Here is a 60948-nt window from a genome sequence, read left to right as displayed (position 1 = left end):
AGCAGAGGGCTCCATGGGCTGGAGGAGGTGTGACGCTCTGGAAAGAACTCGGGTGCGGGTGGGAAAGAAAATCGAGCTGAGCAGCGGGAAGTCGAAGTCGCGTGAGTGAGGACCAGACACTCCCGATTTAGGCAAAGGCGGGGTGCACTTCCCAACAACACATCCTCCTCACTGGCGAGACCAGGCCTGCCCTTCAAGTTCCTCTCCTGATTTAATCCCCTTGGCGAGGGTTTGGCATGAAATCAATGGCCAGCAAGCTTGGTAAACGAAGCCGCCTACACCGCCCTCCCCCTCCCTGCACGGCCGCGCCCCGCCTCCGCTCCTGTCTCAATCTGGGATTGTCCTCCTGTAGCCCCACCATCCACCGTGGGGAACGGTGGAGAGACTACAACTCCCAGTATGCACCGCGATGCGCGCCTCACCCTGCATCTCCCAGCCTGCAGCCAGCTGGCATCCTAGACCCTCTGCCCTGCGACCAACAGCCGGGAGCGGACCAGACACCAGAACTCCCGGAACGGTTGAAGACGGTTCCGCTCCCTGTCCCGCCTTTCGCAGCCCAGCAGTTTCGCCCTGCGGAGAGGAGCCTTGCTGTTTCCAAATCTCTCCTGCTGAGGAGACATTGGAGCTAGGGCGACTAGTTTCACCTGGTAATTGTGACACCCTGTCTCCTCGAGCTGCAGGCTTTTATGCTTGTCATGTTCGAAGTTTGATACCTTGCAGATCAACAAAGGGCCGGTGGCCTCTCACTGCCTCTGCGGCAGGGTTGTCAAGGTAACGCTCCTCAGACAAGCATTGGGCGCGACCCGCCCCTTTTCTCACCCCGCCTCCTCCTCAGCCCCACCCTCCTTCGCTCCTCCTCTTGTCGCTCCCTTTCAGACATGCGCAGTGCGGCCCGTCCCTAGGGCTGGGTTAAGGGCCGCGATGTGGCAGTTCTCAGGCCTCTTGGGATTGCCTCAAGAAGCCCCCCTCACGAGTGTCTCGATTTCCTGTCAGCCAACAAAGGGCCATTCGCCTTTCATGGCCTCCACAGCAGCGTTGCCGTGGTAACGATCCTCCGCCGGACGTTGGCCGCACCGCCCCCCTATTCTTGCCCACCTCCCGCTCCGCCCCGTCCCTTCTCGCTCCTCCCTCTTGTCACACCCGTTCAGACATGGGTAGTGTAGCCCGTGCCTAGCGGCGGGATAAAAGTCCTGCCCTTTCACACATGCGCAGTGCACCCATTCCTAGGGGTGGGGCTAAGGGGCCTGCCCTTTCGGACATGCGCAGTGCAGCCCGTCCCTAGGTGTAGGGTAATGGCGGCCGACCTGGCAGGTCTCAGGCTCCTTGGGATCCCCTCGAGAAGCCCGCTCATGAGTGTCTGAAACTGTCACTTGACTGCCAGAAGTGAAAACATCGTGTCCCTAGTCACCTGCCATTTGCCTTTTCAAAACCATTTCCTCTGTTCTCTAGGCTGTCACAAATCCTCTGCACCCCAGGAGCGCCGCTTGGACCCCCGGGCTCGCTGCGTGGTCCATATCTAGGTCGGGCCTCTCACGGAGACTTTCCCGCCAGTGTAATAAAGAGGAGAAAACGTCACAGCGGAAGGGCCTGACCCTGCTGCATCCACTAAGGAAACAGCTACGGGGATGGGACCCTGGAAGCTGCTGTGGGAGCCTCATCCACCACTTCTCTGACCCCACCCAGGCTGCTTCCCAGGCCTCAGGGTCTTAGTGTGGACCTCCCGGCCGTGATTAATGCAGGTCAGCAGGACCAGAGCGCCCCTTGGTCCCTCCCAACACATGAGGGTAGTTTGTGTGGTGAGGTCAGGGATAGTGTCTGCGCTTCTGCCCTGAATAGGGCTCCCTTGGAAAATACTTTAATATCTCTTTTTAAATACCCCCTTGGACCACTTTTAATAGTTTTCTGATAGAACTAAACAGTGATCATTCTCTTAATTCATGTTTCCATTAAGTTTTTCAGGTTAAGTACTGCACGACTACTCGCTTCTGAAACTGATAGACACTGCCTCAGCTCCGTGCAGGGCAGACGCACAAGAGCAGAATCTCCGTGGGACATCTATCTGGAGCATCAATATTACTGCAGTATTTGGAAGAAACAAATTTAAATAAGTTCTAAGGTAAAGAATGGAACATTTAAGACAAGTCTGGAAAGTCATCTGCCTTTAATAACTGTCGTTTGTCCCTCATGTCAGACTTTCTCCAAGACAAAAACTCTAAGAACTTATTTCCATTCTTACAAATAGTAAAAATGATAAATCATATCAAGTTCATTGAAAGTCCTGCCTGCTACTTTCCTAAATCGCAATATGGCCTTGGTATGGTTTTATTTGTACTTTTGTGGGGGGTTCGTGGATCTTTAGATTAAAAAAAAAAAAAAAGGTCTTTGAACAATTTTTGCAAGTTTGCAGCTGTTAGTTATTGATTTATTTTTGCAACCCATCTAATTCTTCTGTCTCTCTCCTCTCCTCAGACTCAATAATTCCATGGGTCTCTAAGGCTGTGTTTATTTTCTTTAAATTTTGTTGATTTACTTTTATACTCCATTTGATTTTTTCTATCTCTCACCTTTTCTCAGACTCAGTCATCCCACAGGTCTGTAAGGCTCTGTTCATTTTCTTTAAACTTCTTTTTTTTTCTGTCCTCAGATTGAATAAATTATATTGCTATGTCTCTGTTTCTGAACTATAGAAAAGCTCAAAATTATTATTTTTATTTCCCATTTTTTATATGGCTATTTTTTCTCTGCTGATGTTTCACATCTATTCATTTATGAGACTATTTTCCTTTGCCCTCATGAGCGTGTTTATAATAGCTGCCTTCAAATTCTTGTCTGCCGTTTACATCTTGGACATCTTGGAGATGGCTACTGCCTGCTTTTTATCTTGTGTATTTATTACATTTTCACGTGTCTTCACGCATCTCTTGAATTGGAAATTGTGCCCTGGAGACTGTATACAAGACTGGATTAAAAAGACTGGATTCTGTTTTGTCCCTGTGAAGAGTGTTGTTTTTAAAAGAGGGTGTTAAATGGGCTGGATTCTATCTTCAATACTTATCTCTCCTATGAAAGGCATAGCCAAAATATGCATTCAGTTTTTATATACACATATTTCATGTATGTATTGTATATAGAAGTGTTTCTATAATGACATATAATAATTTACCCAGGATTCATCATTTTTCTGTGTGACAGTGTTAGTTCAGTTAGCTACTTCATCATCAGTGGAAGCCAGAATCTCAGTTTTGATTTTTGAGTGTAATATAAAAAATTACACAGTATGGATACTTTTACATCAATTTTTTAATGTGATGTTATATTTGTGATATTTATGCTGTTACAGATATCTACAGTTTGTTCATTTAAAAAAGTCCTTTTTTACATTGTGGTAAAATATACATAAAATTAACCATTTTAACAATTTTTAAAAGTGCAGGACAGAGGAATTAATCATACACTGTTCTACAACCATCATCCACATTCATAGGGAAATTTGTTCATTTTGCAAAACTCAAACTCTGTTCCCGTTACCTTCCTTTTGGCCTCTAGGAACTACTCTTCTACTTTGAGTTTCTATGAATGGAACTACTGTAAGTACCTCATATGAGTGGAATCATACAATGTAATAAAGAAATCACGAGGAAGAATAATACACACTGTATAACATGCTTGTTAATTTAAATAAACACAGAGATCAGTAGTACATGGTGATTATAGAGAAAGACAGATAAAAAAGAAAAAGCAGTTAGAAGGGTGTGTAAAATTTATCACTATGGTGTCTCAAGTTTTAGAGCACTGAGGTCCTGGCCCCAGACACATTACTGGTCATGGTGAAGCTGGGAGCCCAGTGCAGCTGTCTGACTCCCAAAGCCAACACTCAGGCCAAATGTCACTGAGCCCTGAGGCACTCTGCCCCTGCCAGCCCAGGCACTCAATGGCCCTGAGATTCACCATGGCCTGTTCTTGGTCTTGAGGGTGTTGCTGGCCTGCTGGAATAGGGGCCTATCTGACAAAACAAGTAGGAGCTTCAGAAAATAGTGGCAGCTGTGAGGCTACCAGGAGCCACACCTCAGGCTTCCCACTGCCTGCCCAGGGGTCCCCATGCAGCAAGGCCTAATGTTGACCAGGGAGCTATGGCCCCAGGTTCTCTGAAGCTGGCCACAGGATAGAGTCTTCTCCTAGTCTTTGCTAATCTGCTAGGCCCTCATCTTTTATTCTGACTGTGCAGCTTCATGCACTGGAACCAAACCCCAAATTCCTCCTCAGTCAGAAGATGACAATTACCTCTTGTCACTGAAGCAGCTGCATTTCCTGGAGGACTTTGATCTGGAGACAGAAGGAAGGGCAGGATTCTGACAGGTCCTGGGTGGAAGATGACAAAGGGAACTTGTGGGGGTGTGAGGGGGTAGGGACAATTTCTAGGGCCTTTCTTTTAAGGGGTCCTACCCTCCCCTCCAATCCCATGTAGCCCCAACCTGTTCTCAGAGTTGGATATAAACAGTCCCTCCTCTAGGAGTTTATCATTGATTCTATTCCCCTAATCAAACGCTCCATTGGGATGGGTCTCCTGCTTCTCTGTGTATCAAACCTTCCCAATAAATCTAAGATGCAGAGGATGGAGCCAAGGAGTGTCTTCCTCAGGGTGGTGTCTGACTTTCACATCCCCACCCTCCCTCAAAGCGACAGCGCCAGCTGCTCACCTTCTTCCTTTATTAGTGTTGATTATATGTTCTTAGGAGGTAGACAGTCAAGATTCATGAGAAAGGCTTCCTGCCACAGGACTAGACCTCATCCCTTATACTTCCTATGCTGCACCACCACCAGGGCCACCAGGGTCATAGCATGTGCATAAAACAGGACTTGGACCTGCATCAGGTTCTGGGCTCCACAGAAGGGACACTGAGGCTCAGTGACCTTTCTCCCTGATTCTCTGTGATGATAGACAGGGAGACAAAGGCCTTGGAAACAAAGAAGTTACTCAACAATTTAGGACCTGCCTGTCTTAGGAGGGGCCCAATTTCTCTCTTCCGCAATGGGTACCAGCTAAGGCAGAGACTGAGACTTAGCTCTGCAGCTTTACTACTCAGGGAACAGGAACTGGTGTCTTTGCTGGAGGCTCCGTCACTCATAGATAAGACGGAACTGACACTGCCATTTACAGGGGCATCTGGTAGGCTCTCAGGAAAGGGGTTTGCTGAGTGCTGCAGTCTCAGGATTCAGTCCAGGACTCTGCCCTCGCAAGCTTCAGGATCCTGGTCCCCACCCTGCCTGCCTGCCCCAGTCTCACTCACATCTATATAATCCTCTGTGGCAATTTCCAGCATCTGCAGGTTGTTGAGAAGTGTGCCCGGGGCGGGGGGTGGGGGGGAGGGGAGTGGGGGCACAGCAGCCTGTGTTATCAAGGTGGTAGCAGTGATGAGCACCAATTCTCAGCTAACTGCACAAGACCTCTCCTTTGAACTCTCACCAACCTATTTCTCCTTGACCCCTGTACCCAAGTCTCTCACTCAGAGCATCCAAGGACCTTTCACCTCCTTGCCCAAAATCTTTCCCTCCTCTTTCCACAGCTGACCTCCAAAGATGCTAAGCACTTCTTAGTTACCTCTATGGTGTGATTTTAATAAGTCACAAAGTCAGATCGTCCCCACCCTCACTCTTCGTCTAATCTACTCTGAGCCTAGCTCTCCCAGGCCTTCTCTAGTCTCTCTAATGAAGGCATTCCAAGCACTGTGGCCACAGGAGGGCAGGGCTGGAGGAGGAAGACACCCTGGTCTCTTGATGTGGAGAACTCCAGCTGGGAGGGAGGAGCCCTGTCCTTGACTCTCTGGAGCCCCTCCCTACCATAGGCCAATTCACCTGCTGCTGCAGCCCCATCTGGACTCTTTAAAAAGGTTCCTACCTAGTAGAGTCAGAAACAGGGTCAGTGAGACTGTGCCTGTCTCACAGTTACACTCCAGCCCCAGCGACCTCAGATCTTGGATAACTGCCTGAGTCAGCTGGTGTAATGCTCCCACCAGCTCCAGTGAGTCCTGATTCTAGATTTACTCCCAGCTTTAACACTCACTGTGTGTGTAACCTTGGGCATGCAGCCAGGCCTTCCTGAAACTGTTTTTTCATCTAGGAAGTGTGATGAGAACAACACCTTCCTCACAGTACATCCTGAGGACTCAGTTGCATGTGGCTATCACCATTGTTCTCACCATCATCCCTCTCAGGAAGAGGTGGGCACAAGAATTCTGAAGTTTCCTTCATCCTTTGCCCCTTATCATGACCCTGTGAGGCCTGCACAACAGGCTTTCTGCATTTTCCAGTTGAGGAGACAGGCCCAAAGAGGGTGTTGACTTGCCCAGGAGCCCACAGGAGAGGCTGGCTTCTCCTCCCACCTGAAGAGTCTGCCCTACCTGGCTTCACACCACACACCAGCACCATCACTGACCAGGGTCCCATCCTCTGGACTCTGGGATAGATGTTCACATCCCAATCCAGGCCCAGCTGTGGTGGAAAGAAACCTGGTATCTTGGGAGGCCTGGTTGAGCAGTGCCAGCTTGTCCCAGCTTCACTGGAATTGCTATCCCACAAATTGGGTTTGAGGCTATGAAGAAGACTTCACCTCTCCGATGATCCACCGAGAGAGATTCCCACACAGAGCTCTCTCTTTATCCACTCCCTGCAGTTGGCCTGCCAGTGAAATCACACCTGTGCAGTAGTCAGGCCTCCTGGCCCACCCACCAGCTGCCAGCCTCCAGTGTCTCTGATACCCATGGGTAATCACGCCTTCCTTGGCAAGGCTGCTGAGATTCAGAAGGACCTAAACAGATATTTGGCTCAGATGGGTTGCTTCAGCCTCGTGTCCTTGGCCATCTTCCCTTGCCTTCCAAAGGTCCCTGCCAGCCTCACTGTACCAAGCCCTGACCCTAGTGGTCTCTCCGTGGGAAACACATCTCACCCACCCTCCATTGCCAGGGCTCCTGCTCAGCTCTTCTCACTTTCCCAGGACAAGCCTGGCTTCACAGACACATCTAGATCCAGTGCTTTTCTCTTTGTGGTGTTCAAAGAAAGAGTATTATTTTTTCTCTAACTTGACCTATAACCTACTTATTTTGAAGATATCCAGGCTGCAGGAGATCTCTACCCATCTACCCAGAAGGCATCAGCCCTTGCTTCAGTACCTTCTCATTCCACTCTGTCACTAAATGTTTATGACCTCAAGAAAATTTGAAGAAGCATAAGCAAGTGCAATTCCACTGGTACCAGGGCTGTAAGGGCAGGGCCAGATGGGTGAACCTCGCTGGGGATAAATAGAAATTGTGTACAAGATGGACATTTCAAGGTTGGTTTCAAGAAACGCAGGGAAAACTAACTTTCATAGGTGACAGTATGCACAAGTTAAGCTTCCTAACAGCCACAAGTTCACAGGTTCTTCTGTCTAAATGTGGCAGTGTGTGACAATGTCTGAATGGCCATAATATACATACATAGAGTAATTTATAGCATTCATTTTTGTATTAGAAATTGTGCATTTCAGCCACAAGTTTTTTGTACATGATGGATAGTCCCACATTGCTTGAAGATTGGAAGAGAGAGCACTTCATGAAATGTCCTTTTGGACACATTTTCATTGACGTTTCTATGTCCCAAGAGGCAATGAGACAAGTCATGATAAACTGGCCTTGTCTTCTGGGGTTACACCTGAACTTCTTGGTGTCAGGACCGAGGAAATCAAGGACACAGATATGCCAAAGGTGAGGTTAGAGCAAAAGTTTAATGGGTGAGAAAAAGAGAACAGCTCTCTGCTGCAGAGAGGGATCCAGAAAAAAAGAGTTGCCATTCTGCAGTGAAATACAAGTGTTTTTATAGATGAGCTAGTGGGAGGGGGTATGTTATCCACATAGGGCATGAAAAACTGGTTAGGACCAGGTGTGTCATCTGCTTAGAGCATGAATCTCTGGCAGCTCACACCCCAACCTTTTATTATGCAGGCAGATTCTCAGCCTGAGCTACTCCAAGTTGCTTATCTCTTTTCTACTGTGCATATGCTACAAAGAGGGGTGGGGCCCCCCATGTTGGATATGTCTGGCCCAAGGTGGTCATTTCTACCCATGCAGCTGCAGGCATCCCTGCCCACACAAGCTTCCAGCTTCCTTTTGTATGATTGCAGCCCAATTTTCCAGGCTGCTCTTTGTTAAAGAGAAGTGAATTCCTGGGTTGCTTTCTGTTAGAAGGGACGTTCTGTTGAGAACTCTTTGCTCTATCTGCCTAGCTAGTTTCTTTCTACATCTGCTCTCAATGATAATTATTCAGTTTTAATGGGGTCCTGGGGGTGGGAACAGATAAATTTGAGACCACAAAGTACCTTAGAATAAGAATTCACCCTTTAGTCAGCTTTAGTGTGAGTTGCACATCTATTATAATATTGGCTTCATGCACTACTGAATATAACAAGAAGGGAAAATGTGTATCTTTTAAAAATCTAGATGACAAATGGACTTTCCACAGATTCTTTGTGTGTTCCTGATTTAGAACTTGTTCATTCCACTGTCGTTTGTTTTCATTGAAATCACCAACTGATGAGGAAGCCTAGGCTGGCAAGCAGGACACGGTGGATTATTTGCAGGAAAGGTGTTTTTGTGGGGACCCTAAAGGGGCAGGCACTGCAGCCCACAGGAAAGCCTCAGCCATGATTCTCTGTGGCGCTGCCCTGGTGGGGTAAGGCAGCCATGCAAAGCTCTGATTCCCTGTCCTGAAGGGTGACATTGGCCGGGCAAGCCCCAGCCTTCAGGAAAAAAGGACAGACAAGGGAATGCTTCACATTCCGGCCTTGTCATGAGCTCCACCGGCAGCCTGCAGTGGGGCACAGCTTCTAGGTGCCTGGTCAGCTCTGGTCCTTCAGGAGGTGAAAATGACTTTTCTCCTGGATTCTCTGCCCTGTTGGCTGGGCCTGGGAAGGACTCAAGGTCCGCATGGCAGTTTCTGAGTCTCCAGCACCCAGCTGTCTCATTGTGATGATGACAGGGAGAATTGCCAGAAGTACCGGGGTGGGGAAAATGAAGAGCCAGCAGGAGAAGGCGAGCTTCCAGAAAGCCCCACCACAAATGCTTAGTGCCTGGGTAGGCACGGGGATTGCTGGGTTTTGCCTGGAAGCAAGTCCATAGGCCCTGCTGGAGATTGCCAAGATAACCACCCCCTGCCAGAGGTCACCAGGGATTGCCTGAAAACCTTCGGAAATGATGCATGCCCCTATTGCTCAAAAACTGGAAGAAGCTGCAGCCTCAGCAGGTTATCCAGGCCACTGAGTGGGGCAGTGGGCCTACACTGAGTGGACTCCTGCATTGGCAGTAGGCAGCTCTCCTGACCCATCCACCAGCTGTCTGCCTTCAGTGAGCAAGATCTTCAAGGCTGATCAGACCTCCAGTTGGCAGGGCTGATGAGATTCAGTGCGAGCTGGTCAGATCTTTGGCCCAGATGAGCCACTTGAGTTTCAGTTTCCTGGGCCAACTTTCCTGGCCTTCAGAGGGCCCCTGCCAGCCTGAGTGAGCCAGGCTTGGCTGCATCTTCCTGGGAGCCCCATCTCACTTGCCCTCCATCCCCAGGGCTCCTGCTCAGCACTTCTTACTTTCCCAGGACAAGCCTGGCTCCAACAGACATCTCTAGATGCTGTGTTTCTCTTTGTGGTGAGCAAAGAAACAGAATGAGTTCCATTTTTAAATTTTTTTCTAATTTTACCTATAACTTATTTATTGTAAAAAGGTTTGGGCTGCAGGAGACCTGACCCACCCACGCAGGAGGCCTCAGTAGCCTCCCAATCCACCCTGTTACTAAATATTTCCGCTCCTAACAATATAGGGGGAAGCAGGAGCAAGTGCAGTTTCACTGCACCAGTGCTGTGAGGATGGGGCCAGAAGGGTCCTGCCCAGTAGGATTCAATAGGAATTATATGGAAATAAACATCTCAATGTTTGTTTGGACAGATTGACATGGAGAAATTTAATTTTGATAGGTTCTAGTACACAGAAGTTAAGCTTCCTAACAGCCATGAGTTTACAGCTTCCTCTTTCTGAATTTGGCAGTGTTTTTTGATGTCCAAATTGCCACGATGTCCACACATATTTACAATAGTTTATATTATTCATTTTGTATTACTAATTGTGCACTTTGGCCAACAGTGTTTCATACATCATGGTTGGTTTCCAACCTTGCTTGAAAATTGGAAGTGACAGCCCTTTATGGAATGTTGCTTTTGACACTCTTCCATTTAAGGCTGTGTGTCCCCACAGTGCTACGAAGACAAATAGTCATCACTTTTCCATTTTGAGGGGGCCAGGGTAAGCAGATGCAATTTGAGAATACAAAGTACCTTGGAAACAGAATCATCTTTCAATCAGTTTTAGTGTGAATTTCATTTACATTAGAATAGCCTGTTCATGCACTCATAAGATTTCAGGGAGGGACAATTGTCACCTTTGAAGAATCAAAGTGACCAATGGGCTTCCCTCAGTATTTTGTTTATTTGTTTCTGGAACTTAGTCATGCCATTGTAGATCGTTTCTTTTGGAATCACTCGGTGATAAGAAACCCCAGGCTGGAGAGCTGGACACCGTGGAGTCCCTGTGGGAGAAGTGTTATTAGGGTGGCCTAACTTGGAAGGCACTACAGCCTGTGGGAAAGCAGCATCCAAGATTCTCTCTGGTGTGGCCGGGTGCTGGGTGAGGCAGCCATCCCAACAGCTTATTCTGTGTCTGGAATGGTGACTCCCAGCCTGGGCATGGCTTCAGTTTCCAGGAAACAGGCACGGGCCAGGGAGCGCCTTACCTGTTTACTGCTGCGATGTGTGGGGCCTGTATCTGCCACTGGGCACTCCACCTCTTCAAGTGGGGTCCTGTGCATTCCTTTTGGAGGCTTCAAAAGACTTTCCTCTCTGACTCCCGGCGTCTTCACCTGGACACTGTAGGACCCCAGATCTGTGTGTTTCCCAAGTGTCTATAGCGCCAGGTGCCCCATTGTGACAGGGAAGATGACCAAATTAAGTGATTAGGGCCGTTTGAAAAAAAAGCAGGAGAGATGCTGTATGGAGGAGGCCTGACATGACTGCCTCTAGCCTGCGGCTGCTGGTGCCATGCGCAGGCAGGACTGGTCTCTGCCAGGGTGATGTGATCCGCTGTGCTGAAGATTCTCACCATTTCCTTCCTTTCCCCATCGGGGACATCTGGGTAACCAGCTGAAGCAGTAGTTCCCCATCCGGAACAAAGACTGCAGACCCTCGCATGGGCTCCAGCCTGCAGGACACAAGCGTGAGCCTTGGAGGACCCCACATACCTAGGTGGTTGTGGGCTAGACCTGTGGCCTTCGCTGGGTTCTTGACTCATTCCTGGATTGCGAGGGTTTTGTTCTTTTTTAACTGGAAGTGGCAGATGACTGTCCTTCTGGACTTCCTATATGCTCACCTGACCCCTGCGGGACCTGAGATCATTGGGGTTCCCAGGTCTTTATGGTATCACGCCCCCATTGTGACAACAAGGAGGATGACCAAAAGTATGCCGGTGGTTGAGGAAGAGAAAAAAGAGGAGTGGAGTTGCAGGGAGGAGGCTCGACAGGATCGCCTCCAGCCTGGGGCAGCTGGATTGGCGAGTCAGGGGCTGGCTCCTGCCTGGGCAAGACAATAAGCCATGATGAACAATGCCATTATCCTCCTTTTCAGTTGGGGGTACCTGGGCATATCTGAAAACCTTGAAAAAGTGTTTGCATTTTCAGAGCTTAAGAAAAGGAAGAAGCAGCAGCTACAGTGTGTTTTTCATGCCTTCCAGTGGCATTGAAGAACCTGCACTGAATGCCACCTGGAAAGCAGCCTGGACCTGCACCTTTGGGCCGGGGCACCCATGGGAGCTCAGCCCTTGCTGCCTCAACCCTTTTTGGATTCTTTTCTCCCCAGACTGTCTCAGAGTTCAGGTCTTCTCGTCTCTTGTCTGCCCAGTGAAGGTACAAGGGTGGAAAGGTGATGGTGTGGAGTCAGGAGCTTTGTTCCAGTGCTGGGCATAGTGAGAAGTCAAAAGAGAGGTTATGATCTCGTTGTGCTTGAAGGGGAGAGGCCAAAGCCTAAGACATTCTGCCTTTTTAGGGGAATTACCTTTCAAGGCTTATTTGGTCTTCACTAGCCTTTACATCTGAGGATGAAGGAGTTGAGGCTCTGTTACATGGATGTCTAAAGAGATCATAACTCTCACATTGAACAACACAGAGACTGATAGCTCTAGCACAGTACCTAGGTAATGTGACTCTCTTTTGCTACATGTGCCCTTCCTACATAAGGAAATGTGACATACCACTGGGCCAAGCACCCAGGAAATGTGACTCTCCCGCCTGTCGCCTGCCTGTATTGGGCAATGTTGTGACACATCTCAGAGCTGAGCACCTAGGTGATATAACTCCTTTTTTGGGAGCTGTCAATGGAAGGGATTGTGACATATGTTTGGCCAATCACCCAGATGATGTGACTCTCTTGCCTATAACTCAAATTGGGGAGAAATTATATCTTGACAATATTGAGATTTTATGTTCATGCACATTAAATGTCTTTCTATTTATTAAGATCTTTTGTGATCTTTCATGGCTCTTTCATTAGAAATTTGTAGTTTTCATTGTACATAGATCTGTGTGTCACAAAGGTCTATATGACAAAACTGAGACAAAGACAAACTGATGGATTCTTCCAGTTTTTGTGGATGGCTCTGGGCTGGGGCGTTCCTTTAACATATATGCATACTGTTGAAAACTTTGCTTCAGTCTTCACTTTCTGCTGAGCTGAGCCTGAAGGTCAGCCAGTGCTGAAAATGAGGGTCTTCTTGGGTCTTTAAGAAAATGTGTTTTTCGTGGTTATGCACAGAGTGTTTTGTCAATTTGCCAGTATACATGGGTGCTTTTTAATAGCCTAATTTGTAAAACAAAACAAAATCTCACGTTAGCTTTTTATTCTTGGCTTTATGTGACCTATTGTATGTGTCGTCTGTAATCTGCTCTCCAGGGGGCTGCTGGCTTTCAGTTTCCTTAAAATACTCCCAAGTAACTCGTGCCAATTTTTTAAACTGATTTTTTTCTGACTTAGAGAAAAAAAAGAGCCTTGTTTCAGACCTTTGGATAGCCCTAATACAGATTTTAATGTAACAACACAATACTTTGCAAGTAAGACCTCCTCTTTTCCCTCTGGAACCACTGAGCAGAGGCCCATACTGGCAACTCAGGATGTTGTTTTTAAGACTGCCATCAAGTAAGGGAAGGATTTGGGCAAGGACGTGTAAAAAGTCCACGAGGCTTTTCTCCTGTTCTTCATTGTTTTTCTTGATTTTGTATTTACATGGTTGCTATACAACTCGATGGTTTTCAACAGGTTTTACAACATCGTTTCTGACAGTTCTGCTTGTTTTTCCCTGTTTCTGTGGAGGAGCAGGTGTTTGGAGCTGTACATTCTTGCCATTTTGCTGATTTTACTCTCTCTGGGCTCTCAGTTGTATTTCATTGATCTAAATGACTTTCCTTGTGTCGTTACTACACCATCTTGATTAAGGTTGCTTTGAGGCAAATTTTGAAGTTGTAATTTGTGAGTCCTCTTATTTGGCATCTTTTTAAAGATTTTTAAAGATATTCTTAGTCCCTTTTAATTTTATATGAATTTCAGCATCAATGCTTCAGTTTTTACATGGTAGTCACCTTGAATTCTAATTGTACTGAATCTAATTGTACTGGATGTAGACTGTTTGGGGAGTTATTGTCATCATAATGTATTAAACCTACTGATTCATAAACATGGAATGGTTTCTCATTTATTTAGATCTTCAACCTCTTTCGATAAGGTTTGTAGTTTTCAGATTACAAGTTTCTTTCACATTTTTAAAAATTTATTTCTATGTATTTATTATTTAATTGCTATTGTAAATGGATTTGTTTTTGCCTCAACTGCATTATTAGATATTTCATTGCAAGTGTATAGAAGTAGAATTGATTTTTGTATAATAATTTTGTACCTCTGACCTTGGTGAATACATGATCTTGGTTGCTTCCAAGTTTTGTGAAAACTACAATTAATATTGCTGTAAACTTTTTTGTGCAGGTTTTTGTGTGGACTTACATTTTCAATTCATTTGAGTCAGCTAACCTTTAGGAATTTGTTTGGAGTTCAGGAGACACCACCCTGCCACATAGGATCGAGTTAAGAAAAACTCATTTTGTGCAAATCAAGTTTATGTGGGCCTATGATGAGGTTCATGGAAAAGCACTGTGTATAGTTGTGTGAATTTGAGCCCAGTGATTTATTATGTATTAATCTTGCCCTGTGTAGCAGATGTTCTAGGAGGTGCTGCAATGACTAAAACAAAACAAATAATTCTGCCCACTTGAAGCTGATATTCTAGGAAAGAATAAATATATAATACAAGTAAAATAAACAATGTGTAAGATAGTGGTTACTGCTAATGTGGGAGGAGAGTGTGGTAAAGAGAGCAGAGGTCTAAACTGGGTGTCTCTCTGAGCATTTATTTGTGTGTTTCAGCTGCTAACTCTGACAGTTAGCAAGCTTGTGTGTCTTTGTCTGCGTGTATCCACCTTTATGTGCAGTGAAAAGTCTGCTTTTGTATTTATGCCTGGGTGCTATGTGTGTATTTGCTTTAAAATCACTAATACTTTTATGTTCTTGCCTAATTTCCTAGCTAACAGCTTTTTTTTACCATGTTGAATAGATGTCGCGAGAACAGACATCTTTGTCTTATTTCTGATCTTAGGTAGAAAGCATTTTGTCTTTTAACATCAAGTATGATGTTAGCTGTGGGGTTTTTATAGATGTCTTACAATATCTTTTCTATTTCCAGTTTATTTAATGTTTTTATCATGAAGAGTGCTGAAGATTTTCAAACCTTTTTACTTTGTATTTTCCCTATATTAATACCTTGCCAGATGTATTATTAGAGTATTGTTATGGAGTATGTTCTATTATTCAGAGTTGTCCTGTTACTCTATTGATAGTGTCCTCTGAGAGACAAATTCACTATTGATGAAGTCATGTATCTATTTTGTTGTTGACTGAGCTTGCGTCATATGCAAGAAATTATTCCCATATCTAATGGTATGAATATTTTGCCCTATCTTTTTTTTAATAGTTGTTCAGGTTTAAGTTTTTCTTTTAGGTTTTCGATGCATTTCAATTTCATTTTGTATACAGTGTAAGGTAGAAGTCCAATTTTATACTTCATTATGTGAATATCTAGTTTTCCAAGCAAATTTTTTTTTTTCTGAAGACTTTCTTTTCCCACTGAATAACCCTGGCAACTTGTTAAACTATTTTATCATATATGTGAGGATACCTTTCTGGGCTCTATTTTATTTCATTTGTTTGTAGTCTATATCCCAGTACCACACTGTTTTGAGTAACATGACTGTGAGTAACTTTTGACGTTAGGAAATTTCTCATTATGAAATTAGAGCTTTGAACATTTTTATCTCTTTTTTTTGCGATCGTTTTGACTATTCTTGGTTCCTTGAGATTTCACTTGAATTTTAGAATGTTAGTTTCTGTTTCCATTTAAAAAAGTTATTGGGCTTTTGATTGGGATTGCACTGCATTTAGAGATAATTTTAGGAGAAATTGCCACATTAGTACTTTTAAGAGAGTTTCCAAGATGGCTTACTGGATGCAGCCAGGAAGTGTTGCTCCCAAAGAGAAAGACCACAATTTTGACTACATCAACATAGTTTGAATAGATATTTGGAGAGAAAATGCATAGTGTGGATGGAGAAAAGGTGCGTTTTCTAAGACTGAAGAGCAAGGAAGCTGGGGTGCCCTTATGGGGTGCCTGAACGCTATGACTGCTTTTTGGCCCTGAGTGGCATCTGGGGAAGAAGTGAGTAAAGGGACTAGGAGGCTGCTCACTCTCGCTGCAGACCACTGGGATCCTGGCTGCAGGAAGCTCCACACCCCCATGGACATGTGAGTTGGCAAGGAGATCTCCCTGGAGAGTAGATGGAGATGGAGCTGTAGCAGGCACAGAGCCAGGACTTTTTAGCATGGGTCAGGTCTGGTGGAGCTCAACCATAAAGTCCCACCTCCGGGGCTGCCTATCTCTCTCAGAGGCTTTGGCCCCAGCTAAACTGCAGGGAGAAAGCAAGGCCTGCTTACCCGCAGGACTGGGACATGTCTATCCTGTAGGCATGCCTGTCCACCAGCCTCTTACATGGCCCCTGCCTGGCTTCCTGGGAGAAGCATGTATACATTGTAGTTTCTGCTACCTAACCTGGATGCTTTGCTCCACCTGAATGCATTCTGGCAGCCCAGAAATCCCTCAGATCCCTCACCACACTTGGAACCTGGCCCTAAGCATCAGGAAGAGGGAGTCATAAGCAAGTCGTGGCACTCCAGTGCTGTGGCCTGTGGTTCAGGAGTGCCAAACTGGGATCTGTGCTGGGCAGTTGAATGGGGGAGGAACCCACACTCTTCAGAAACTGAGAGGCCAGATTCACACAGGTTCACAGGCTGGCATGGGCCCTAGGCACACCTCCTTCCACAGGGCTGTTATGGTAAAGATGCGGGGTATTTTTCTAGAAGACATCCAGAAAGCCCCACATTTTTCTAGAAGCCCCACAGCTTGAAACACCTAACAACAATGACAATAATGATAATGATAGTAATAATAATGGGCATAGTGCCAGTGATTGGAAGTGAGTCTCTCAAGACTCATGAACAGACCTGTACCACAGAACATAGTTGCAAATAAAGAAGATACACAAAGGAACTGCATGGTAAAGAACCTATCTACATCCCACTGCTCTCAAGTGCTATGTACTGGATCGCAGTAGAGATTACACTACCAAAAATCACTTTACTAATTCTTCCCCTGTGAAACCAAGAGCAAGAATTCAACAACAAAGACACTGTACAGAGTCGTAGTCCTCTGAAAACCTTCAAAAAAGAAAGCCAATAGACTATACTCAATTTATACCCCAATTAGAGGTATACCAGTACTCTCAGATGAGAAAGAATTGGCTCAAAATCTCTGGCAATGCAAAAAGCCAGAGTGTCTCCTTCAAGAGAGCCCACTAGTGCCCCAGTGATGGTTTTTAACAGTCTGAATTGTCTAAAATGACAGACATGGAAAAAAGAGCAGGGAAACTCATTTAGATTGAGAAGAAAGTTGAAACTTAACCCAAGGAAGCCAAGCAATCTGGTTAAATGATTCAAAACCTGAAAGATAAAATACCAATCTTAAGAAATATCTAAACTAAAAAATTCTTGAGCTGAAAGATTTACTGTGAGGATTTTATAATAAAATCAGAAGTATTTCCAGCAGAATAGACTAAACTGAGAAAAGAATCTCAGAGCTCAAACACTGTTTTATTGAATCAACATAGTCAGACAAAAATAAAGATAAAAGAATTAAGAAAAATCAACATCCCCATTGAGAAATATGAGATTACTTAGAGAACAAATCTACAATTTATCAACATTTCTGAGAGAGAAGAAAAGAGAATAGGCAAGTTGGAAAATATGTATGAAGATATAGTTCAGGAAAGTACCTCTAATCTCACTAGCGAGGTTGCCATTCAAATCCAAGAGAACCCCAGTCAGCCCCTAGTCAGATACAATAATATATGACAGTCTGTATTACTCAGTTCTCACATTGCTATAAAGAAATACTTGACACTGGGTAATTTATAATGAAGAGAAGTTTGGTTGGCTCACAATTCTGCAGGCTGCAGAGGAAGCATGGCAGCATCAGCTTGGCTTATGGGGAGCCCTCAGGAAACTAACAACCATGGCAGAAGGAAGAGGGGGAGCAAGGCATCTTACATGGAAGAACAGGAGCAACACAGAGAGCGGGGAGGTGCTACCCATTCTTAAACAGCCAGATCTCATGAGAACGTTATCGCGAGACAGCACAAGGGGCTGGTGTTAAACCATTCACAAGGATCTATCCCCATTATCCAATCACCTCTCAGCAGGCCCCACCTCCAACATTGAAGATTACAGTTCCACATGTGATTGGGGCAGAATCACAGATCCAAACCATATTGCTATTTCCATGTCACATAGTCATCAGCTTCACCAAAGTCAGTGCAAAAAAAATTTAAGATTAGTTAGAGAGAAAGGGCAGGTTACTCACAGAGTAAATTCCATCAGACTAGCAGCAGACCTCTCAGCAGACACCTTGCAACCAGAAGAGGTTAGGGGCCTATCTGCAGAGCTTTTAAAGGGAAAAAAAATTAACCAATAATTTTATATCCCTCTAAACTAAGCTTCATAGATGAAAGAGGAAAAAAAAATTTCCTTTGACAAGCAAATGCTGATGTGATACATTTAAACTAGACCAGCCTTACAAGAGGTCTTTAAGGTAGTGCTGAACATGGATTCAAGTGAATGATATCTGCTACCAAAAAAGCTCACTTAAGCACATAGCCCACAGGCACTATAAAGCAATAATGCAATTAACTCTACATAACAACCAGCTAACAACATGATGGTGAATTCAAAATCACACATATCAATACTCACCTAACATGTAAGTAAGCTAAACACCACAGTTAAAAGACACAAAGTGGCATCCTGGATAAAAAGACAGTACCCATCCATCTGCTGCTTTCAAGACACACCCTTTGCCTCAGAGTAAAAGGGTGGAGCATATTCTACCATGCAAACGAAACAAAAAACAAGCAGCAGTCACTATTCTTATATTAGATAAAACAAATTTAAACCAAAAAAAAAAAAAACACTAAGAGGGACAAGAAGAGCATTTTGATAAAGGGTGCAATCTAAGAAGAAGCCTTAACTATCTTAAATATATATGTGATTACCACTGGAGCATCCAAATTCATAAAATGACTTCTTCTTTGCCTACCAATGAAAAGAAGAATGACAAGGGCATATTGATAAAGGATAAAATCCTGTGAGAAGCCTTAAATATCTTAAATATATATACACTTAATATTGGAGCACCCAGATTTACAAAATGACTTTTTCTTTGCCCACAAAAAGGCTTAGACAACATCACAATAGTAGTAAGAGACTTCAACACCCTACTTACAGCATTAGACATATCACTGAGGCCAAAAAAAAAAAAAAAAACTAACAGGAAAACTCTGGAGTTAAACTCAACACTTGACCAATTGGACCTAATAGACATCTATTGAAAACTCCATCGAACAACCACAGAATGTACATTTTTCTCATCTGTACAAAAAAAAATTCTAAGATCAACCACGTGCTCAGTGATAAATAAAGCCTGAATAGATTAAGAAAAAATGAAATCTCACCAAGCCCACTGTTGGAGCACAGTACAATAAAAAATACAAATGAATACCAAGATCTCTCAAAACTACAGAAATACATGAAAATTAAACAACTTACTCCTGAATAAATCCTTTGTAAACATCAAAGTAAGGCAGAAATATAAAAATTACTTGAAATTGATAGAAATAGGAACACAACTTACCAAAATTTCTAAGATGCAGCCAAAGCAGTGTTAAGAGGAAACTTTATAGCCCTGAATGCCTTTATCAAGAAGTTAGAAATGTCTCAAATTAACGATGTAACTTTACACCTATATACCTAATGCTAGATGACGAGTTAGTGGGTGCAGCGCACCAGCATGGCACATGTATACATATGTAACTAACCTGCACAATGTGCACATGTACCCTAAAACTTAAAGTATAATAAAAAATAAAAAATAAAAAAATAAAAAAAAAAGAACAAACCAACCCCAAAGCTAGCATGAGAGAAGACATAACAGCAATTAGAGAAGAATTTAATGAAGTTGAGATGCAAAAATGTATACAACAGTCCAAGAAAACAAAAAATTGGTTCTTCAAAAAAAAATTGATAAGCTCCTAGCCAAATTAACAAATATAAAAAAGAAAGAGAAGATCCAAATAAGCACAATAAAAATGACAGGTTATATTAGAATGGATCAGATAGAGATACAAAAGATCCTCAGGGAGTACTATGAACAGCTCTGCACGCAAATTAGAAAATCTGGAGAAAATGAATAAATTCCAGGAAGCACACAGTCTCCCGAGATAGAATCAGAAAGAGATCAAAACTCTAAGTAGACTAATATCAACTTCTGACATTGAGTCAGTACTAAAGAACCTACCAACAACAACAACAACAATAACAAAAGGCCTGAAACAGGTAGGTTGGCTGCTGAGTTTTACCAGACATACTAAGAAGAAATGATATCAATCCTACTAAAATTATTTCAAAATATCGAGGTGGTGGGGCTCCTTCCTAACTCATTCTTTGAAACCAGCAGTAGCATGATATGAAAATCTGGCAGAGACACTGTGAAAAAACAAAACTTCAGACCAAGATCCCTCATGAATAGAAAATGTAAAAATCCTCAACAAAATACTAGCAAACCAAATTCAGCACCATATCAGAAAGGTAATACACCATGGTCAAGTAGGCTTTATTCCTGGGATGCAAGCTGGTTCAACATATGCAAACCAATAAATGTGATTCACCAGCTAAATAGAATCAAAAGTAAAAACCATATGATTTTCTAAACAGATACACAAAGATCTTCTTAATAAAATCCAACACTACTTCATGGTAAAAATCCTCAATAGACTAGGCATCCAAGGAACATACCTTAAAATAATAAGTCATCTATGGGAAACCCACAGTCAACATCATACTCAATAGGTTAAAAACTTAAAACTATTTCTATGAGAACTGAAACAAGACAAGGATGCTCACTCACAGCACTCCTATTCAGCTTAGTACTGGAAGTCCTATGCAGAGCAATCAGGCAAGAGAAAGAAAAAGTAACGAAACAGGAAAAGAAGTCGAACTATCTCTCTTCGCTGAAAATATGATCCTATGCCTAGAAAATCCTAGAGATTCTGCCAGAAGGCTCCTAGAATTAATAACTTTAGTATAGTCTCAGGATACAAAATCAGTGTAAACAGTACTGATGATGGTGAAATAAGTAGCATTTCCATACACCAACAATGTGCAGGCCAAGAGTGAAATCAAGAACACAATTCCACTTAAAATAGCCACAAAAAAGAGAAATACCTAGGAATACAGATAACCAAGGAAATGAAAGATCTCTTCAAGGAGAACTACAAAACACGGCTGAAAGTCACACACCTACAACCATATGATATTTGACAAGGCTGGCAAGAACAAGCAATGGGGAAAGGACTCCCTAGTCAATACATTCTGGGATAACTGGCTTGCCATAGGCAGAAGATTGAACCTAGACCTTTACCTTGCAACATGCCCCCAAATTAAATTTAAATGGATTAAAAATTTAAGTGTAAGACCTCAAACTATAAAAATTCTGGAAGATAACCTAGGAAATACTTTTTTGACATCAGCCTTGGCAAGTCGTTTTTGGCTAAGTCCCCAAAAGCAATTGCAACCAAAACAAAAATAGACAAGTAGGACTTAATTTGACTAAATAGCTTCTGCACAGCAAAATAAACTATCAACAGGGGAAAGAGGCATCCTCCAGAATGGGAGGAGATATTCACAAACTATGAGTCTAACAAAAGCCTAATATCCAGACTCTATAGGGAACTCAAATCAACAAGCCAAAAAAAAAACCGTTAAAAAATAAAAAATGGGCAAATGAGATGAACAGATATGCCTGAACAGAAGATATACAAGTGGCCAACAAACATGAAAAATTGCTCAGCATCAGTAATTATCAGATAAATGCAAATCAGAACCACAATGAGGTACCATCTCATGTTAGTCAGAATGTCTATTACTAAAAAGTCAATAAATAACATGTTGGCAAGGCTGTGCAGAAAAGGAAACACTTTACATCATTGGCAGGATTGTAAATTAGTTCAGCAATCGTGGAGAGCAGTCTCGAGATTTCTCAAAGAACTTAAAACAGAACTACAAATTTACCCAGCAATCCTACAACTGGGTATACACCCAAAAGAAGATAAATCATTCTACCAAAAAGACATATGCACTTGAATGCATCACTGTGCTATTCACAATAGCAAAGATGTGGGATCAATCCAGATGCCCATCAATGGTATATTGGATAAAGAAAACCTGGTATGTATACACCATGGAATACTACACAGCTGTGAAATATAATGAAATCATGTCCTTGGTATCAACATAGGTGGAACCAGAGGCCATAATTTCAAGCAAATTAATGCAGAAACAGAAAGCCAAATACTGCATGTTCTTACTTATAAGAGCTAAACATTGAGCATATATGGACATAAATATGGGAACAGTAAACACGGTGGACTACTAAAGTGTGCAGAGGGGAGGGCAAGTTAATATACTACATATTGGTTGCTGTGCTCACTACCTATGTGCTCCAAACCTGAGCATTATACAATATTCCTACATAACAAATCTGTGCCTGTAACCCCTGAATCTAAAATAAAAGTTGAAATTTTTTAAAAAGTCTTTTCACCTATGAACACAAGACACTGTTCCATTTATTTGTACCTTTGATTTCTTACAGCAGCATTTTGTAAGTTTTTATTGTACAAATAGTTTGTCATCCTGGTTAAATTGATTCCAGAGCATTTTATTCTTTTTAATACTGTTGTTCATGGTATTGTTTTCTTAATTTCCTTTTCAGATTAATCATTATTGGTGTGCATCAATGCAAATGAGTTTTGTAAGTTAATTTTGTATCCTGCAACATTACTTAATTTGTTTATTCTAAACTGTTTTGAGGTGTTTTTCTGTTTGTACAATCTTCAGAATTGTGTGCATACATGATTACTGTGAACAGAGATATTTCTATTTTATTCTTTTTAACATATGCATTTTGTCTTTATTTTATTGTTGTTATTGCTTAAGCTAAAATTTTATATACTCTGTTGAGTGGAAGTGGTAAAAAAGAGGAACTATTTTTAGTTCCTGATATTAACGGAAAACATTTTTTGTATTTCACTGTTGATTATGTTGTGTGTTTGTACCATGAATGAGTAATATCTTGTAGAATGCTTTTTCTGTGTAAATTGAGATATTGTGGTGTTTAACAGTACTAATGCGGTATATTATGATTATTTGTTTATTTGTTTATTATTTATTTATTTTTAGAGACAGGATATTATGATGTTGTTTAGACTGCTCTTGAACTCCTGGACTGAAGTGAACCTATCACCTTAGCATCCTGGGTAACTGGGATTACAGGCACAAGTCACTGTGCCTGGCTACATTTATTGATATTTATATGTTAAAGCATCTTTGCACTTCAGTAATAACTCTCAATTAGTCTTGGTAGATAACCCTCTTATTATTCTGCTAAATATATTTTGCTAATATTTATTTTATAGTTTTTATATTATTTATAAAGAACATTTTTCTTCAACTTTCCTTTCTTGTAGTGCTTTTGTTCATTTTTTATGTCACTGTAATTTTGGCCTACCTCATAGAATAAATTTGGAAGTGTTTCTGCATCTTCAGGTTTTTGCAAGAGTTTGAGGATAATTGGTAATTAATTATTTAAAATGTTTGATAGATTCAGCAGCATAACAGTTTTGTACTTTTTTTTTCTGGAGGGGTGATTTTTGCATCAATCTGCAACTATAGGTCTGTTCAGATTTTCTATTTGTTCATGACTCAGTGTCAGTACATTGTGTATTTCTACATATACATGTGTCCACTTTATCAACATTATTCAATTTCCTTGTGGTCTCTTAGAGACTTATTTAACAAGATCTGAGGCATACAGTTCTTTCAGTTGTATTCTGCTACCATGTATTTATTCTGCTGTTGATGTAGTGGTTATGTGAGAGCTTAGGCAAAGCACTCTATTGACTTATGCATTAGCCTCATTAAAACAAAACAAAACAAAACAGTGTATCCCTAGGCTGTGAATTTCATGAGGACTCCTCACTCTTTACCTCTCTTAACTGGATCAAGAAGGTTAGAGGGGGATGGAATTGGGCATTTCTCTTACTCCAGGAAGTCTGGCTCTGGTAGAATCTCAGTTGGTTAGGCTTTTGATACACAGTTTATATTGAAGATAGGAATGTTAAAAAGAAAATTTTCTGGGAATAGTTAAAAATGGCTACATTTCCCTTCCTCCTACTGGAATCAAGAAGCATTTTTTCTATCATCTTCCCTGTAAAAGCCATGGCATGTTTCTGAAAGTAAAGTTCATAAATTTGTATACCCTGAAAATGTTAATTCTCAAACTTTTAGCCATTCATCAATAATGGTTTTCTTACACCTGTATTTGTTCCCATAGGGGTTTCTTGTGGTTTACTAATCAAGTAAGTTATAATTCTTTGGATGTGTGTGTCCTTCTGTCCAATTTGGGATGGTGATTTGCCCTGTGAACTTATTTTTCTGATAGATGTTAGGAGAATTGCTGGCCTATGTTTCCCTTTTTACTTTCGCTGATGTGAATGTCACCTTCTACGTCCTTACTTGCCAGGCTGACCAAAAGGAACTATCTTCATTATTTGATGGTTGTCTCTATTTTTAATCCTAAACCGTGTGTGTGTGTGTGTGTGTGTGTGTGTGTGTATAAAATAATACAGTAAGAGGAAACCTGGGTGGTCCCTTTTCTGGTACCAGCAGCAGATTGAAACCATTCAAACCCCTGTCCATGGGAATAAATTCTCACCCTAGCATGCCACCTACCCTCAATAAAAATCCAGGCCTGGCTCCTTTTCTTGCACATTCAAGCCATGTCAGATCACCTTGAAAGGCCTTCCTACTTACCTCACAAATGTAATTTATGTGAGTAGTAATTTCTTACCCTCTTAAAGCCACATCTTTGCAAATGACTAACAATTGGTGCCATGAGCAGACTGTTCAGACATTGCCCACCAACCTGAAGATCTGTCTTCTCTTGCTAAGTTGCTCTGCTGCTTAATGTCTGGCATGTACTTCGACCTGCTGCTTCCGGAGGAGTTAGTGCTTTGAGCTGTGCCACTCTGTTTATTGTTCTGCCAAATTTGTGAACTAAAAACTCAGACTTCCACATTCCAGGGGGAAATGACACAAATCGTGGGGTTTGATTCAAACATAATAAATCTTTAAATTTTTATCATGCAATATAGTCACAAACGAATAAAACATTTATTATAAGTTTTAGTGATAACAATGAAAACATTCTTAGAATCATCAAGATTTATTATATATATTTATAATATATATAATTTATATATAATATATAAATATATTTATTATATATAATAAATATATTTATATATTATATATTTATAATATATAATATATATATTTATAACATTTTATATATATATATATTTTTTGCCCCCGCCGCCGCGGCTTTTTGCCCCCGACGCCGAGGCTTTTTGCATCTTTTTGCCCCCGCCGCCGCCCCTTTTTGCCGCCGCAGTTTTTTGCCCCCGCCACCGCGGCTTCTTGCCCCCGCCGCCGCGGCTTTTTGCCCCTGCGGCATTTTGCCCCCGCCGCCGCCGGTTTTTGCCGCCGTAGCTTTTTGCCCCCGCCACCGAGGCTTTTTGTCCCCGCCGCCGCCGCTTTTTGCCACCACCGCCGCGGCTCTGAGGGCGGGAGCGGCACACTCGGCTGCCGGCTCTACGGGCGTCCTTGTTCGGGCGGCGCCGAGGTGCGCTCCTGGTCCAGCTCTCCGGGCTCGGGGGTTCCTTGCCTAGGCGCCCGCGCCCCGGGCTCCCCGCCTTGGCCGCTGCGGCCTGCATAGAGCGCCGCTGCGCATAGCGGCCAGGGGAGAGAAGAAGGAGGGCGGTGGCGGGGGTGATGCAGCGGCCTCTGTGGGAGGCGCAGGGGCCGCAGCCAGCCAGACGCTGCAGCAGTGTGGGCAGCTCCAGAAGCTTGTGGGCAGCTCCAGAAGCTTATCGGCATCTCCATCGGCAGCCTGCGCCGGTTGCGCAACAAGTGCGCTGTGTCCAAGGACCTCACCCAGCAGGAGATACGGACCCTGGAGATAAGGGGGTCGTGGACCCGGGCTGGGCTCGAGGAGCGGCCCAGACACCTCCCTCCGTGCCCGAGTTCACTCCTGGCCCAGTTGCATCCTTGAGCCCGAGTCGCCCCATTGGAGGCTTCCCCTCCCTCCTGCACTCGCTGATGCGGCAGCCGGAGGACCCGGGACCAGCCCTCACCTTGGGCAGGATCTGTGGGGCGGGTGCGTCGTGGGAACTGGCATGGAGGCTTGAGGGGCCCATGGGCGAGGTGGGCTGCGAGCGGACATCCCCTTACCCCCCGAATTTCCATCTGATCCAGCCCTCTCATCTTGTGGGTGAGGAAACCGAAGGCCTGAGGGAGAACTGACTTGCCTGGAACACCTGTTAAGAATTAACAAAGTGTGGTTATTAAAGGAGCACTGAGTTGGGAGTGAAACCTGGAGGCCCACACCCTTGGTTAAGACATAATACCACCTTGAGTCTGGCCTGTTGACTGAGGGTGAGCCACTCCATCCTCATCTGATTGTGGGGTCTTGACCTCAAGGGGTTGCCTGAAGGAAGAAGCACATGGGTTTGCTTTCCTAGCTCTGTCCAGTACCTTAGGGACCCTGAGGACTGGAGAGATTCTTGGAGAGCCATCTGGTGTATATCATGGGTGGGCCTTTTTTGAAGGTCAGTCTGCCCAGTGGGCTGGCTCAGCCCCAATGAACTGTCTTGAATCTTTGGAGTTGTCTGGGTACTTTTAAGGGCTTCTCATCCTTGCACCAAAAGATCCCCTGGAAATTAGGTGGGAAAACCTTAACTTTTGTGGGGCCTTGTGTTTGTCTTAAAAGTTCATGCACATGGCCAGTGGTGGCTCACACCTGTTATCCTGTCCTGGATCCCTTGAGTCAAGGAGTTTGAGACTAACCTGGACAATATAGTGAGACCCTGTCTCTACAAAAAATAAAATATTAGCCAGGGGTGGTTGTGCACATCTGTAGTCCCAGCTACTACTGTGGCTGAGGTGGGAGGAGCACTTGAGCTTGCACTGAGCTGTGATCTCACCAGTGTACTCCAGCCTGGGCCACAGAGCAAGACCCTGACTCAAAAAAAAAACCAACAAGAAAAATACTTGAAGATTTTTGCATTCTGTCCCACTATCCATTGGTTTTCATGTGAAGATAATGTCAGAAATTCTTTACAATTGCTTCCAGAAGGAGTAGCCTTTTGATCTAGTGCACAGGTGTCTTTTGGCTTCTCAGGGTCACATTGGAAGAAGAATGCTCCTGGGCCATATATAAAATACACTAATGCTAACGATAGCTGATGAGCTTAAAAAAAAAAAAAAGGTTTGTGCATAATTTTCATGATACCCACCACCACAGATAGGCGGAAAAGTCCTTGTAGTCAAAGGGTTGGACGCGGCTGACCTAGTGTCTTGTCATCCGTTTTGGCTTTCTCCCTGATTCCAGAATGCAGGTAGAGATGTAGAGATGTGCTCTCAGGACAGCTGTTGAGATAAAAAAATTCTTTGTCATTTATTCCCAAGCACAGCTGTTTGTCATTTGCATTGAAAAAGTCTCCATTCAAACTGCTGTCACATATAAAATCTATTTATATAAGTCTGTATTTTTCTGTTGTCTTGGCCTTTTGGGCAGTAGTGTGTTTTAACCGAGCAAACTGTCCTTCCAAATAATGAAGCCGAAGTCAGCCTACCTGCTTGCCATTTTTCTTCCCCTTCCATTTTTCTAACTTCAGGATAATTGTAAGAATGAATTAAACTTTATGTTTAAGGCTGGGCACAGTGTCTCAGGCCTGTAATCCCAGCACTTTGGGAGGCGGAGAGGGATGTATCACTTGAGCTCGGGAGTTGAAGACCAGCCTGGGCAGCATACTGAGACTCCGTCTTGTATAATTAAATTAAAATGTTTAAAAAGAAGAGAAAAAGACCTGTGTTTAAATTTTTAAAAAAGGGGAAATTGTAATGCAAAATGTGGACTATGCCAGCTATGACTGGGAAAAATAATTTTTCCTACAGCATTATCTGTAGACTTGTATTAGCAGCATACTGGTCATAAGCGTTTTGCTTTCCTCAAACATGATGAGGTAAGCTACTTTAAAGTGTGGTAGGGCTGTCTTCCGCGTGGCTTCTGGTGGTGTTGAGTCCCAATTTAGCCAATTAATTTGGGTTTAGTTTTGATGTGGATAAGGGAGACCAGCTTCATTCATGGTGCACACAGTTTTGCCAATAAGGGGAAAAAAAAGCAACCTGAATGTTCCTACTCATTAGATGCTATCTGGAGAGCTCCTACCCCACCCCCACCAAGGCCCGGACCCTTAAAAAGACTCAATGCATCCTTTCTGTATCTCATACTGTATTCTGCAAGATGCTCCTGTGAAAGAAAGTTGTGCTGCATCAGCCATCTCCCTCCTGAAGATCCCTGCGGATGAGGATTTGTGTTTTAAAGGTTCTGAGAAGTCCTGCAATGACAGTCCTCAAACTTATTTGTCCATGGGATCTTTTCTTCCACTGAACGTAGTTGGGGAGACACGGCCTTAAGCCTTGAGCAGAGAAAGAGACAAGAAGCTGTTGGCTCACTTACAACCAAGTGTTGTGTTTATGTGTTAGGTTTTCATGAAACTGAGGTGCTGTTTGAGGTTCTAAATCAAAATGGGTGGTTGGGGAGAGCCTGGTATCCCTGTAGACTTAGCCAGCCATGAGAGGTTGCCTTTTGTTGAAGGAGGTATTTTACAAAGGGAAGTAGGATGTCTCCTGGGCATCACATTAGCACTTAAATATATGTATCACTGAAATGAAATGAAATGATGAAATGAAATGATGAAATGGTGAAATGAAATAATGAAATGAAAGGAAATGATGAAATGAAGAAATGAAATGATGAAATGAAATGACAAAATGATGAAATGAAATGATGAGATGAAGTGAAATGGTGAAATGATGAAATGATGAAATGATAAAATGAAATGAAGAAATGATGAAATGAAATGATGAAATGGAATGATGAAATGAAATGATGAAATGAAATGGTGAAATGAGATGAGGAAATGAAATGAAATGACGAAGTGAAATGATGAAATGAAATGAAATGATAAAATGATGAAAGGAAATGAAAAGATGAAATGATGAAATGAAGAAATGATATGAAATGATGAAATGAAATGAAATGAGGAAATGAAGTGAAATGATGGAATGATGAAATAATAAAATGAAATGAAATGATGAAATGATGAATTGATGAAATGAAATGATGAAATGAAATGAAATGACGAGATGAAAAGATGAAATGAAATGACTAAATGCAATGATGAGATGAAAAGATGAAACGAAATGATGAGATGAAATGATGAGATGAAATGAAATGATGAGATGAAATGATGAAGTGAGGAGATGAAGTGAAATGATGAAATGAAATGATGAAATGATGAAGTGAAATGATGACGTGAAATGATGAAATGAAATAATGGAAGGATGAAATGATGAGATGAAATGATGAAAGGAAATGAAATGAAATGATGAAATGAGGAAATGAAATGATGAAGTGAAATGATGAAATAATGAAACATTGAAAAGATGAAATGATGAAATGATATGAAATGATGAAATGAAATGATGAAATAAAGTGAAATGATGAAATGATGAAATGAAATTAAAAGAAATGATAAAATGAAATGATGAAATTATATGAAATGGTGAAATGAAGTGAAATGAAATGATGAAATAATGAAATGAAATGATGAAATGATGAATTGATAAAATGAAATGATGAAATGAAATGACGAGAAGAAAAGATGAAATGATGAAAGAGATGAAAAGATGAAATGAAATGATGAGATGAAATTATGAGATGAAATGAAATGACTAGATGAAATGAAATCATGAGATGAAATGGTGTAATGATGAGATGAAGTGAAATGATGAGATGAAATGAAATCATGAGATGAAATGACGAAATGAATGAAATGAAATGATGAGATGAAATGAGATGAAATGATGAGATGAAATAATGATGAGATGAAATGATGAAATGAAATGATGAAATGAAAGGAAATGATGAAATGATGAAACGAAATGGTGAAATGAAGAAATGAAATGAAATGATAAAATGAAATGATAAAATGAAATGATGAGATGAAATGTAATGGTGAAATGAGGAAATGAAATGAAATGATGAAATGAAATGATGAGATGAAATGAAATGATGAAATGATGAAATGGAATGATGAAATGAAATGATGAAGTGATGAAATGAAATGGTGCAATGAAATGAAATGAAGAAATGATGAAGTGAAATGATGAAATGAAATGATGAAAAGATGAAATGATGAAATGAAATGATATAAAATGATGAAATGAAATGATGAAGTGAAATGATGAAATAATGAAATGAAATGATGAAATGATGAATTGATGAAATGAAATGATGAGATGAAAAGATGAAATGATGAGATGAAATGAAATCATGAGATAAAATGATGAAATGATGAGATGAAGTGAAATGATGAAATGAAATGATGAGATGAAATGATGAGATGAAATGATGAGATGAAATGATGAGATGAAATGATGAAATGAAAGGATGAAATGATGAGATGAAATGAAAGGATGAAATGATGAGATGAAATGAAAGGATGAAAAGAAATGAAATGATGAAATGAGGAAATGAAATGAAATGATGAAATGAAATGATGAAGTGGAATGATGAAGTGGAATGATGAAATGATGAAATGAAAAAAGATGAAATGATGAAATGATAGGAAATGATGAAATGAAGTGAAATGATGAAATTAAATGATGAAATGAAATGATGAAATAAATGAACTGAAATGATGAATTGATGAAATGAAATGATGAAATGAAATGACGAGATGAAAAGATGAAATGAAATGAAATGAAATGACAAGATGAAAAGATGAAATGATGAGATGAAATCATGAGATGAAATGAAATGAAGTGAAATGAGATGAAATGAAATCATGAGATGAAATGATGAAATGATGAAATGAAATGAAAGAATGAAATGAAATGATGAAATGAGATGAAATGAAATGAAATAATGAGATGAAATGATGAAATGAAATGATGAAATTAAAGGATGAAATGAAATGACATGATGAAATGAAATGATGAAATGATGATGAAATGAAATGAAATGATGAAATAGATGAACCAAAAATACTTATTGATTTTTTTCTTGGCATCCTTCTAAGAGTATTTTAGTGAGTTTAATTTCTAAAAATAAATTGCTATTCAATGGCTATACAGATGGCCTTTGCACCACAAGGGTTTGAACTGTGCAGGTCCACTTAGCAAAACCAAGAATTCTACATCCTTCTCCACACCCTGCCCATGAAAAGGATGAGGATGAAGACCTGTTTGATCATCTACTTCCATTTAATAACTAGTAAATATATTTTCCTTATGATTTTCTTTTTCTTTTCTCTGGCATGTTTGTTAAGAATACAGTATATAAGACATATAACATATTAAATATGTGTTAATTGGCTGCTTGTGTTATTTGCAAGGCTTAGTATAGGCTATTAGTAGTTATTTTGGGGGGAGTCAAAGTTATAATGGATTTTCTACTGTGCAGGGGGCCAGCACCCCAACCTCCATGTTGCTTAAGGGTCAGCTGTACATGTTATTTCCTTTCCTGTAAGAGAAAAATGATGAGAAGGTATTTTCTCCAATAAGTGTACTCAAAATGTAGAAGACTTGAAATGTGTTGGCGCCACCATTTTGCATCTCACTTTGAAAACTTATTATTAAAAATCGTACTAAAGCCTACCTTACTTTTCCAACCTTAGAAAAAATGTTACAAAGAAAAGGGGTGAAACCATACTAGTTTGCACTGAAATTTGAAATTATCTTTTAAAAATATATTTTTACTTTAATTACTTCCAAAATAGAGATCAGTTGCATATAAATGGCAGGTCACCTTCATCCACCCTATGACTGCACTTAGATTCATGAGGAATTGTGCCATCTAGAAAGGGCAGAGAAGAGGAATAGAGTGCTCTGCGTCTTGAAATGTAAACATACACATAGCCACATGCTTTGATTCTGTTGTCACTGTGTACCTACTACTAGGAAGGGGGCATGTTTGTGTATTTTTATGCCAATTATTATCCAAGTTGTTAATAATTTAGGCTTTCAGAACCATATAAATTTTTTTTCCTTTCAGATATAGGCTATCTTGCATTGTTCTTCTGATCATATGAGGGATAAATTTGCCTAAATATTCTTCAGACCATAATATTATGTCCACATAAATGCCAGTAGCAAGAGTGGAATCAACCACAACTGCCTTTGTAATTATTTAAAGCATGTGTGCCTATAAGTAATTGGCATTTTATATAATCAAGAATCTTTGATATAATAATCTCTCAAGCATTTGAAACATGGGTCACATATATTAATTTTATATGCAAATATATATATAATAGCATTGTATATGAAACAAAATTTTGGACTTTACAACAGTTTCTTAGAATCTTGACTTAAATGTCTACAGTAATATTTCACTTAAAAAAATTTAGCACACTGTCACCATGATAAAAAAATTACTATAAAATTATTTTAAATTTTTTTCCACCCTAACATTTAGAATATTCTCACAATTGTGGTTAAAACCTATTGTGATTGCTCTTAGAATTTAGATAAAAAATGTTCCAGAAAGTTTGAAGAGAAGCACTTTAGTCAATTTTTAGTTGTTCAAGCATGAAGAAACGGCATTTCATTGACCTTTTAAAAACCATTCAGATTCTCTCTTTGAATTCAAGTGTTTCAAGGATAGTTTATTTTAAATTACCAAAATAGGAATAGAATATGAAGGGCTGGTTATGAGAAATATAATACACTTTTATGAGAGGATGAGATTACAATAACAGATGGCAGCATCTGCTCATTGGAAGGCAAAGGGGAAACTGGCACTTCACATGGCTGGAGCATGAGGGGTGGGGGCAGATGCTACACACTTTAAAACATGATCTCATGATAACTTGGTATTGCCATGAAAACACCAAGGGGGATGGTGTTAAACCATGAGAAACTGTCCCCACGACCCAATCGCCTCCCACGAGGCCCCATCTCCAACATTGGGGATTACAATTGAACATGAGATCTGGGTAGAGACAGAGATCCAAACCATATGACTCTGTGAGCATTAAATATAAGCAGAAAAAAGAATCTGACAGATTCAACATCTATTAGTGATGAAAACTGTCAACAAATTAGGTATATAAAGAATGTGCAACTACACAATAAAAGCCACATATGACAGAGTCACAGCTAGCATCATAATCAACAGAGAAAGAAGATCCAGAACAAGACAAGGATGCCCTCTCACCACTTCTATTCAGTATAGTACTGGAGGTCTTAGAACAGTTAGGCAACAGAAACAAAAGGCATCCAAATTGGAAAGAAAAACGTTGAGTTGTTCATTTGCAGATGACATGATTTTTTTTTTCTTGAGACAGTCTCTGCCACCCAGACTGGAATGCAGTGGCATGATCACGGCTAACTGCAGCCCACACCTCCCTGCCTCAAGTGATCCTCCTGCCTCAGCCTCCTGAGTAGTTGGAACTACAGGCATATGCCGTGACACATGGCTTTTATTTATTTATTTATTTATTGAGACGTGATGTATGTTGCCCAGGCTGGTCTCAGACTCCCAAGCTCAAGCTCCATGAGACTGATCTGGGCAATGATATTTTGGGTTTTACCCTAAAAGCACACACAACAAAAGCAAAAATAGACAAATGATATTACAGCAAACTAAGAAGCTTCTGCACAGCAAAGGATACAATGAACAGAGTGGAGAAAACCTACAGAATGGGAGAAAATATCTGCAAACCACACATCTGATAAGAAGCTACTATCCAAAAAATATAAAGAATTCAAACAACTCAATAGCAAGAAACAAAGAAATTTGAGGCCAGGCGCGGTGGCTCAGACCTGTAATCTCAGCACCTTGGGAGGCCGAGGCAGGTGGATCATGAGGTCAACAGATCGAGACCATACTGGCCAACATAGTGAAATCCCTTCTCTACTAAAAACACAAAAATTAGCTGGGCATGGGGGCGCACATCTGTAGTCCCAGCTACTTTGGAGGCTGAAGCAGAAGAATCGCTTGAACCCGGGAGGCAGAGGTCACAGTGAGCCAAGATAGCACCACTGAACTCCAGCCTGGCAACAGAGACTCCGTCTCACCAAAAAAAAAAAAAAAAAAAAAGGAAAATGGGCAAAGGACTTGAATAGTCATTTCTCAAAAGAAGACATACAAATGACCAACTGGAGTCTGAAAAAATGCTCAAATCACTAATCAGGGAAATGCAAATCAAAACCACAAGATATTTCCTCACACATTTAAGAATGGCTATTACCAAAAACAAGCAATAAGTGTTGGTGATGCTGTGGAGTAAAGGGCAGCTTGTACGTTTTTGGGATTCTGATTAGTATAGCCATTATGGAATCAGTATGGAGGTTCCTCAGAAAATTAAAAATAGAACTACCACATGATCCAGCAATTTAATTCTGGGTATATATCCAAAAGAAGTGAAATTGGCACTCCCAAGTTCATTTCACTATTATTCACGACAGCCAAGATATGGAGTCAACCTAAGTGCCCATCAACGGATGAATGGATTAAAAATGTGGTAAATATACAGAAAGGAGTACTATTCAGCCATAGAATGAGGGAAATCCTGTCATTCGTGACAACAGGGATGAACCTGCAGGCCGTTATGCTAAGTGAAATAAGCCAGACGCACAAATACCACATATTCTCACTTATATGTGGAAGCTAAAATGATAGAACTTAAACACAGAGTAGAATCATGGTGACCAGAGGCTGGGGTGGTTGAGATCTGGGAAGGCTGTATATATGTTAATCAAAGGATATAAAATTTCAGTCAGAAGGAATAAATTCAGTAGATCTAACCTACTACATGGTGAATTACACTTAATAACTTATTGTACTGTTGAGAAATGCTAAGAGAGTAGGTGTTAAGTGTTTTAACCACAAAAATGATCAAAATATGTGACAATACATATGTTAGTTAGCTGGATTTAGTCATTCCACAATGTATATATACTTCAAAACATCATGTTCTACATGGTAAATACATACAATTTTAATCTTCTTTTGCATTAGAAAGAAAGGAGTATTTCCTCATTTTTCTTCCCAGCCTACTGAAAGATGGGATGGGTAACAATCTGAGTTGTAAAAAAAAAAAGCTCCATTATATAGATAGGGCACCAAATATTTGCTTTGCCTTTCCTCTCAGCCCTGGCCCATAGGAAGCCAGTTAGTAACAGTGTCTATCTGCAGCTCCTGATGTAGGGAGATTAAAATATTTCAGTCTTTCAAGTTTCATCAGAATTCATTTTCTAAATTTTAGCTTAGGTTGAAATTCTTCCACAAAGATTAAAGACCCTAAAGAAATCAAGCCCCATGATTTTATTTTACACAATGTAGCATTTTGATGAAATTTCCTATATAATAAATGTCATAGTATATGGGTAGGTGATTGGATGGTTTCAATTATCACTATTAACTGTTGTTCATCAAGTCCTACTAATATTTCCCTTATGTTTAATGCATTTAAAGAAAAATAACTTTGTTCTGAGCAGAAGACAGCTTTGCTTCACTACTTAAAATTAAGCTGCATCATTGTTACCTATATAGATTTTGTACACTGTGTTCAGGCATAGTATCATATAAAATTATATTTGAGCCATTATATAAAATAAGACATTATTGTTCATCTAATAGCAAATCTCAATTAGTCCAAGAAAATAACAGAAACATATTGTTGGATTATATATATCTTCCAGAAAATGCTTATACCACAATATTCTGAATGAGCTAAAATAATAGATACATAACTCTATACAATGTCCAGATAATCTTGTTTTGACTTCCTAATTTATTTGCTTTCATATTCCTTGAATTTATTGCTCTTTAAATATACCCTGGAATAACTACAGTACATTTCATTTTCATTTTTAAAGAGGAACTTATACTTTTTGTGCTATAAAATCCAGTAACATCCAATTTCCAAGCTATGGCATTTATATGAGTAATTTTTGATATTTAATCAGATTTGACATTTGAGAGTTTCTTAATTTTATGAGCATGGAAGTGACAAATCATTTATATTAATTCTGATATTAAGTTCTTACAGATATTCTTTCAATGTTATTAAATCTAAAAAGTGCTTATTTAAAAATCTGAGACTATGTGCAAAAATAGCTAAAATCTCTTATACAGTTATTAATATTTTATTAGACAATGGTATGTTTGAAATAATACTGTAATACATTATTTCACTGTATACATTAAAATTTAAGTGTATTTATTTGTCTTTTTTCTGCTATAGAACTTAACTGCAAGAAAAAATATTTGCTTTCTTTTTTAAGTTCTGGAAATGCTTTAATTGGACCTTTAATGTTAAATATCCATTTCAGTGAACAGCTTCCATAGTACTGGACATAATATACATTTTTAAAAACTTACTTTTTAAAAATTTAACTTGTAAGTTCAGGGGTATATGATGTGCAGCTTTGTTATATAGGTAAATTGTGTCATGGGGGTTTGTTGTACAGATTATTTCATCACCCAGGTATTAAGCCTAGTACCCATTAGTTATTTTTCCTGATCCTCTTCCTCCTCTCACCCTTCACCCTCTGATAAATTATTCCAGTTTTATAAAGGATAAAACTTATCTGGTTTAAAAATTTTGTGTTCAAGAGTTGTTTAGGACTTGTGTGCCTAACACAAGTAGTTATTTGTAGCGGGATTTTTAAGGAATTGGAGAGAACAGTGGGGTTCAGGAGGATATTTATTAATTATTTAGGTGCACTGGCCCAGTCAGATAAATATTCAAAGGACTGGGATTACAGATTTGAGCCACTGCGCCCGGCCCTAAACTTTTTAATTATGTAAGTTTTATGCTCTGTACAGTTCCTCCTGTCTCCACTTAATTTTACCTACTTAGCCAAATGCCCAGTAGTCATTTTATCCTTTGAAAGTTTCAGATAATTGCTCACCTTCTTCCAATTATTTTTTGTTCATTAATTTTTTTCACAGGGTCTTTAAGTATGTATGTGGCTCTGTACTTAATACTTCAGCTCCTCAATCCACAAACTGTTCTCCAGTTCTTTTCCCTGTGACAAAATGCATGAGACTGAAAGGTGCCCAATTCTCCCATACACCGGATGTATACAGCTTCCTTGAATAAACAGAGAAATTGATTCTGCTAGTCTTAAAGAAAGTTACATTTGTTTCATTTGATTTCCTTGAAACTTACCAGCCCAGGGCCTGACAATGAGAAGCCAGCCCCTCAGCCCCTATGATTGCCTAAGGCACCACCTGCTGCCTGGTGACCAACTCCTCTTCCTCACCCCTTCCCAATTCCTGTTTTTCCACACATGGTTACATTTCTTCCTGGCTAGCCCTGCAGGACCCCCAGCCTATCCACTAACCTGGATGTTGAGAAAGGCTCTCTTGGCCCCCTTCCCTGCCCAGCTCTTTCTGTCCTCCTGCCTCTGCCCTGCCCCCACCCCTTCCACAGAGGCCCAGCTCCACAGGGCCTGGGCCTGTGAAAAATCGCGGGGGCGGGGTGTGGTGCGCTCTGCCAGGGGAACCTGGGGAGGTGGGGCGGTTCTCCAAGTCCCCTTGGTCGCACCCCCAGCCGTTCCCGACCTTGCATTCCCACGCAGTTTCCCTGCCTTCTCTGTGCAGCCAAAAGGGACAAATGCACAAACTGCAAGCTGGCACACCAGGTGAAAGGAGCGGCTGCGCCTGCAGAGGTTCTGGGACCCAGGCTACTGGTGGCCTTTCCTGCACCAGGTTCCGATCTTACCCGCGTCCTGTACCCTACTCCTGCTGGCACCCCGCTCCTACCAATGCCCTGCCCTGCCCTGCCATCACCCTTCACCTGCCCACTGCCCAGTCCTAACCGCACCCCACCCCGCCAGCACCCTGCTCCTACCCACACCTGGCCCTGCCAGCATCGCATCCTACCCACGCCCCGCCCTGCAATCACCCTGCCCTTACCGCACCCCGTCCTACCCTCCCATGCCCCTCCAGCACCCCGATCCTACCCGCACGCTGCGCCTACCCACGCTTCCCCCCGCCAGGACCCTGCCCTGCCCCGTCAGCATCCTGGCTCCACCTGCACCCCGTTTCTACCTGCGCCCTGTGCCACCAGCACCCTGCTCCTACCCGCACTCTGCCCCTTCCTGGACCTGGCCCAGCTGTCACCCTGCTCCTACCACACCCTGTTCCTACCTGCATCCAGCCCCGCAGCACCTAGCTCCTACCTGGACATTTCTCCTACTGTGTCCAGAATTGGTGGGTTCTTGGTCTGGCCGACTTCAAGAATGAAACCACGGATGCTCGTGGTGAGTGTTACAGTTCTTAAAAGGTGGAGCAGACCCAAAGAGTGAGCAGCAGCAAAATTTATTAGAGTAACATGTAATTTTTAAAAGTAGCTTTAGACAAAAATGTAGTTTTAGACAAATCAAGACAATTTCATTTATGACACATAAAATTCCATAATCTTGTGCATAACACTTTACAATGAGAACTTTTGTTAACCAGGACACATTATTTTCTATGTTCATTCTTTTGACACGTAGATTTATGTTTCCCTCCTAGACTTTCTTGTAAAAATGCCTGTTTTTGATTCCTCAGAGTACAGATAAAAAGGAAGGCTTGATCAGGATATGGTGGATCTGAAGATTCAAAGAAGTGCCATGGCTCAAAAGTAGACATTTTGGTAAATGTGAAGAAGTGAGATTCAATGAAGATGATAAGAAATGAAAGGTGTTACCAAAAGTGGGTATGTGTAGCTATGCTTGTCACACAAAATAGGCTTTAAGTCAAAAAAGCAGAAAAATAGAAAATAAAGGTCATTATAAAATAATAAAGGGATCAATTTAGTAAGAAGGTAGAACAGTTGTCAATGTAAACACACCTGACACAGGAGCCCCAGTTATTAAAGTAAGAGTTATTCGAGCAACAGAGTCAGACAATAATAGCTGGGGACTTCAACACCCACTTTCAGCAACAGACACACCTTCCAGGCAGAAAAGCAACAAAGATCAGACTTACACTCCAGTATAAATCAAAGAGACCTGATAGGTAATTACAGAATATTTCACCCACCAACTGCAGAACGTGCTCACAAAATCAGCTCACAAAATATTCTCCAGGATAGACCACATTTTAGGACACAAAACAAACAAATCTCAAAAGAGCATTTAAAAAATGAAAATCATAGCAAGTATCTTCTCAGACCAAAATGGCATAAAATTAAAAGTCAATAACGAGAAATGTTGGAAACTCTCCAAGTACATGGTATATAAATAATGGTAATGGTCAGTGAAGAAATCAAAAAGGAAAGTAACAAAAACATTTCTTGGGAAAAAAAAGGAAACAAAAGAGAAAAAATACATATAGTAGGTGTTTTTGAAGTAAAAAATGCAGAACAATAAAAAAGTTAAAAGATACAATAAAATAAACTTTTTCTGAACTAAAAATTGATTTGAATAGTTTCATTGGTAACAAAATGGCAGGGAAAGATGATGTCCCTGAATAGATAGGATTTTTTTTTTTTTTTTGACAGAGTCTTACTCTGTCGCCCAAGCAATTCTCCTACCTCAGCCTCCCGAGTAGCTGGGATTACAGCCATGCGCCACCACGCCCAGCTAATTTTTTTTTATCTTTAGTAGAGATGGGGTTTCACCATGTTGGCCAGGCTGGTCTCAAACTCCTCACCTCACGTCATCCACCCACCTCGGCCTCCCAAAGTGCTGGGATTATAGGCCTGAGCCACCATGCCCAGATAATTAGATAGGCTTTTAAAGTCACAGCAGAAGAAGCAGGAATGTCTGTAACCAGTGGCCAAACAGTATTAAACTCCTGGGTTGTTTTGGGAGGACTCACTACAACTACAGCCCAACTACATTTATTATGCCAGATAACACAGTGCTGAGGGGACATACTGGAGTTGACAAGATCCCGTGGGGGCACAAGTGGCAATGGCTGTGCACCAGTGGCTGGATATTCCTGAAAAATGAAACAAAATGAAACTAGTGGTCATCCAAGAAGATGTAGAATTAACGTACTGAAAAGCATTGATGAACATGGTCCAGGTCAACAGGAAAGCTGCAGGAATCATGTACCTGTTCAATGCCCATGCAGCCACTGACATCACTGGCTTCAGGGTTTGGGAACAGGTACAGAATGTGACCAGGCAGCAGAGGTACTCTGTTTTTAAGAGTGCTTTCACGGGCAGGCACGGTGGCTCACACCTGTAATCCCAGCACTATGGGAGGCCGAGGCAGGCAGATCACCAGAGGTTGGGAGTTCGAGACCAGTCTGACCAACATGGAGAAACTCCGCCTCTACTAAAAATACAGAAAATTAGCTGGGCACGCTGGCGCATGCCTGTAATCCCAGCTACTTGGGAGGCTGAGGTAGGAGAATCACTTGAACCCAGGAGGCGGTGGTTGCAGTGAGCCGAGATTGTGCCATTGCACTCCAGCCTGGGCAACAAGAGTGAAACTCTGTTTCAAAATAAATAATAAAATAAAATAAAAAGTGTTTTCACATATGACAGACATTACCAATAGCAGTTGGTGTCTTTTCATTTTATGTATGTTTATCGTATAAGTCTGATCTTTTTTTAGTGTCTTGAATGGTTTTCTGGAAAGACAGCATTGGTAAGTGGCACACGATGGTAACCCAGTTGTAAGAGGGTTGCATGATTCTCTTTGATTTGAAAAGCCTAGTCTTGGACCGGGCGCGGTGGCTCACGCCTATAATCCCAGCACTTTGGAAGGTTGAAGTGGGTGGATCACGAGGTCAAGAGATCGAGACCATCCTGACCAACATGGTGAAACCTACTAAAAATACAAAAAAATTAGCTGGGCATGGTGGCGCCTGCAGTCCCAGCATCTCGGGAGGCTGGGGCAGGAGAATCACTTGAACCTGGGAGGCAGAGGTTGCAGTGAGCTGAGATTGCACCACTGCACTCCAGCCTGGCAACAGTGAGACTCTGTCTAAAAAAAAAAAAAAAAAAAAATAGAAAAGCCTAGTTTGTCACTCAAGAGCATTGCACACCCAGGACATTTTCCAGTACTGCATTCTGTTCAACACAGTAAGTGCTTCACTGCATAAAAAACACTTTGAAGACAAAAAGAAATCTTTTTTTGTAGCCTTCCTGATATTTACAGTAATACTATTAACTGTTTATTGACAGCAAAAATGAGATTTTTTTGCAATGCGATGTAATTAGGTATTTTTGTTTGTTTGTTTGTTTGTTTTTTAAGACTGAATTTTACTCTTGTTGCCCAGGCCAGAGTGCAGTGGCACAATCTCAGCTCAATGCAACCTCTGCCTCCCCAGTTCAAGCGCTTCTCCTGCCTCAGTCTCCCTAAGGAGCTGGGACTACAGGCGCCCACCACCACACCCAGCTAATTTTTTTGTATTTTTAGTAGGGATGGGTTTTTGCCATATTTGGCAGGCTGGTCTCCAACTCCTGACCTCAGGTGACCTGCCCATCTTGGCCTCCCAAAGTGCTGGAATTACAGGCATGAGCCACTGCGCCTGGCCAAAATTAGATGTTTCTTAGTGTAACAAGGAATTGCCCTCCAAAAGGAAGTTCATGTATTATGCTCATTTGCAATATATAATTAACTATGCAAATAATTTTTAAGTTTAGTCAATAACAAAGATTGTTCTGTATATGCTACTGTTTAATATCTTTTTTTTTTTTTTCCTGAGACAGAATCTCACCTGTTGCCCAGGCCAGAGTGAAATAGCATGATCTGGGCTCACTGCAACCTCTGCCTCCTGGGTTTGAGCCAATTCCTCTGCCTCAGCCTGCTGGGTAGCTGGGACTACAGGCACACATCACCACACCCAGCTAATTTTTTATTTTTAGTAGAGACGGACTTTCACCATGTTGGCCAGGCTGGTCTTGAACTCCTGACCTCAAGTGATCCTCCTATCTTGGCCTCCCAAAGTGTGGAATTACAGGCGTGAGCCACTGTGCCTGGCCAATACATTTTGTAAAATTTTGTATATTGATTTCAGGCCTTTTATTTTCTTAAAAGCAGCAGCTATTTAGCCTAATTCTTAGTAGTGTTTTGTTCTCTGGGCCAGTAGTATTTTATACATGCTCTTTGTGATCCATGTTCAAAGTCTGAATTGCCAATGTTGCAGCTCAAATGTAAGCTTGTTATTCAAATAAATATTTAATTTTTGAACTTGCTCCTGTATGGCTGGGTGCAGTGGCTCATGCCTGTAATCCCAGCACTTTGGGAGGCTGAGGTGGGTGGATCACCTGAGGTCAGGAGTTCAAGACCAGCCTGGCCAACATGGTGAAACCTCGTCTCTACTAAAAATACAAATATTAGCTGGGCATGGTGGTGGGCGCCTGTAATCCCAACTACTTGGTAGTCTGAGGCACAAGAATCGCTTGAACCTGGGTGGCAGAGTTTGCAGTGAGCTGAGATCGAGCCACTGCACTCCAGCCTGGGCGACAGAGTGAGACTCCATCTCAAAAAAAAAAAAAAAAATTGCTCCTGTATTACTAGATGCCCCTTTTAGTATTATTTTAGAAGCATTGGGAGGGTTTTGACTAAAGTACAATTTACCGGAAAAGACTAGATTTTAGCTTTTTAGCTTTATGAAACTCTTAAATCTTTCATGGGACTTATATTTTCTTGAATTAAATTTTACAGTTCTAGGCTGGGCACAGTGACTCATGCCCATAATCCCAGCACTTTGGGAGGCTGAGGTAGTTGGATTGTGTGAGGCCAGGAGTTCAAGGCCAGCCTGGCCAACATGGTGAAACCCCTGTCTCTACTAAAAATGCAAAAATTAGCCGGGCGGTAGTGGTGCGCGCCTGTAATCCCAGCTACTTGGAAGGCTTAGGAAGGAGAATCACTTGAGCCTGAGAGGCGGAAGTTGCAGTGAGCCAAGATCTTGCCACTGAACTCCAGTATGGATGACAGAGTGAGACTCTGTTTCAAAACAAAACAACAACAACAAAAACTGTAGTTCTAGAATAAATAGGTGATCTAAAAAGGTGTTATCTGTGTTACTTAAAAACAGAGGCTTCCATATATATATATATACTTTTTATTATGAGATGGAGTTTCACTCTGTCACCCAGGCTGGAGTGCAGTGGCATGATCTCGGCTCACTGCAACCTCTGCCTTCTAGGTTCCAGCGATTCTCCCCTCTCAGCCTCCTGAGTAGCTGGGACTACAGGCGTGTGCCACCACACCCCTAATTTTTGTATTTTTTGTTAGAGACGGGATTTTACCATATTGGCCAGGCTGGTCTCAAACTCCTGACCTCAGGTGATCCATCCACCTCGGCCTCCCAAAATGTTGGGATTACTGGTGCTAGCCACCGCACCCTGCCGGCTTCCTTGTATTTTAACCCACTAAACAATGAGGAGGAATCCTTCTCATTAAGCGCAAGGGCACTGGATCCTTGGGTCCCTGACTTCCTAAGAGAAGCAGCGTATCCTGAAAGTTTCTGACACTTCCTGCTCACAGGCACCAAAGCCTCATGTGTAAACTTATCCACTTCTTGCCAAAGGAACCCCCCCACCCCCTGGAAGATGAAGCTCCCTGGAAGAGGCTTCTTGGACATGACCATCTCCAGGAACCAGCAGGCAACCTTCATGTGTGTGTGACCAGACCTCCAGCTATAAGCATGGCATGCAGTACAGAAGAGCCTGCTATGAAACTGAAATTGATTGGACATTTTATAGGAATTGATAGAGATGATGGTCTTCAAAAGCTTTAAATCTGTGATCTGCAAAATAAAATGTGTTGGAAACCTCTGGACAAATTTTTTTTTTCTTCTACTGTATTTGGAATATTTTTCTTCCATTGTTAAGTACACATATGTATTGTACAAAATGTCCAGGAAAATGCCATACAATAATGAACAATGAGCTATACACATTTATTTATTTGAGATGAAATTACACGTTTATTTATTTGAGACAAAGTTTCACTCTTGTTGCCCAGGCCAGAGTGTGGTGGCATGATCTCAGTTCAGTGCAACCTCTGCCTCCCGGGTTCAAACGATTCTCCTGTCTCAGCCTCCCACGTAGGTGGGATTACAGGTGCCAGCCATCACACCTGGCTAACTTTTTGTATTTTTAATAAAGACGGGGTTTCACCATGTTGGCCAGGCAAACTCCTGACCTCAGGTGATCCACCTGCCTCGGCCTCCCAAAGTGCTGAAATTACAGGCATGAGCCACTGCTCTGGGCCGGGATATACCTATTTAAAGTTGTTACCAAGCTTCAAGGATCAAAAAAAGATTCCTAAGGAGGGGACATCTGAGAAAAGAAAAAGTTGGGTTCAAATATATATTTTTCTCAGAATTTTCCATAGCAATGTTTAATGCTAGAAGAAATGGAATAATTTGACACATGTATATGCACACTGTATATATAACTAAAGACATATAAAATGGTCTGGAATTATAATGTGCAAAGCCAATAGCATTAGTTACTTCTGAAAAACGTACTGGAATTGAAAAGAAGACATTGGTCTTTAAAATTTTAATTTTTAAAACAGAATATGAAATACATTAATAATTACCACCCCAACAATAATAAAAATGCTGAAGAAACCTCTACCAAGTAATCAGGACAAGACCATGTGATCCAAACAGGTATGTTCAAGTTGTTTTTTAAGTAGAAGGAAGCAAACATCATTTTCAAATATACAAGGACAGACCCATCTCATGAAATAATTTTGATAAGCAAGAAATGCCTGGAGAAGCCATGACTTTTAAAAGATTGATAGTAAGCAACCAATCCATTATAACATTGTTAGATGATTGTAAAAATGGTTATAGAATTACATGGTTTACAGAATTACATGCTGTAATTCCTCAAGGAGGAATATGGTGGGTAAGTTCTTATATATGTAACATAGATAAATGTGAATGATGTGTTAGAATTTAAATTATGCCAAAAGAAGTGTGTTTTTGATGGTGTTATCAGATTAGATTCTTCCAGAAAGGTTGAAGGATCTTTCAGAAAGATTCCAACATGAAACAAACCGGAGAATAAGGTAATAGAAAGCCATTGTAGGTTCCCAGATGGTATGGCAGATTATATCCTTCTTAAGAAGCATTTCTTTTTCCCCTCCCCCACCTGCACGTACTACCCCATTTCATTAATGTTGGACTTGACCATGTGACTTTCTTTGCTCAACGTAGCATTAGCAGAATTGGTTCTGCCATTACTGTGACAAGAATAACAGAAAGCTGACTACTGTTCCTCTTCTTTAGTTCCAAAAGTAAAAATAAAATGGGTGTTAAGAGACAGAATACAGCCAGGCGCAGTGGCTCACGCCTGTAACCCCAGCACTTTGGGAGGCTGAGGTGGGCGGATCATGAGGTCAGGATATCTAGACCATCCTGTCTAGCAGAGCGAAACCCCGTCTCTACTGAAAATACAAAAAATTAGCCGGGCATGGTGGTGGGCGCCTGTGGTCCCAGCTACTCTGGAGGCTGAGGCAGGAGAATGGCATGAACCCAGGACGTGGGGCATGCAAAAAAAAAAAAGAGAGAGAGAGAGAGACAGACAGAATATAAGCCACAGACTAGGAGAAAATATTTGCAAAACACATATCTGATAAAGGGCTTAGATCTAAACTAGATAGAAAATTCTTAACAATTAAAAAACAATTTAAAAGTGAGAAAAATATCTGAATAGACATCTGAACAAAGAGAATACACAAGGGACAAATCAGCAAATGAAAATATTCTCAGCCAGGCAGGGTGGCTAGTGCCTTTAATCTCAGAATTTTGAGAGGCCAAGGCAGGCAGATCACCTGAGGTCAGGAGTTTGAGACCAGCCTGGCCAACATGGTGAAACCCTGTCTCTACTAAAAATATAACAATTATCTGGGAGTGGTGGCATGCACCTGTAATTGCAGCTATTTGAGGGGCTGAGGCAGGAGAACTGCTTGAGCCCAGGAGGCGGAGGTTACAGTGAGCAGTGATCACACCATTGCACTCCAGCCCAGGCAACAGAGACTCTATCTCAAAAGAAAAAAAAAAACCACAATTTTACAGTAAATACTAAATCTCGTTTATGACGGCCACCCCCCACCCCCAGTTAGGTGACCCATTTGGTATGGTTGGGAGATGTGACACTCAAGGCTGGTACATCAAAACCACTTCTGTGGTTTTTGCTAAAACCACGTGGTTGCTGATTGAGAAATGTACATCACTGAGAAGAACGGATGGACCGCATTTTCTCTGTGCAGCTATCAGTACACCTCTCTCTAAGCTGGCTTTTGAAAAATATGGAGTGGCTGTGAGTTTCAGGTGATACTACTACCCCCTCTCCAGCAGCTCCTGTGTTGTGGTGCACATATCAGGTGGTCTTTCTAGCCAGTGAAGATAGAATCCAGATTGGAATATATGTTAAACAAAGGCTGAATCAGGACATGTGCCGAGCTGAAAGACTTTTCCAGTTCTGTACAGCTGAGCCTCAACAGTGTCTGTTACGACAAAATTGTTCTCCAAACATTAATTTGTGGTCTGCTCCCATACACTACAAATAATGGACTATGTGTCCATCTTTGACACTTACTGTGTTCCACCAAGAGGGACACCTCCCAAAGCCAGAAAATATTTATTTCACACTGAAGTCCAAGTGGCCTCACAAATATTTTCCGGATCCTAACAAAGAAAATAATCTGAGTTGAAGATCCTGTATTCAATTGTTTTGGCAACTATTTCTTTCGTGTTTCCTTTGTCTAAAAGACTGAGCTAGGTGCTGAGATGATGTTATTCCCATCCTTAGAGCTTGTGCTCCAGAGAAGAATATAGATAAGGAGAGGGACATCACATTACCGTCTGCACAAGGAATGTGGGAAACCATGGAGTTAAAGGACTGCTATTTATGAGTAATCTGCAGAATGGAGGAAAGCTTCCCAGAAGAAGCCAGCCCGGGGGAGCTGTGGGCAAGCATTCCAAGCAAAAGCATTCACACTGATGTGGGCCAGACACTTCTTCTGTAAGGTCCTAAGAGCAGACTGAGCACACAGTTTGTATGTAACCAGGCAGTGGACAAGCCATGTGCAACTCAGAGGAGCGTTTTTGTTTTTTGTTTTTTTTTTTGTTTTTTTTTTTTTGTAAAGGAGTTTCGCTCTTGTTGCCCAGGATGGAGTGCAAGGGATCTTGGCTCACCACAACCTCCGCCTCCTGGGTTCAAGTGATCCTTCTGCCTCAGCCTCCCAAGTAGCTGGGATTATAAGCACGCACCACCACGCCCAGCTAATTTTGTATTTTTTAGAAGAGATGGAGTTTCTCCAGTTGGCCAGGATGGTCTGTATATCCTGATCTCATGATCTGCCCGCCGTGGCCTCCCAAAATACTGAGATTACAGGCGTGAGCCACCACACCTGGCCAAGATTGAAATCTTAATGAGAGAAAAGCAGTTTGGAAACTTACCTGTTTTTTATTCAAAGCCCATCCTCTCCTTCCTGTTCATGAATGGCAGGCATCCTGTGGTGACTAAAGAAGGTCCTACCAGCTAAGGGATTTCATCGGCCCAAGGAGCAGCTTCCACAGGAGCTCCAGCAGGTTCCTTGGAAAAGGTGACAGTGCTGGGCCATGGTGCCCTGTTCAGAAATACAAGACTCAGATTTAGTAAAGCCAGTAGTGTAATGTGAAATTTGTTTAAAAAATCCTTAACCAAAACATTTCATTTCATAAGACCGATGTATTCCATCAACAGTTTTTTACTGTATGTTCATACTTATGGCATTAAGAATCAGCGTGATTGGCCAGTGACGAGCATCTGGTTTGTCAGTTTTAGTGGCAAAGCTTTCCAGCATCTACAACTCTAGTCGCCAAAATCAAGAATGTCTTTCTTTTCTCTTTTTACCTAATTACAAAAAAGGGACTGATTTATGAAAAGCAATATGTTAATAAATAGCACAACTTATGTTCATATCATTACCACTTCTAGCCACAAATTAAGAGTCAGGATTAAGGAAAACTTACCTAAATTTTCCCAGGCTATTTTAAAATTGTTTTTTTCTATAAAAATAAATGTTAAATTCTTCTTTTGAGGTAGTCTGAATTAAGTTGTTGCTAATTGGAAAGGACTATTAGATCTTAAGGTGAACTGACAATTTTATAAAATAAATAGACTTCCTTTCTACTATTAGAAAGTTCTAATAATGAGTTCTATTATTATAATAATACTTCTCAATTCTCTTTTAAAATATTATTAATGTCTTGGCATTTTCAGACTTAATCTGAAAATGTTTTAAATATCGAAATAGACATATCCAAAGTTTACAACAAGGGTGTGCCATCATGATGGACACACTTCCTCAAACATGAGGGATCAACCCAACTCATACCCATCACACCCTCAGCATGTGCGAATGTTAAACTATACAGGAACCATGGCTGGAAACAAAAATCTGTAGGTGTCCCTGACATAAAATCCCATAGTACTTGCCTGCATCCTGGACACACCCTCCAATATCCTTCAAATTATCTCTAGATTACTCACAATACCAAATACAATGGAAATGCTACTTAAATGGTTGTTACACTTTATTGCATAAAGAATAATGACAAGAAAAAAAGCTTGTACGTGTTCACTACAGATGCAAACATCCTTTTTTTTCTGGAATATTTTTGATCTGAGGTTGGTAGAAAGTGAGGACGCAGGACCCACAGATAAAGGGGACTGACTGTATTTAACACACACACATATATTTTCTTTTGCCTGAGTAAAAAACAAAATTGTACTCATAACACAGCTGAAGGATGTCAAGAAAACTGTTCTTCCCATTCAACCTCAAATTGATAGAGATGACCTTCAAAATCCACATAGAACCTTTTATTTCCTTAATGCTCATTACATTTTAATCATTAGAACTAATAGTCAAATAAGTTGCCCTTACTAATAAATCCAAATTAAAACAACACAGAAATGACACTTTATTTCTTCAATAATTATTAGTGAACACCTACTTTGCATTACATACTGTTTAACCATCAGTGACATATTAATAAGCAAAAGATAAAAACTCCTGCCTGCTAAAACTTACAGTATAGCAGCACTTTATTTTACTGAATAAAACAAATACTTGAAAATCTGTATGAAGATTAGGGATGCTCCTACGACTTGCATGAAAGTTTCCAGAAGGTTCATATTCAAGCAGCTTTGCTAAAGCAGAGGAAACTTCCACTTGTCTTTCTTACAAACTGTCGCAAAACACACCTAAAATTTCAGCTCAGGAAATACAGTCAGCTTTTGATTAGTCTGCACTTAAGAATGTCTTCCCTTGATCCAGTAATGTGAATGCAAATAAAACATTGTAACTTATACCAAAATAAAAATTCTGAATAGATCATTTTTCCATGATTCAGTGTCTTGTTCATCTGTTTAATAAATAAGTCAGTTACTCTTCAACTTCTGTCATACTCTTAAAAGTCATGAGCAATCCAGAAGATCCATCTCTCGTATTTATTTTTATTTTCTTAAAAATTCACTACACTGAGACCAGGTGCGGTGGCTCATGCCTGTAATCCCAGCACTTTGGGAGGCTGAGGTGGGCAGGTCATGAGGTCAGGAGATCGAGACCAGCTTGGGCAACATGGTGAAACCCCGTCTCTACTAAAAATACAACAATTAGCTAAATGTGATGCACCTGTAGTCCCAGCTACTTGAGAGGCTGAGGCAGGAGAATTGCTTGAACCCAGGGGGCAGAAGTTGCAGTGAGCTGAGATCACTCCACTGCACTCCAGCCTGGGTGACAGAGCAAGACTCCAGCTCAAAAAAAAAAGAAAAAGAAAAAGAAAAATTTACTAGAAGGGATTAAAAACAGATTTGACCAAGCAGAGGAAAGAATTAGAAAATCTGAAGACAAAACAATTGAAATAATCCTGTGTCAGAAACAGAAATAAAATGGTTGCAGGAATATCAACTGACCCTAAGGGACCTGTGGACACCATCAAGTGGACCAACAACAGTTTGTAAGAATCACAGAACAGACAGAGGGACTAAAAGAATATTTGAAGAAATAATGAAAATCTAAGAAACTTCCCAAATTTGATTTAAAACATTAAAACATTATAAATATACAAGGCTTGGCATGGTGGCTCCCACCTCTAAACTCAATGCTTTGGGAGGCCAAGGTGGAAGGGTTGTTTCAGGCCAGGAATTCAAGATCAGCCTGGGAAACATAGGGAGACCCTGTTTCTGTGAAAAAATCATAATTAAAGTTAAAAGCTGGTATGGTGGTGTGCACATAAAATCTCAGCTACTCAGGAGGCTCATGTGAAAGGATTGCTTGAGCCCTTTCAGCCTGGGTGACTGAGTGAGACCCTGTCTTTTTTTTCTCTTGTTTTGAGACGGAGTTTCACTCTTGTTGCAATGGTGAAATCTCAGCTCACTGCACCCTCTGCCTCCTGGGTTCAGGTGATTCTCTTGCCTCAGCCTCCCGCATAGATGGGATCACAGGCGTGTGCCACCACACCGAGCTAATTTTGTATTTTTAGCAGAGACTGGGTTTCTCCATGTTGGTCAGGCTGGTCTCAACCTCCAAACCTCAGGTGATCTGCTGGTCTCAGCTGGCCTCCCAAAGTGCTGGGATTATAGGCATGAGCCACTGTGCCTGGCCATGAGACCCTGTCTCTACAAAAACTTGCTGTCAAAAAAACCACGAAGCTCAACAAACTCAAAATAGGATAAATTCAAAGTATCTCACTCAAGATAGTTTATAATCAAGGTATCAAAAGACAAAGAATCTTGAATGAAACAAGGGAGAAGTACTTCTCACATTCAAAGGATTCTCAGTCAGATTATCAGTAGATTTCTTACCAGAAACCTTGGAGGCCAGAAGGCAGTAGGGTTGATTAATTCAAAGTACTGAGTGGGGAAATCCTTTCAACTAAGAATCTTAGATCTGACTGTTAGGGTTGAAAGGTGTCCACCGAAGTTCATGTCAAAACAAACAAATAAAAAATCATTATGAGATTTATGCATAGAGCTTTTTTCTTTCTTTCTTTCTTTCTTTTTTTTTTAAGCACATGGGCTATCATTAGTGTTAGCGTATTTTATGTGTGGTCCAGGACAATTCTTCCAATGTGGTCCAAAGAAGCCAAAACATCGAACAACTCTGATAAATGTACTTAACATTACTGAACTGTACACTTAAAATGATTAGATGGTAAAGTTTATGTTACATATATTTTACAATTTAAAATTAAAATATATTTAATATGTACAAAACAGAGATGTACAGAATAAAGAAAAAAGTAAGAATTCTTTTAGTAAATACTGGAAAACTTGGTCTAAGTGAGAAAAAAGTAACCCACATGCAAAACTCACATCATAGTTTATAAAACTATAACAGTATTAGGAGAAAATGCTGGATGGTGGGGAAACCACAGATGGTCCTGACCACTGAAGAAATGGAGCAGAGGACAATGACTGATTCTAATAGGTGAATAATATTTATGTAATAATAGGTAATAAGATACATGTAAAAGAAAAAAAGAACAAAATGGGAGAATTCTGAAGCAGGCAAAACTCTTAAAATCCAACTCTACAAATAACTTACACAAATATAAAGCTGATACCTAAAATTCCCTTGATAATTTTATTTTTGGGACTTTTCCTTTTTAGGTAAGGAGCACTTTCAACACCTGATAGCACCATGCACCTGACACTCCCTGCAGTTGACATCAATTGGTGGGGTGGGGGGGACCCTCTCTTTTTTCTTTCCTTTCTTTCTTTCTTTCTTTTTTTTTTGAGACAGAGTCTTGTTCTGTCACCCAGGCTAGAGTCCAGTGATGAGATCTTGGGTGACTGCAGCCTCTGCCTCCTGGGTTTAAGCAATTCTCCTGTCTCAGCTCCCAAGTAGCTGGGATTACAGGTGCATGCCACCAGGTCCAGCTAATTTTAGTATTTTTAATAGAGACAGGGTTTCACCATATTGGCCAGGCTGGTCTTGAACTACTGACCTTGTGATCCGCCTGCCTTAGCCTCCCAAAGTGCTGAGATTACAGGTGTGAGCCACCGCACCTGGCCGTCTCTATTTCTTATACACAGTAATATTATAATAAGAAAGATATCAATTTGCTTAATATGTAGCCTATTTCTGAGTTCTGTAGATGTCACTCAATAAGATAAGAAAGCTACTGATCTCATCAAATCAAGAACACAATACAGTTCCCTCAGGTATCAAAAATTGCATGGCCTCAAAATATGGGAAAGAATATTTTATGAAATGGTGTATTTTAAGGCTGACCTACAGATAGGAATGTTTCAAGCAATAAAGCTTTGATGCAGATGTTCATTCCACATCCTGTCCTGATCCTCACCTGCCATAGGCCAGCCTGCACTTGCCTTCACACTATGCCTTCCTTCATGGCTTCAGGCTAAGATTGCCAGGAGGCTCCTGTAAATGTGGTCATCTTATGGATTAAACACTTTTTTGTTAGTTTTGTTTGTGTTTTAGAGACAGGGTCTCACTGTCATCCATCTTGGAGTGCAGTGGCATGATCATAGCTTTCGGCAACCTCCAACTCCTAAGCTCAAGTGATTCTCCCAACTCAGCCTCCTGTGTAGCTGGGACTACAGGCACACGGCACCATGCCCAGCTCATTTTTGTGTTTTTAGTAGAGACGGGGTTTCACCTTGTTGGCAAGAATGGTCTCAATCTCTTGACCTCGTGATCCACCCACCTCAGCCTCCCAAAGTGCTGGGATTACAGTCATGAGCCACCACACATGGCCCAGATTAAATATTTCTTTAGAAGATGGACTAGAAATGGGTCATCCAAAATTTTTACTTACCTATGAAGAATTCCAATCTTCAAAATCTTTTAGAACTCAATCAGAACTTGAGAACTTCTTTCAGTAGGTGCTGTGATTCAATAACCAGAATTCTGCTTTAGTTTATCGTTCTACAACTATTTCTGTCATTTTCCTACTAAATTACATGAAGGGAGTTGTCTGCATATGAGCTGCACCACCGAGCAGCATGGCCTGACAATTCTCAGTTAAAATGTCCTGACCAAGTTTCCCCAGAAATTTGTGAGTACTCAACTGTATTAAAACTAAATATATTGTTTTTAATGACAAATAGTCACTAATTAGTAAAATGATTACTGTGCTATAATAGAACAAGTACTTAGCCCAAAATTAAATGGCCACAGATTCATACAAAGCTTATCAACTATCACATATCACATTTTGACAAAAATCAAGAAGACAAATGGATGATCTCTTCTTTTTCTTCTGTGAGACAGGGTCTTGCTCTGTCACCCAGGCTGGAGTGCAGTGGCACAATCACATTTCACTGCAGCCTCCACCTCCTGGGACCAAATGATCCTCCAACCTCAGCCTTCCAGGTAGCTGGGACCACAGTCACATGCCACCATTCCCAGTTAGTGTGTGTGTGTGTGTGTGTGTGTGTGTGTGTGCATGCTTGTGTGCATGTGTAGAGTCTCCCTATGATGCCTAGGCTGGTCTCAAACTCCTGGGCTCAAGCAATTCTCTGTCTTTGGCCTCCCAAAATGCTGGGATTACAGGCATGAGCTAAATCATACTAAATAAATTATATTTTAAAAGTAAAGTCAAAGGTAGAATTTAAGAACAAAGGAATTCTATTTCTATACTTACTAGTCCCAGGTAGACAAACAACATGGCCTTCCTGAGCCTCTTCCTGAATCTTTTCAGAAGAGTGTGAGCCATGAGAAATCAGAGCTGTTATTTTCTGGTTGAAACTGACACTTTAGGCTACTGTTTTCATTTGCCTGTTGAAAGGGTAACTTAGCTGTATTCATCATTTAAATTAAAATTAAACATTTTGAAGGGGAAAACATGGGGAGCAGACAACATCTACCTTACTCAAGGAGGCAGGTAATCAGTGTAAAAAGAATGAGAAATCACCATTGGAACCACGGGTTTAATCAATGTTTCCAGGAGGCTTCAGCAATGACGCTGAAACCAGCTGGTGAAGGTTGCTGGGGAATAAGATGTTCACAGTGCTTTGATATCTCATCCCACAGATGACTAACAACAAAAGGGAAAAGCTACTTCACAAGGAGATGTCCAGTTGATACTACCTCAACCAAAATTATTAAACATAGCATCAACAATCGTGGGACAAACAGACTCAAACATCTGGTGTGAGGCATTAAGTACACAACACTGCCTAATCTGAATTAGGCATTATTCCCTGTTTAATCTGGATCCACTCAAGAGAACACTGTTTAATCTATTTTTGCCAAAATGATCAAACTATTCTAGTCAGGAGAAGAAAAAAGCAATCAGATATATCTAGATTATGGGTCATTCTACAAAACAAAGAGCCTAGATTTTTCAAAATATTTCATGTATTGAAAGAAGTACTCCAAAGTAAAAGAACAGAGAGACATGATAACCAAAGGCAAGGTTAATCTTTGATTAATCTGTGGATTTAAAACAAAAATAAAGAACATTTTGGAGACAATTAGGTAAATCTGAATATGGGCTGTACATCAAATTACTGTATTACAGTTAGATGGTAGAACTGTGATTATGTAGAAATATGTCATTATTCACAAGAGATAAACGCTGAAGTGTTGGGGTAAAACATCTTGCTCTCTGCAACTTACTTTCAAATGATTCAGAGAAGAAAGTACTTATGGAAATAGAAAGAAAATGCAAAGGTGGCAAATGCTAGCCACTGGTTGATCTGAATGAAGAATATGTAGATGTCCATTGTCTATGCCTTTTAATTTTCTGTAGACAAGGGAAAGATAGGAAGGAGGTAAGGTGCAGGCATTTCTTATCAATTCATACCTGTAAAAAAACAAAGTTAAAAGAAAAGCAAAGGCTTAAAATTCATGTAAACACCCAGTGAGATTAATAGTAATTTTCTGTCAAATTTCTGAAAAGCCATTAAGACTGTAACATACCTGACTAGGATCACTTGCAGGTAACTTAAAGTATTTTTTCTGGAGGTTCCAGTCCTTCTACTTCATATGTTTTATTCCATCATTCCTGGAATTGCAAGTTGTTCAAAATAAACCTCTAAATGATCATTGTAAGACATTTCATCATCAATATCATCCTTTAATAAAATTAAGAAAAAATGAAACAGGCTCTAAAGTAGTGACTAAACAATAAATAATTTGTCATAAAAAGGGCTAAGACATAAATGAGTCAATAAAATTAAGAAAAATAAAACGGCTGTAAGGTAGTGACTAAACAATAAGTAACTTGTAATAAAAAAGACTAAGACATGAATGAGTCAATAAAATTAAGAAAAAAAATTAAGCAGGCTTTAAAGTACTGACTAAATAATTTGTAATCAAAATACCCATCAGACATAAATGAGTCAAAGTGTACAATTTATTTTTTTTGGAGATAGAGTCTTGTTCTGTTGCTCAGACTGAATGCAGTGGTGTGATCTCAGCTCACTGCAATCTTCACCTCTCAGGCTCAAGCCATCCTCCCATCTCAGCCTCCTGAGTAACTGGGACTACATGCATGCACCACTGCACCTGGGTAATGTTTTCTTTTTTCGGTAGAGATTGGGTTTCCCCATGTTGTCCATGCTGGTCTCAAACTCCTGGACTCAAGTGTTCCAGCTGCTTTGGCCTTTCAAAGTGCTGGGATTACAGGTGTGAGGCACCGCACCTGGCGTCTTTCTATATTTGACATGAGAAAACTATTATAACTTCAGTCAATTATAAGTCATTATAAAAAAAAATTAACCTCTTTGAGAGGACAGGACCGAAAGATCCTGACATGTTACCAAAGCTTATGGTAGGATAAATGTGCCATCACAAATGAATGGGAAGAGAGCAGGCCCTTCAGAAAATGGTGTGGCAAATGGTTACCTCTATCAAAAAAGTATAGATGAGCCTATCCTAAGAGAAGTAAAAGGAATAAAGGGAGGAAGGGAGGAGGGGGTGGGGGGGGGAGAGAGAGAGAGAGAGAGAGAGAGAGAGAGAGACTGCAGAAGGTTTCAATGTTATAACACCCAGCTCAGCAAGGACAAGATAAAACAAGAGCTCTCAGTCATGGTCTAAGCTGGCAGTGCCTTTTTAAGAGGTTAATTTTGCAATTAGCATTAACAGTCTCAAAAACACTCATCACCTTTGACTTAGCCATTTCACCTACAATAATCTAGCATACTAAAACACTCAAAGATTGGATACATTTAGGTCAATAATTCTTCATCCATCAATTACACAATCACAAAAAATTTAAAAACTCTGTTGGCAGCAAAAGCTGTCCTCAATAAATGTGATACTATTTACAGTTTCTACTTATACCACTCAGCTGGCCTTTAAAGCCATGCATATTTTTAATGTAAGTAGCCCCAGCCTACTTCTCTGGGCTTATTTACCAATGCAGCCTCCCACAGATGCTGTAAACCTGACACAGAAAGCCCCTGGCTCTTCTCCAAACACTGCCCACATGCCTCACAGCAGCACCTTTGATGATACTGTTTCTGCTTCCTGACACGTCCTCCTTCTCCTACATCTAAGGCCTGGCACAGGCCCCATCTCTTTTCATAAAGCTTCAGCCATACCTGCCTCAGAGGTAAATTTCTGACCCCCATGATTCCCAGGCTCATTTTGGTGCTGCTGGGTGTACATAACACAATCTGAAATGTGGTTCTGCATCTCTTCTTTGCACCTGGCTGAAGTTTCAGAGAGCAGAGTCTAAATAATTCATGGCTCCCTCAATTTCTAAACACAGTGCTGTATATTGAGTGGCACCTCTAGGTGACTACTTTGTACTCTAAATGTTAAGTTGAGGGATGAGTGAAACCATATCAGGATTAACATACAGAAACAAATTTTTGAATTCCATCACTTAATAGAAGTGGCCATTTGAATGTTGGCATGTAGGAAGAAAAGAGGAGGACAAAGTAACCCCAAAAGCTGGCATCATAACTACTGCCACAAAAAAGGGGAATAAAGCAGAGTGGCAAGATAAAGACCAGGGAAACACAGGTCACTGCAGGACAGAAGAATCTTCCAAGCTTGTCAGTAATGTAAGCTTCTCATTTTCCAATAAACTAGTGTGGCATAGGTCACTGTTTAGAGTCTTGTCTTCAAAATGTTTTCCAGCATCAAGGACAACAATCTACAAGAAACAAAATGGTGAGAAAAAGCAGCACACTCATGACTCTGAAGAGCACAGCATAAGGCTACAAAAAGGACCAAGCACCTTCTCAACCTGCAATGTGCTCAGTGTCTGAAATCACAAGTTAGGTGATGAACGGCTGGTAGTATCACGTGAATTAATAACTTTCCTTCTTGCCCCCATGTTATCTCCCTCATCTGACCCACCCAATAAAACATCCTTAAAAGGCTCCTCTCAAATTCCTTGCAAACATTAGGCTCCTCTCAAATTGCTTCCACATGCTTGGAGAAGCTTGCAGTACAGTTAGTGCACTAATACACAACTGAACTTGAGCAACACAAGGCTTACAAGACAGCAAAGACAACAGCCAAGCTGGGCCCAGCAGCCATCACCTGAAGAACTCTTCACTCATTACATTGGAGCAAGTGATTTCTCTGGAACCAGGAACCACAGAACCCTGAAGGACAAACAGGTGGTGGCTAAGGACTCAAGGCCTGGAGTGAAAATGTAACATTTCCCTCCAAGTGCTTATTTCTGCTATAAACTGGTTTAGTTCTGCAATGAACAACTAGATTTCTAACTGATATTAATATTAATAAACTTTTTTTCTAAAAGACAGAGTCTTGCCCTGTCACCCAGGCTGGAGTGCAGTGGTGCAGTCATGGCTTACTGCAGCCTCAACCTCCCAGACTCAAGCAATCCCCCTGCCTCAGCCTCCCTAGTAGCTGGGGCTACAGATGGATTCCACCATGCCCAGTTAATTAAAAAAAATTTTTTTTTTTGTAGGGATGAGTTCCCACTATGTAGCCCAGGCTAGTCTTAAACTTCTGGGATCGAGCAATCCTCCTGCCTTGGTCTTCCAAACTGCTGAGATTACAGGCAGTAGCCACTGCACCAGGCCATTAACACTTATATATGTAAAATACATACAGAATATAAACCACTACAAAACATAAATACAGTCCATCTTGATGTAACTTGCCGTACTATGGATTTGTTTTAAAAATGAGGTAAAAGTCATTAAGAAAATGAAAGCATGAAAGAAGTCTATTAAAATTACAAAAACTCAAAAGTGAGTAAACAAAACTTCAGAAGGAATGAAAACAATTGGAAAATAACTTCAGGAAAAATGTAAAATAGAAACAACACAAGAACAATTTGTGCCCTCTAAAAAACAGAGGTTAAAGTCAGGAAGAAAAATATTTTTTTAAGACAAAACCTCGCTCTGTCGTCAGGCTGGAATGTAGTGGCATGATCTTGGCTCACTGCAACCTCTGCCTCCTGGGTTCAAGCGATTCTCCTGCCTCAGCCTCCCGAGTACCTGAAACTACAAGCATGCGCCACCACGCCTAGCTAATTTTTGTAGTTTTAGTAGAGACGGGGTTTCACCTTGTTGGCCAGGCTGGTCTCAAACTCCTGACCTCAGGTGATCCACCCGCCTCGGACTTCCAAAGTGCTGGGATTACAGACATGAGCCACCATGCCCAGCCAGGAAAATATTTAAAAACAAATTAAGCAAAGATTATAAAAGTTTTTGGAGTAACACAGTTCCCAAAATGATCACGATCCACATCAATCTGAGCCATGTTGACATCCCCACATCAAGCCCTTCCTGGTGTTCGAGGAATTTGCAACATAGACAGAGGTGCAAGGGTCACTGGGGAGGCACAGAGGTGGAGGGAGGAGGGGCTCCCTAGGGTGGTGCAGGTCTCAGAGAGGTCCTTGGGCACTGGAAGGTGACCTTGGGCCCCTGAGCTCCTGACAGTCAGGTCTACTCAGATGTCAAGGCACTGAGCCCTGTGTGCTGCTCTCTGCCGAGGTGTTATCTGTCCACAGAGAGTGTCTGTAAGTGTCATGGAGGAAGAACTGAACCTGGGCGCTCACATGGGCACCTTCAGGGGGCTGGTTCCCTGGAGAGCAAAACAGACACAGAGAAATGGGGGAATTTCGAGGATTCCAGGATCAACAAGCAGAGTCCCATGCCCCTGGGCCCTAAGAGGAGCAGGAGCGCTCATAACACAGGGTGGGGGTGGTGACTCTGCCTTGCCACCCAGATCCTCTGTGCCATCCAGACAGAAGAGCTGCACGTTGAATATGCATAGCTTCCTGGAGCACGTCATTTTTATTGCCTAATAAGACCTGGTCTTCCTAGCATCCCCACCGGACCTGTCTTTGCATTGTAATTTTTAAAATTATGCTTTGGTAAGACATAAATTTCTCATGTTCATATATTCTAGCATAAAAGGGTTACAGAAGACATACATTTGAAAGAGTGAAAAGCAGTGTATATGTACACACACAAACATTCATATATGTACCTTATTTCAAGATTGAAAAATACATTTAAAAAACAGAGGCTCCCTAAATCATGCCCTCAACCCCTCCCAGGTGAGCATCATCCTGAAATGTCTTCAGGGGTTTGTTTGGTTGGCATTTGGCACAGATACAGAACAACTGATGCCCAAGTCAGTGCTCTCTATGTACAGAAGCCTCCAACCTCATCTTGAAAAATGGGACCATGAGGCCATCCTAGACCCCACAGAGGCTGAAGGACCCCTGGGATTGGAGGCCCCCAGTCCCCCACAGAAGCTGAAGGGCCCCTGGGACTGGGCACATTTCAGTGCTTCTTGGATCCTGCCATGTCCTCTGCTTGATGCCAGGACCGACTGAGTGCCCACTGGCCTGCAATACTGGGCCGAGTGGGCTGCTTGCTTGTGTGACAAGGAACTGGGGATGCCCCCATCCCTCTCACACCTTTCCCAGGAGGCCTGAACTGTGGGGGATTCATGTCAACCCTAGTGTCTCCTCAGGATGAACTAGTGATGCTCCCTGTTGGCCTCAAGAGGCTGGGAGGACAGAGCTAGGTTCCCCGAAATGAGATGGTGGTGAGATGAAGTGTCACTGCAGACGAATAACAGAGTGCACAGCCCTTGGAATCCAGCACATGGTGGTCTGACCAGCACCTCAGTGTCTCCCTCACTACGCAGCCTGTGGAGGGCTCAGCCCAGCAGGCTCAGGGGCTGCTATGGAGTGGGTGTCTGTTTCCTGGAGAATGTTCTCAGGGCATCCTTCACTTACCTTCAGAGGTCTCTAAAATAAACTAAAAATGTCCCAACAGTTCAGGACATTGTTCCTGGGCTTCCTGGTTTTCCTGATGGGACAACAAGAAAGTGAGTGTAGCCATGAAGAACATGGGCACTTCTCTGCTTCCCTCATCATTCTGCCCGCTTCTGCTTCCACTCACACTTCCGCTTCCACTTTTGTCTTTTCTGTTGCTTCTTCTGCAGGTGCAGAGGAAGGACTTGCTGACATCTGTGAGAAAGAGAACAATTGTGCATGTCCAGAGACGCCAGTGCAAGAAAAGTTCTATCTGTTAAGGGGGTGCCCAGAGCAGACCAGATGTTACTGGGGATCCCTCCAGCAGGGTGGGGTCCAGCTCTTCTGACCCCAGCCCAGCCCCCTCCCTGGACCCTGAAGTGTTGTTCAGCAAGATTGAAAGCTGCAACCTGGGGGCCAGTGAACAGGGCAATGCCAAGGCAGTGGGCAGGAGGGCTGGAGAGGATTTTATTGACACTGAAGACCCAAGAACCTCAACTGTGGGATGAGACCAGGTTCTTCAGGAGAACAATCAGAAGAGAGGGAAAGAGGAAAAGGACCAGAGCTAAAAAAGGAGCTCATGAGTCAGAAAGAGGATAAAAGAGAGAGAGCATATAAGAGGAGATCAATTACCTGCTGGTGGCAGCCTGTAATGGTGGAGTCTTCCAATTCTGTGAAGCAAGCATCAGAGTGTCTGGAGGAGCAGTGGTGATGGGGTGGCCATAAGAAGGAAAGGGGAGAGTTAGAGTCGAGACAACCACTCAGACCCTGCTGTTCCAGGGCTGTGGAG

The 60948-nt window shown here is 41.4% G+C and overlaps 2 protein-coding genes across 6 annotated transcripts; one reads left to right on the top strand and one right to left on the bottom strand.

The window, feature by feature from the left end:
* Positions 1-286: 286 nt before the first annotated feature.
* Positions 287-43760, top strand: LOC112208125 (TP53-target gene 3 protein). 5 transcript variants are annotated; one of them, XM_054668350.2, is made up of 5 exons: positions 294-771; positions 1450-1739; positions 1952-2116; positions 38580-38723; positions 43506-43760. In XM_054668350.2, exons 1-2 carry the CDS (start codon positions 410-412, stop codon positions 1589-1591), a joined length of 504 nt encoding a protein of 167 aa, XP_054524325.1. In that variant the 5' UTR covers positions 294-409; the 3' UTR covers positions 1592-1739; positions 1952-2116; positions 38580-38723; positions 43506-43760. The 5 variants fall into 5 exon arrangements, with proteins under 5 accessions (XP_054524326.1, XP_054524325.1, XP_054524323.1 ...); XM_054668348.2 differs by having other exon boundaries at positions 38580-38727; XM_054668351.2 differs by lacking the exons at positions 38580-38723; positions 43506-43760 and having other exon boundaries at positions 287-647; positions 1952-2983.
* On the bottom strand, positions 25535-27251 carry LOC107971998 (uncharacterized). Its single transcript, XM_024354011.3, has 3 exons — positions 27238-27251; positions 26353-26429; positions 25535-26259 (listed from the first exon to the last, which is right to left on the bottom strand). The coding sequence occupies exon 3, from the start codon at positions 26204-26206 to the stop codon at positions 25535-25537; it is 672 nt and encodes a 223-aa protein (XP_024209779.2). The 5' UTR covers positions 26207-26259; positions 26353-26429; positions 27238-27251.
* Positions 43761-60948: the final 17188 nt, after the last annotated feature.

Source organism: Pan troglodytes, chromosome 18 (genome assembly GCF_028858775.2).
Source record: "Pan troglodytes isolate AG18354 chromosome 18, NHGRI_mPanTro3-v2.0_pri, whole genome shotgun sequence".
NCBI classification, from domain to species: Eukaryota; Metazoa; Chordata; class Mammalia; order Primates; family Hominidae; genus Pan; species Pan troglodytes.
The sequence above is the reverse complement of the archived record's forward strand: the minus strand, read 5'-3'. Positions and strand labels throughout refer to the sequence as shown.

What these genes read in the sequence shown, in the direction of transcription:
- LOC112208125 (XM_054668350.2), top strand. Translation starts at nt 410, where the DNA reads ATGCGCGCCTCACCCTGCATCTCCCAGCCTGCAGCCAGCTGGCATCCT. An exon ending in TCTGCGGCAGGGTTGTCAAG is followed by an intron (nt 772 to 1,449) that starts GTAACGCTCCTC and finishes TCTGTTCTCTAG; the next exon opens with GCTGTCACAAATCCTCTGCA.
- LOC107971998 (XM_024354011.3), bottom strand. Translation starts at nt 26,206, where the DNA reads ATGAGAGGGCTGGATCAGATGGAAATTCGGGGGGTAAGGGGATGTCCG.